This window comes from Haliotis asinina, chromosome 2 (genome assembly GCF_037392515.1).
Source record: "Haliotis asinina isolate JCU_RB_2024 chromosome 2, JCU_Hal_asi_v2, whole genome shotgun sequence".
Lineage (NCBI taxonomy): Eukaryota > Metazoa > Mollusca > Gastropoda > Lepetellida > Haliotidae > Haliotis > Haliotis asinina.
Genome location: NC_090281.1, coordinates 87,493,299 through 87,565,387, shown reverse-complemented (window position 1 = coordinate 87,565,387; position 72,089 = coordinate 87,493,299). Strand labels below are relative to the sequence as shown.

At 40.0% G+C, this 72,089-nt stretch overlaps 4 protein-coding genes across 4 annotated transcripts; 2 read left to right on the top strand and 2 right to left on the bottom strand.

Annotated features, from left to right (window-relative positions):
• Positions 1–13,163: 13,163 nt before the first annotated feature.
• LOC137272971 (probable G-protein coupled receptor 139) lies at positions 13,164–15,714 on the bottom strand. The gene is made up of 2 exons (XM_067805408.1): positions 15,643–15,714; positions 13,164–14,619 (listed from the first exon to the last, which is right to left on the bottom strand). Exon 2 carries the CDS (start codon positions 14,597–14,599, stop codon positions 13,496–13,498), a length of 1,104 nt encoding a protein of 367 aa, XP_067661509.1. The 5' UTR covers positions 14,600–14,619; positions 15,643–15,714; the 3' UTR covers positions 13,164–13,495.
• A 17,115-nt stretch (positions 15,715–32,829) lies between these two features.
• LOC137272970 (sodium/glucose cotransporter 4-like) lies at positions 32,830–42,395 on the bottom strand. Its single transcript, XM_067805407.1, has 14 exons — positions 42,318–42,395; positions 41,864–41,935; positions 41,433–41,537; positions 40,183–40,242; positions 39,662–39,766; positions 39,338–39,443; positions 38,303–38,383; positions 37,858–38,072; positions 37,351–37,486; positions 36,934–37,041; positions 36,206–36,525; positions 35,051–35,272; positions 33,788–33,974; positions 32,830–33,038 (listed from the first exon to the last, which is right to left on the bottom strand). Exons 1-14 carry the CDS (start codon positions 42,393–42,395, stop codon positions 32,830–32,832), a joined length of 2,004 nt encoding a protein of 667 aa, XP_067661508.1.
• A 7,058-nt stretch (positions 42,396–49,453) lies between these two features.
• LOC137272075 (uncharacterized) lies at positions 49,454–55,037 on the top strand. The gene is made up of 5 exons (XM_067804443.1): positions 49,454–49,462; positions 50,751–51,076; positions 53,266–53,358; positions 54,216–54,329; positions 54,628–55,037. Exons 1-5 carry the CDS (start codon positions 49,454–49,456, stop codon positions 54,806–54,808), a joined length of 723 nt encoding a protein of 240 aa, XP_067660544.1. The 3' UTR covers positions 54,809–55,037.
• An 11,943-nt stretch (positions 55,038–66,980) lies between these two features.
• On the top strand, positions 66,981–69,004 carry LOC137272074 (uncharacterized). Its single transcript, XM_067804441.1, has 4 exons — positions 66,981–67,327; positions 67,543–67,644; positions 68,221–68,343; positions 68,803–69,004. The coding sequence occupies exons 1-4, from the start codon at positions 66,981–66,983 to the stop codon at positions 69,002–69,004; spliced, it is 774 nt and encodes a 257-aa protein (XP_067660542.1).
• The last annotated feature ends 3,085 nt before the right edge of the window (positions 69,005–72,089 follow it).

Sequence of the window (72,089 nt, the reverse complement as noted above, 5' to 3'; positions counted from 1 at the left end):
TTATAATTAAATTATGATACCGTTTTAAGGTTTGTGGCACAAATTCCAGAATTCCAATATATGGTTTCCTTCAGTTTTCAAAGTAAACAACTGTTACGACAGTATATCCTCTGTAAATTGTATTAATCATTAGGTGATTGTTATCATTGGGTCACAATGTTTGAGGTTTGAGTGGTAGTTGTTGTGGGTCACATTTCGTATCATAAATGTTCAGTGTTGTTAGTATTTTAGTTACCTCCCTTTGGTGTGTTTGACTTGTCGTTCGCGAAACATGGCGAAGGTTCCATGCTTCGCTGGAGTATTCAGGAATCAGTGACTGTGTATATAAAGTTTGGTTGGTGTGTTCGGCTAACGTCAACCCGCCTTCCTGACCGCTCGCCGTGTTACATTCAGTATAACTGTTTCTCAAGCTCAAACCAAGGCTTGACCCAATACTTTAGACTTGACTCAGTTGCACTGCACATGAAGCCGCTTTTGTGAACCTTTGTCTCTTGCATTTGTTTGCTGCTCAGTACAAAATATTGAATATTTTAGACTTGTCTGTCGTATCATTTGCTGGTTCTGAGTGGATTTCTTATATGCCCTTAGTCACGACAAATTTCTAACCGTAACACAGTTCACAGGAGGGACATGTGGTACTTTGACATTATTGTATCCTTCAGAAGACGTAGTTTGATAACCTTGAAAACGTAAAACATAAAACAGCGAAATTAAGATCACGAAACCTAAATACTTGTATCAGCATGTAAATTTACATTTAGGTACCCAGATGAATAGCATAGCTACTGCTTTTCTTGACATCACAACAGGGGCTACTCCAAACATATGCAGCCAGGGTCGAAATAAACACCCAGAAAACACATACCAGACACGTGACACGTATACGGATACATAATGGAGAGATAGAAAGATTTTATGCAAAAGTCTGGGAGATATGGTCGCTGATAACACCACACGAAAGGACAATATTTCCTAAATTTGTATATGTTACGGAATGGACATATCATCCGATTTTCAAATCTCCCACAGTTGATATGTAAGTACCATTCACCTGCTAAACTACTCAAAAGACGAAACGCATAGGTAGTATTTTTCCATGAAACTTTTCAAATTTGAATCATTGGTGTTTATGTAATCAGTATATATATATGCTGAATGCTGTATGCAAACATTTCCGAGTTTGAATCTATTGTCATTGGGGACAACTCGCCAGAAGGCACCAAATCTGTTTTCCTCATTAAATGCAATATGTTGTGAACGGGAAGAAATTTATGCGTTTCATTTTGCACGCACATTCCATGCATCATTTCAACTAAAAGTAAGGGGGTTTCAATTTTCTTAATTTGATATTAAAGTCATGCCAAGACTTACTGAGGCTCAGCGCAACAATGTGACTGGTCATTTGGAGGCTGGGGAGTCTCAGTCTGAATGGCAACTGAATGTGTCACAGAGTTCCATAGCAAGACTTTGGCATCGCTACCAGCAGTAAGGGTCAACACGTGATCGCCCCAGGTCAGGTCGACCCCGTATGACCACGCTCGCTCAGGACAGGTCTTTTCGACTTCAACCACAGCATCCTCCACAACATCGGTAGTGGGAGGACTGATCAGACTTTGAGGAACCACTTACGTGAGGCCCGTATTCGCTCCAGAAGACCTTCGCGAAGGACCTGTCCTTACACGTCAACATCCGCAACAACGCAATACAGTGGTGTCGCCAACATCTCCCATGGCCATTGCAAAGGTGGAGAACTTTTATCTTCGGTGATGAGTCTCGTTGCATGCCCCGACGTACCGACGGAAGAGCACGTGTATATCGACGTCGTAACGAACGCTGAGCTGAAAATTGTGTACAGGAAGTGGACAGATTTGGTGGTGGAAGTGTCAAGGTTTGGCTGGCTGTCGTATCATACAGTGGCAGGGCAGATCTCATTCAGGTCCAGGGCAATTTGACAGCTCGACGTTACCGTGATAAAACCATCTGGCCTAAAGTCCTTCCTTTCTTTTTGTGGCCTTGAGGGAAGAGTACCAACTTATTCCCACACACTTCATTCGGAATCTGGTCTAGTCTATGGCACGCCGATACCAAGCAACCACTGATGCTAATGGTTGTCACACAAGATACTGACTCCGCTACGATGTTGGCCTTGGAACATTTGACATTTGTAACGTACAGTTTCTTGCAGCACTGGACCGTTAATGTTCTTTAAATGCCCTGTATTACTTAACCTCAAGTGTATACATTGATAACAATTTTCAGCTATGAGTTTCTTTTTTCTTTTTAGTAGTATTTATTTGCATTTATGATATAGATCACGAAATATATTCTTCATTCAAGGAAGTATAGACGTGGATGACAGGTGTGTACAGGTCGACTAATCGAAAATGTCATCCAGCGAGACACTGATACCTTCCCCGTGAAATCGTGTCTGAATTTTCATGCGCTCCCAAATGTTCGGTCAAGGATGGACACCATATTCAAAGCAATGAATAGCTGTTACAATAATTCGACAATATAACTGCATTATATTAACAGCACTAGCTGTGTAGCGGAGTGAGTGAGTGAGTGAGTTTGGGAGGATGGGAGCGAGCGGAAGAGTTCGGTTTGTAAAATATTCCTGCAATATCACGGCGCGGCACACCAGAAATGGAGTTAACACATTGTACCCATGTGGGGATTCGAATCAGGACCTTCGGTGTGGCGAGCAAACCGCTTTAACCGCTAGGCTACCCTCATCTTCCCAGTAGCGTATAGTGATTATGGTGCAATTAGTACCATGTGCAGACACGATCCACCTGACACGCAATTTCCCCATGCTGTTAAGATGAATATAACAAGGGTGTGAATATGACATAAACCTTTAAAAACGTGAACATGTAGGTTCATTGCTCCACTTTGAGATTATGTTTTGTACCCTTCCATACAATTGCCTTACGAACAAAAATGTTTGTTTAAGGGAAACTATGCAAATAAATGTGTTTCTTTTAACATGCCAAAAGCCTTAGCACAACCACCCATTTGTTATTTCGTAAGTGAATCCAGGGTTATGAATGTTAATTCAAGATGAATAGGTATCTTTCTAGTCCTTGTTTGTAGGAAATGTGTAGTCGTACATAATCTGCTGGATTGGATATGGCCATTTACGATTCAATTAATATGGAAGTTTGTTGGTGATGTTTGGATTAGTGATCCTATTCAACCGAATTTATTGTGAATATATTTGTTTGAAATGACTATGATATGTAAATGTCAGTGATTTCTTCGTAATGATCTTCTATGTTATTCAAATTCCTCTCGGATTTAAATAGTCAAACTTGTTCATTCTTGTTTGTCTTATTATAGAGGACGTTTTGCTCTTATCATCGATTGCATGTATGTCATGTGACAGAGTATGGGTGATTAATTTCAGTGTCTGTCAAATGTCAAATGAAGATGCTGGGATGTTGAAATAGCATATACTGAATACAAACAAAAAAAGAATAATTAATCATCCATTCCTTCAAATTGAAAACTCTGTAGGAACGATTACAAAATGCCATGTATAAAGTGGTGTACTGTAACATATGATATTTTTTAGATTACGCCTCTTTAGTAAAGTAAAGATTCTAGTAGTTTTGTTAGACTGGGTCCCGAATGGACTAGGAAAGTGTAATATAACATGTGTTACAACAGCACGGAGTACCATGTGTATTCTACAGTAGTTAAAGTGTGAATCATACAAGACTTTGAGGACGTATATCTCATGAACCCTGTCACCATTGTTTTACTATTATACTACTACCTCTGTCTTTATTTACTCGGGGCATTTGTAAAGATTTAAATGCAATTTGAGGCTCAGCATATATATTTAGAAACGCAACATCTGCATTTAACCAAACGTACACCCAGGGAGCTATATATTAGATAATATTGAGATGTATTTGAGCAGGAACATATTATCCGGCACGATGACGTGATCGATCACGTCCAGACATCTGTGACATCACACAATGATCAATAAAAATTAAAATATAAATGAGATAGGTAAAAGGATATTATGATAAACGGAAACGGAAAAACCCATGAAGGTAGAGGTGCCTAACAGGATCGGGTGATCAGACTCGCTGACTTGGTTGACAAATGTCATCGTAACAGATTGCGACGTACCTATTGTTGATGGCTGGATTGTGTGTTATGCATTAGACGACTCGCCGACCACCGCCATATAGTTGAAATATTGCTCACTTTGGCAAACGATGGAAAAAGATTCACCACCGTTTTCCCTTCCTTCGTGAATTATCTGGACATTATCGGAGTTTAAGCTTGCATTTATAAGAAAAATAAACCTATGTAAGGTGTAGTCGCATGATGTAAATAATCTGATAAAAGTAACTTTCATATTTATCAAAAGTGGCAGTGGGGTAGTTTAGTGGTTACAGCTTTCGTTCGTACCACCGAAAACCCATATTCGATTACTCACGCGGGTAAAATGTGAAAAGGTCATGCCTGGTGTGCTAACACAGATCGTGTAGCATCGTGTAGCACGAATCTCAAAACAGAATAAACGAGTATTTATACAAGTAACAAGTGACAGAATGGTCTCCCTGTCCCCACAAATGCCTCCAAAAATCAAGTAGTGCAAAAAAGTAGTGGAAAAATTGTTTGGTTTAAGTCATCGATAGTTCGATCTCCGGATGGGCTACTAGTACTTTTAAATCATTAATCACATTTCAGGGTGAGAACAAGCAGCTTGTGTGTTTTCTTTGTTTGCACATATCCAGCCACAGAGGGTCATGTTGGTGGGGGCGGGGTGGTGGTAGCCTTGTGGTCAAAGAGTTCGCCCGTTCGAAGAAGGCCGAGATTCATTTCCCCACATGGGTACAACGAGTGACACCTATTTCTGGTGACACATATCATCGGTTCCCTTCTGCGCAGATCGATGCTCATATTGTTGATCACTGGCTAGTCTGGTCCTGACTCGAGTATTTACAGACCGCCGCCATATAGCTAGAATATTGCTGAGCACGGCGTAAAACTAAACTTACTCACTCACTCACCCGTACATTGAAGAGTTGTTACATCCAGATATACTGCTTAAAACACATTACATACCTTTGACGGCAACTTCTGATTTATTCCCATGTGTGAACGTGTGAACCATTATTGAAAATTCGCCCTTGTAAACACAGAAAGACCCGAGTCTCTAACTACTATGTGCTGAGCGGCTGGACTGTTGGACAAAAGCTCATTTAGAAGTCGATGCCATTCATTAACTTGTGACAAACGAAGTAGGGTAGGCAAGAGACAACAAAATTACAAGTCTTAACAAATCCTGTCCGCTAATCAAGAGCTAGTTCGCTAATTATCCCAGCCATTGCATTATTCCAGCAGAGATTAAAACGCCACCAGTTGTGATCAGTGCAACATAATCAATGAATGAAAGACAACCTCTGCCTGTCCAAAACCTGAGTTAACTCACTACGCACAATGGCCTACGTCTATTGGTAAAACTAATTAAGACATTGAAGCAATATTGCACCGATGAAATACGTGGGTGATAGTCCGTAGCAGGAATACCTCATTTAGATACTTAGACATACAAGAATCCTACAACAATGGACCAAAACATGCACCGATTACCTCCCCGGTTAGTTGGTTCTTGACGACGATATCGGTACCTTTGTACAGACTGTTTCATGTTACCTTTCATGTTAACAACCGCAGAATAAGCAGTTCTGGAAACATGTCCGTTGGAATTCCATAGTTTGACTTTAAAATATGTCATCGTCATTTTCATGTTAACAAGGGGCGTGATTACGACTTAATTCAACACATCGAGTTCGATTCCCCACACGGATATACTAAGTGAAACCCAATTCTGTTGTCGCCCGCAGTGAATATTGATTATTACTAAAAGCAGCGTAAAACTAAATTCATTCAAGTAACAATTTCTTTGTCTTTGCGTGTACTTGTGCCGGTGACTGTGATGGCCATACAGACACGTTCAAGACACGATTACACGATGCCATTTAGAAAGAGGGCAAATGCAACATATGTCATATTTGGGATTCCACTTTCTCAGTAAAGTACAAACTCTAGTACTTTTTTGGTTGAGTCCCATCCGGGATTCGAACCCGCAGCCTCAGAGTCAGGCACCAAATCGCCAGCACACAAAGTCAGCCGCCTAACCCGCTCGGCCACCGCGACTTCCACTGAGAAAGTGAAATCCCAAATATGACATATGTTGCACTTGACCACTTTCTATATGGCATCGTGTATTCATAGCTTTCGGCCGTGGGAGCCGTGCCAATTCACACTTATCAGAGGAGTACACAAAGTAGGCAGTCTAGACAACCAGTTGTCGGACTTTCATTTTGTGGAAGTCGCGGTGGCTGAGCGGGTTAGGCGACTGACTTCGTGTGCTGGCGATTTGGTGCCTGTCTCAGAGGCTGCGGGTCCGAATCCCGGATGGGACTCAACCAAAAAAGTACTAGAATTTGTACTGTGCTGAGAAAGTGAAATCCCAAATACGACATATGTTACGTTCAAGACACGTTCAGTCCAGAGCATGAATCGTGAAGATTGCCGGTATCAGCTGAAGTGAGGACAAGCTACGCGCAGACTACGAACAGTTACTGAAGAATAGTCAGGTCAAGAAAACTTTAAACAAGAAACGAACAATGGGGACAGTTACCATGCATTGATCCGTGGAGATTCAGCAGATCATGCATGTCGTGAAAGGCGACTATCGGGATCGGGTGGTCAGGCTCGCTGACTTGGTTGACAAATGTTTTAATATCCCATTTACGTAGATTCGCTGGAGATAGGAGCTGTGTTTGAGAATCTGCATCGAAAGTGACTACAGTATGCAGACGATATGGAGAACAATGTGGGGGAGGTTCCAGCGGCCTGTCAACAGTTTGCTTGAGGACTTGATGACAGTGTAAGAAAGGTTCAAGCGACCAACAGACAGTTTGCATGAGGACAGTGCAAGGCGGGTTCCAGCGGCCATTAGAAAGGTTGCTTGAGGACACTGCCTAGTGAAAGGCAGAAGGTGCAAACGGCCTAAGAACATTTACATGCGGTATGGACAGTCTTCGAGCAGTCTCGAGGATAGACTACGGACGATGTGCACAATGTTTATAATGTGCTGTCACACAGGAAGGTATCTGCGTATCTGTACGGATGAGCACCATATGTGACGACAATGTAAATGCTGCCTACAATTGATGGAACAGTCTTATTCATGAAAGACGAGTCCATGAACAGTCTGCCGGTGGTAATTAAGGTCGGTCTACGGACGGTCTACTGGAACATGAATGGCAATGGCAATCGTGGAAAATGAATGTTCCCTAAAGGCCTTAGCCGCGGGTAGTCAGTGGAGTCTATGGGCAGTGTAAAGCATGCAACATTCGGACCGTAAGGAAATATTTGGTTAATGAGGGCTCTCTTGATCATCGAGATAAGTCTTGAATGAGATCAGTTTCTCTAACAATCCCTGGCGATTTTTTTTTTCTCAAAATGTAGGACGAATGTTGCTTACACAGTTTACTTTCAACCAGTGAGTAGATGCTGTTTAACGCTGCCGTCAAACGTATTCCTGCACTGGTGATATTTGAATAACCAGAACCAATGGAACAAGCGAATACTTGTACACAACCCAGACACTTTGACATTAGGAAATCTAAAGTTTGCTTAAATAATCGGATCAAAAATTATTTTTATTACCCAATTACCGTGTCTGTTCACAAACATACAGATCTGAAATTAGTGAAAATGCTTACTGCTTACAATAAGAATGTTGTCTTTTCCTGCCCATTAGGATACTGCCTAAGGCGGGAAGACAATCTAGATTTTACTGCTGCTTCGTTAGCATTGTCACAATGGTAAGTTACATTTTCGAAGTGCTTCAGAATAAATGTCACCAATAATCAATTATGTATTGACAATAACATACAAATATAAAGATCGATAGTCACGAAATCAACAGAATTTGTCCCAATCATACGAATGCTGTCTACTTTACAGTTCTCGGTGTAGGCTAGCGGTCATGGCTTTCCTCTTTGGCGCCGAAGTCTCGCTGTCATCTCCCCGCGTCGGCACTATGTGTGGCACCCATTTTTTGAATGTTTGTTCTTTCTTTGTTTTCGATCCATGAAGGTCCTGGGTAGAATAGGCCTTCACCAACCCATATTTGCCATAAAAGGCGACTATGTTTGTCGTAAAAGGCGACTAACGGGATCGGGTGGTCAGACTCGCTGACTTGGTTGAGTCATGTCATCGGTTCCCAAATACGCAGCTAGATGGTCATGTAGTTGATCACTGAATTGTCTGGTCCAGACTCGATTATTACAGACCGCTGCCATATAGTTGGAATATTGCTGAGTACGGCGTAAGACTCAACTCACTTACGTTACTAAAACATTCATTCATTACGACAACGACCATGAACGCTTGCAATGTTTATGTTGCTGCAAATCTTGTTTTGACGTGCAACTGTTAGGACTATCTGTCAAAGGTGGTATGAACTGAGTCTTTTCTTGGACCCTTACGTTCAAAGACACCTACTAAAACCACCCGGGTTAGAATAGGCCTTCAGCAACCCCAGTCAAAGTAAACGTATCCTCAGTACTTTTCGTTACACTCCACTACTGAGAGTGTAACAAAACCTTATCGGAGGTCGCGTCAGGTAACCTTTGAGACTGACCAATCAGAACACAGCTTACCAAATCGCGAAAGTGCACATTCGCACATTCCTTTTGAACATTTTATCTCGATAAGGTTCGTACCCGAACGATTGTGAATGCTATTTAGCGTACGCTCGCTTCCGGGTAATGCACACGGCGTGCGTACAGCCATGACAACGATGAGTAAACAATCGCTGAAAATAGTGTTTTGGGCAATATTCAAGGATGTTATCTTGCGGAATTATTAGCTAATGGTAACCATGTGAACAGAAAACCAAAAGCGTATATACTGCAGGTCAAATATCAGGTGTAATATGCAGATTTGTGTTTGTGGAGAGATCTGTGTCGGTGACCTGAATATTTTGAAAATCCCTCCGATCCCTAAATAGTAGCCATTGTCTCACTGGTTAAATCTGTTTAACAGTCTCGCGTTTCATTGGAAGGTCATTGGTCGCTCAAAGGTTACCTCACGCGACCTTCTACTAGGTTTTGTTAGATTCAGTGGTGGGGTGTAACGAAATACACTCAGACTAAGTTTACTTAAACTGTCGGCAACCCATGCTTGCCATAAAAAGCGACTATGCTTGTAAGAGGCGACTAACGGGATCGGGTGGTCAGACTCGCTGACTTGGTTGACACATATCATCGGTTCCCAACAGCGCAGCTCGATACTCATGTTGTTGATCACTGGCTAGTCTGGTCCAGACTCGATTATTTACAAACCGCTGCCATATAGCTAGAATGCTGCTGAGCACGGCGTAAAACTAAACTCACTGACTCACTCACTCCCGCACTCACTTTCTTTCTTTGTTTTCATTTATGTACGGCCCTTCTATTGGACTGACAAAAGTGTTTGTAATGTGCATGATTCTCACATTCAACGTTTTGACTTACATCTTGAAATCTGAATATAATACATCATGAACATTAACTTTTAACTCACGGGTTTTTCCCCTTGAAAAATAATACAAAAAGTAGCCAAAAATATCACAAGTTTACTTTTAATATCCAAAACCATGCTCATGAAATTAATCAAGCACCACTAACGTTTTACGAAACACACTATGCTGTATGTGCTCTCAAATCGTATTAGAATGGTAGCTGGAGTATATTCAGTAGTCAAGTAATACTCGATCACTGAAATTACATACGTATCTTAACGAAGTATAACTTCTGTGACTGTCTTAAAGGTAAATACTACTCTGGACGTTTCTGCCAGAACACGCGGTAGAAGCAGATGAAGAAGGCGATCTCTGATGTTGAAACTGTAGCATGGCACCAACGTGTCGACGCCGATCCTGAACATGACATTTCGTGAAAATCTACCCTGTGTTGGTTCCACGCAGTGTCTGGGTTCATTGTCAGATAAACTTGTGCGTAAACTATGTGCATCATGGCGCCCTGCAGGTGCACAAGGCACATGTGAGCTGTGCCGGTCACACTTTAAAGACATACTCATCCATACCATCTGTCACTGTACAGATAGAATGAGTCAACGAGATAAACTGTGTCTTCAAATTTCAAGCATTGGTCCAATAGAGCTAGGAGGGAACCTGCTTAACCAGGAAGTGGTATATATGCTGTCTTCTACGATGCACTCTATGCCGTTCCCTGGATGACACAGACACCACCATCTACACTGCTTCAAGGATTGTACACACTGCAAATACACCAAATTTACCTTATGGTAAAGTGATATCAATCCAAACCCATCTAAAACAGTTTTACTCCAATAACTCCGGTGCACTCTCCTGAATATATATAACTTAATGAACATTTTCTGCCTGTCCATGTTTTTGTACTCTCCGATGGATGCATAAAGAATGTTATTATTGTTATGCTGAAAGTAATAACAGAACGTACATCAATGCTGTGGTGCGAACTCCTGCTGTCACATAGGCGCGACGGCATTGTGTGTGTGACAGCGGCCGCGCCGACTGGCTCCACCCTCCGCTTCCGGATATCATTTGGACCCGTACATCCGACTGGTCTTGCCAGCCAGGTTTTGAAGGTACCGACATTACTCGACATGGTGGAAGAACACTGACCTACGTGCAAATACTTAAGATTCAGCGACGTGGGGAGGTGTTAACTGAGATCTCAGTGTCGTTGGTTAATAGTCCTGACGGTTTTGGGGTGCTGATTGGGTAGGATGTGGGGCGATGTGGGGGAAGGGGGTTTTAATGGTTAGTCGACATATGCCTCTTGAATATTATGAAAACAAAATCTTCAAAACATGAACGGTGCAATAAAACATACATAGCATCACCAATAATCACATATGATATGCCACTCTTATAGTGAGCTCAATTCTTGATGTAGAACCTTTCAGGGAAAGGTCTGTTGATCTCTGTGGAGCATTATTTCTATCAACATTGCTGGATTTGCAGTCACACAGTTCGGATTCATTTCACTTCATCATTCACCGTTTGTGTATAAACTTGCTAATACAACGCGCTGAGCAGCAACACGAAGGAGTCAGTATGCAGCCGTGCCCCAAACGTTCTATGTTTCAAAGCACTTCGATTTGCAATAAGTAGCAACAGCCGAGAATTTTTTTATGATTGATTCCCGTCCCAGGTTCACGAAGAGAGTACAGGACCAAACGAATCGAAAAAAAAGGCTTTTTCGTACAAAAATCTCCGAAAATGGCAGGACACATTGACTGTAATCTTACAAATATGGGGGCACGTGAAGATCTGGGTTAGAACTGACTTTCAGTAAATCATGTACTTTTCCTAAAATGCGACTGACGGGATCGGATGGTCAGGTTCACTGACTTGGCTGACACATGTCATCGGTCTTCAGTTGCACAAATCAATTCATATCCTGGTAATAACTGAATTGTCTGGTCCAGACTCCATTTTTACAGACCGTCACAATATAGCTGGAATATTGCTGAGTGAAGCGTAAACCAAACTCACTCACTACAGCTATGCGTGACGTAAGTCATTTCATCCTCCTGAAGACCACGTCTTGTGTCTCCCCTTATCAACAGTCACACTGACATTACAGATGAGACTTCGACATCTGTTGTAGGACTGCATCAACATGCCTGAGCGATCAACTCCATATTGAGCAAGGTGTGGGTGCGTATGTATAATTGTGCTCTTCTTTTAGCAATATTCCAGCAATATCACCAGACACTGCCTTCATACATTTACCCTTATGTGAATCGAAACTGGATCTTCGGAGTGACAAGCGAACGCTTTCACCACCACCCCAATGTGCAAGGAGTTGCTGGGCTTTTTATTGGCACGTGCGGACACACAATGTGGTTTAAACTTAATATATTTATTCATGGTAATGAACTGGGATAGGTGATTTACAACTTATGTCAACACTCCTATACAACATATAGTACAAACTGAAATGAAGGATGTGACGTCGTAGATACTGGCTATCATGTAGATAATATAAGAAAACATATTACATAAAATGCAAATATAACTATTCTCTATGGGAACATAAACAAATGTAAAAATGTCACTACTAACCTTTTTCGTGTATCATGCCTGACGACTCTTTCTTGTTTATTATCATGCAGATATACTACAACAAACCACAGTAAGTGTCGTCGTGGGGATTAAAGATTTTATATATATATATATGTGTGTGTGTGTGTGTGTGTGTGTGTGTGTGTGTGTGTGTAATAAATATATATATAACAAATAAAATATATATATACATATATATTATACGGTGTTCAGAGATCACGAGGGGGCCATGGGCACTCGCACCCTCGAGGTCTGTTTATGTTCCACAAGCCCGCAGGGCGAGGAAAACATAAACAAACCCTGACGGTACAGGAGCCCATGGCCCCCGAGGGACCAGTGAACAATGTATTTATCTTACCGTACACCTGACTTTTAATTGTGAACTGTTTGAAGTACTACTGTTGAATACGAGGCTAATCGCCATTTTGCAGACGACACAAGATAAACAGATTTAGAGTTATCTCCCCTCCATCTATTTTCAATCGCAAAACATCGGTAATTTCCGTGCTTGATGCGTGATTCAATGTTATACGAAATAAGAAAGTAGTACCATGAAGCACCAGAGGAATTCGGAATTCCCAGCGGTGTACACTGACAATAATACATCGCCTGTAAGCGGGGTACATTGAAAATATTAGAATAGGGCTTAGCCAATCAGAAAGCGACATTCATGTGTGAGGTAATATATGCGTGCGTGCGTGCGTGCGTGCGTGCGTGCGTGCGTGCGTGCGTGCGTGCGTGCGTGCGTGCGTGCGTGCGTGATAAATTCTGAGATGGTCTTAACACAAATGCATGACGATAAGTCCCACAAAACGGGGATGTGGTCGAAGCAACGCCCTTTGGTTAGCTGATACTTGTTATGAAGACATGAAAGCACAACTTATAATCTATAAAGAAAATGCAGATTTACAAGGGTTGATCGATCCGACGTCTTGCTTCGACCAATCATCCATCATTGTGATGACATGCGATCGTAGAGTAGCGATTGGCAAAGCAGGCGGGTGGGGAACTGGCAGGCATTTCGAGTCGACGTTCATTTCAAATCTTTATGTATTTTTAAATCTTTAATCCTCGAATAGGCATGGATGCCTGTGCTACAAACCTATGTCCATTATAATGTTGGAAACAGTAGTTATTTCCGAGTATCTCCTACATCTTTTAATGGGTGTATCAAAATTATAGTTAAAGGACATAGAATGTCTGTGGACTTTTGAAACATATATCAAAATTATAGTTAAAGGACATAGAATGTCTGTGGACTTTTGAAACACACAATATATCAATAGGAATTAGGATAAGTGAAATGTTGAAGAAAATGAGCGATGAAGAAATTCAAGCTTCTGTTATGGCCGATATGTTCGTATCGACTCGCGAGTCATTGCCGTCTATCTTTGTCATTTCCATCTGGGTTTGACTGGCGTTACGTGAGCAAGTGACCTTTCGGATCAACATGGTTCTGTGATGGTTTGAAGATATGATAAGAACATAGAAATTCATGGCGTAGTTTATCAAACGTACAACGTTAAACACATGCCACAAACTCCCGAAGAGTCCGATGAGGTACTCGTCCTTGTCCTCAACAATCAGTATGTATTCAATGAGGAAAACTATCGCGAATGGAACAAGGGCAAGCGCGGAGAGAACCGACACCAGCACGATGCTGATGGTAATTTTTCGGACATTGGCTTCCATGATGTGAGAGACACTTCTTGTAGAGCGACACAGAGTGACAACAGTGTGAATATTGAAGCCGAAAAGGAGCGATACGGGCAACAGCGATTCCATTATGGCAGTCAAAAACATGTAATAATGTTCAAGAGCAGGGTTAACCGCTCCACAGATGTAACCTTCCTTTGTTTCATCATCAGGTATGTACTCCGCTGCATGAACAAGGGGCGATACCAACACCATAGCAACAACACATATGATTACACCCACTACTATGGAGACAAGAGGCCTACAGACACGTTCTGTATATCGCGGATGAACGACGGTAATGTAGCGGTCAACTGACATCGACATGAGCAGCCAAGGAGAGATTATCAGAGAACTTTCCAGGATGAAGAGCCACAGTTTACACACGACAATGTGACTGTTCATGAAGGTCTCCAGGAGGTCATGCAGGTGGTCAAGGGTGTCCTCTGTCGCAATCATTGCAAGAACCAGAGAGTCAAAGACGGCAAGGAACGCCATGTAGATGGCGTAGGAGTACCGCCGTTGCGTCCTGGACGTCATCAACACCATGGTCAGGATATTACCAACAATACCAAGTGCGGCGATGATATCAATGGACAAGACATACGGCCATGTCTGGACACGGAAGCCGGTGTATTCGTTGAAGACGTCATCGTGGGCCTCCTCGTTGCTAGGAGAGGTGTTATTCATTGATGCCCATGGTGTCGAGGCGTTAGGTAGAAGTGTAACTTCGGTCGGCATATCCCTGATTATTTTTGTAACTGTAAATGGTAAGCAAAAGGATGCAAATTAGCAATTATGACAAATATACTACCGACGATCACTTAAGTAATTGGTTGGCTTTGAATGTAGCCTCTAACTGCACATTAATGTATTTTCTCTGAGCACAAACGATGCATGTACACTTAGAAACCAGTCACTAACTCAAAAGCACAAAAAATGTCCCTGATAAATCATCGCAATGGAGAGACAAAAGTGGGCCCTATTAGGGCTTCTGTATGAATCAACGTTAACGAGGTACCTTCGAGTTGGACAGCATCAACACAAAGGGAAACCATTCGCAAGTGAACCAATAGTATGCATTCATTGTTTCATGCATCGATCGTCTACGTGGCATTGGATTACACGCCCCAAATTATTTTTTATTCTGCTCACTAGTTCGATGTGTGGTAAACGTGAAAGAATGTAAAGTTAAGTAATAGGGGAGTCGTCAATCAATGAAAGCAGTCACTTTACAGGTGCTGGGCGTGGCGGGATAAATCGACTGGAATTCGGATCAAGTTTAAAAGTAAGTAATATCGATTAGGGCCGTGATGTTTTACATTTCCTGACCTACCAGAATTGTTAATGTAACATTTAAGTGATTTTAAATTACGGTTTAACTTCCCTACCTTCGCCAGCGCCTGAAGGGATGGCATAACTCCATGTAGCAAAGATACTGTGAGTACCCATGGTCCCTAGTATGGTGATCTACCTTCGATCTCTATCGCGTTGTTCATATTGTAATGTCCTAGAGACAGGTACTAGTTTTGTTTGTTTTTAATGTCTGTGATAGTCTAGCTGGTTTTGCTGTCCTTTGTTGATAGGATTAATGATTTGCCAGTATTTATAAGGACGTAAACATACTTGTTTTACCAATGATATGGGTGAAATATTGCAGATTTGACTTTAAATTGTAACTCACTCACTTACATATCCAGACACTAATGTGACGACTTAGACCTAGCAACGATGTACATTACATAACAAACACAAACACAAACACAGAACAGAGAATTACTTACAGATATTAACTGTCCGACTTCTCCCCTGAGTATGGAGGCTGGTGTACGAACAACACGCCAATATAGAACGAATATACGTACGCACCTGCCATCAACAAATGTCTCGCTAACAATCAACGTGGTTTGCCTCCCGGGGCAATAATTAACCAGCATAGAAAAAATGTGTTACTGTTTTCATAACAAATGATGTTATTTCAGATGAGTAGGGTTGATAGTGTACATTGTTTCTTCATAGTCAACTCGACTCGCGCATGAGTGATTCGTGAAATATATTACAGTTTATATTTATGACACTCCGTTTTACTACATTCTCTCATCAGTGTACTTTGTAGAAAACGTAGAGGTGATATTAATTTGATCCGCGACTCAATTATGGCATGAAGATAACAAGACAATAGTAACATTGCGAACAATGCGGGAAATAGAGCAAAGTCATACACCGATTGTGTGAACAGGGACATTGTCCCGTTTAGTAAGGTGATATTGCCGGGAGTAACAACCAGTGATGATGTTTTATAAGAGTTACCTACACTTTATTTTGTACGGCTCTGAGTTATACATTTGTATTGATTCGTCAACATAATTCATTTTAGAATACAATTGATTGTTTCACGCCGTGATTTTCACAATCTGAATCCCGGTAACATTTGAAATTCGGAATCAAACCGTGACAAATTAGACTCGTATTGTCCTATGGCTTTTGCGATATTGTAATTAATATCGTATATTCTCACTCGGAGAGGACCAGACAATACTGGGAACGCAGAAACGTAGTATGAAAGCACAGTAACAACGTGATGACAAGGGATGCATGCCAGTGAAAATAAATAGCGTACACAAGTCAGTCGGGTGTACAGAGCAGGAGAGTGGGGACATGTTAACAGAAGCCATCCATGTCAAACGACACCGAACCCTGGTCAACAATGATCAAGATTATTTCACCCCTCATATGATGAACACATCAACCAAATATGTATTATGTATTATCATGTCCCTACTACAGTTCATTGCTTTGTTGTTTTCATGGCTCCACATTGAGGTATGTAACGGACTGATGTATTATTTGCTTCAAACTTATGAATCAACACGTGACACAATCACGTATCATTTTCCGTCCTGTGAAGATCTGGATTTGAAATCGATCTTCAGTAGCCGATGCTTGTCGTAAGAGAAGACTAATGTGGAGACTAACATGGAGACTAACGTGGAGACTAACGTGGAGACTAACGTGGGTGTGCAGGACTTGGTTGACACATATCATCGTATCCTAACTGCTTTGCTCATGCTGTTGATATCCAGATTGTTTCGTCCAGACCCGAGTATTTACAGACCGCCATATAGTTGGCAATTTGCTGATAGCAGAATATAACTCACTTTCAGTGCACCCTGGTAACACGTCAAGAATACTTGTTTTATTCCTGACTCGGACTTCCGTACTGTGACGTATGTCTTTATATCTGAAGCAGACTAATTTGCTATGTAGAATAATTATACGATACATTCTGAAAGAAATAAATATTGGGAAATGATTCTTTTTCACGTTACTTTCGACAAGTGGGGTGAGTTCCTAACTGTGGTATTCTTGCTGATTTGGACTAAAGCGTACATGCATACATGCCTGCTTAAAGTTGTAGATGAGTGAACTGCGGTGAAGTATGGACGACGGTAGTGTATCACTGCTGTTGCTCTTAGATGTTAGTGCGGCGTTTGTTACTATAGACCACGAGGAGCTTGTCACTCGTCTGAAAAATGAATTCGGTGTGCGTGGTAGATAGGACACAGCACATTTCAGACAGGTCCTTTGCAGCAATAGCACCTCGTCCGTAGAACAGTCTCACCACACATTAGAAACATTCAGGATGTTGCCACTTTTAAAAAATCTCAAGGCATATATATTCACGAAAGATATGCTTGAACAGACTCCATTCAATGAAGAACGCATAAGGGAGCTTTTGAGCAGTAATCGCTTGATACTAGCGCTATATAAATCTAAAGTTATTATTATTATTGAGAGGGGTATCTTAATCACCTTGACATCTGCATAATGGTGTAACCCGTCGGGATTACCGAGAGACACAGACCGTCACACCATATGCTAATGGTGTACACGTTCTGAATTCATCCAGATCAAGTCCCCCTGTTGCGATGAATCAGCCAAACAAACCTCTTGTTCTTGTCCAGATATCAAGTAATGGATGAAACTTCACTTCGACGATAAGAAGACTGAGTCGACCCTGCTGGAGACGCAGACTGAAATATTTACCATCATCACATATGTATTTACCCAATTCATCATCATTGAAGAAAATATTTAAAGGTAAAAATTAAAGAGAAATAAGAAATGCATCTAAATATCTGCTGGTAGGAGATAAACATGTAGGCAAACGTGAAACCTCACTTTGCACATTCTTTAACCAGCTAATCATCTAGGAGCTCATAATTTATGACATTAGTATGTTTCAATTCTTAACTATTCTACCGGGCATATTGTCATGTTTGTTTATAATGCATGCATGTAAATTAATTATGCTTGACTTTCTATTGTACCACCAAACATGGCTAATTGAGGATAAACTGAACTTGCAACAAATGTTGGCTTGATACCATCCAAATTGGAGACCTGTTAGTGCCTATCTCCATCAGCGTCAATGGCCTTGGTGAAGTTGTAAACTCACACCTTGACATGAACAAACAAGTTAGCCAGTTGTTTCGATCTTGTCACTGAAAGTTAAGAAACACTGGAGAAACTGGAGCATGCCTGACTAAGAGCTACGAAGACACTGACCCTTTTACTATATATATTTCAAGGATGGATTATTGCAGCAGCCTCCTAACCGGTTCTCCTAAAACTGTTATAAAAAGATTGCTATCACTCCAGAAAAAAACGCCCAGACCTGTTTCACTCTTCCCAAAATCAGACCATATCACCCGATCCTCAAAGAACTTCAATTGTTTCCTGTTCAACAGAAAATCCATTTTTTCACTTCTGTCTAGCTTATCAGAGTCATGCTCATAGTGCGCCATTTCTGTGACCTCCTCCAGTTCCGCATTCCATTCAGATCACTCCGCAGTTCATTGTGTCTAAAGTCAAACACTCAGTTTCCCTCATAGCGCTTTGAGCAAGATCTTTAACCTGGAAAGGCGCTATATACTGTGGCTTATGATATTATTGTACATACAATGCAATTAGGTGGGAATAATACGTAAACTCCAACATGTTGTTTTTCTTTCCCTTTTTCCCACTCGTAGCAAAATTCCAAATTCTAAAGTTCCACCCAAACGGAAACTACGACCCTATAAATGCCCCACCCAAGGCTGTTCTCTCTTCCGATCTTGAACCAAATAGCCTAGTGGACCCGAGTGCAAAATACGCGTTAGGTCGGAAAGCGCTAGTAAAATATCCAAATCATCACCAAACTTAAATGGGGATATTTCCAAGAATGAGTTAACAAGTTGACACCTCAGTAGTTGATGGTGAAATATCCGAAACATTTCTGTTGACACCTCAGTAGTAGATGGTGAAATATACGAATCTTGTCTGTGTTTACTTGCGTTGGAAATGTGAACATTTCCTCAGATACGAAGATATTTATCAATTTTCAGGTATGTTTATGCTTTAAAGTCCTATGATACTTTTTTTTATTTTCCAGATTTTTCCAATATATGAAATACAGGTTCCTACTGATTTGTTTAACAAATTCTGTTGTCTTAAACATCAAGGCTCATATGACCTCGTTTTGTTTCCACTTAACAAAACAAGCAGACGCGTTTAATCACGTCATTTCAAAATGCTGTCAGGCAAATATGAGTTGGAGTCATCCACATTTGGACGAAACCATTTGCACGTTTTCCAATGACTTTTACCTTCCATGTTCCGAAATATCCTTGCAAGTTGGACTGGTATATTCAACGAAAGGATAACTAAATAAAGAAATACGATTGTGTTGCAGCGATGAAACAGTGGTGTTACCCTCTGTAATTAACCACAGCATACGGGTAATGTCTTTTATTCCAGACGTAGAAGATGTAGCAAGTAGACACTCCTGTGGGTGCCATGGGAGCGTGTACAAGCATGCAGTGGATTAGCATCCAACACGTGCACAAAACCCTTTAACAAAATGTCAAACTTCAACAGCCCTCATGTGGTTAGTGGGAACATGGCGGTGAGAGGTATATTTGAAAAAAAGCCAATCAGCTGAGAAACTGAGACTGAGTTATTGTTAAAACAACCAAAACTGCCCCAAAACTGAATTACCCCAATTCCCGCCTAGCCTAAAGCCAAAACTGCGGTGTTGTTACAAGGGACAAAAGCTCTGAGTTATATCCTGCTTTGATGATACCTTGAGTGGCTTCTGTGAATATTTGTTCCAGATTTTGTATTTTGTTGTCCGTTCGCGTTACATGATCATTTTGCTCAACCTGTATAATGTTGAGTTGATGCTCCATTCGCTTAATTTTGCCCAGTCATATGGTTATTTGTGAGTCGAACTCACGTTTCAAAGCTTCAGTCTCTGGTTTCAGCGCGGCGGCAAGTTTGCGTGCGGCTATATCTTCGTTATCAATTAATTGCTGTGAGATGTGTTCGTTCATATGAATTATTGCCGACGATGCAATCCCCGTGCACGTACCTTTTGACGTGTCGGTTGAAATATCAGTCCTGTCGCATGTACTTAATCTTGGCTTCGACGCTAACATCTGTGACCATTTGATGTGTCATTACAGCTTCGACATAACTATCCCCTTCATTACATGGCTGAGCCATCGTGGAAATACCTATGTTCGGATATCGGGATTTCCATGTTTTTCATGCAAAATTCTGTTTAATGTCAATATGTAGTTTGCATGTACTTCATATAATGCAATGGTACCTTCGTTACAGCTGGATTGCGTTGAACGTGCCTTGTTGCAAGATTTTGATGAGCGGGAGACGAGACAGCAAAAACACGAATTCTCACGATTTTATTTTATTTTTTGTTGTTGTTACTTTTTTGGGGGTTTTTTTGTTTTGTTTTATTTAGGGCGGGGGATGTTTGGTTGGGTTTTTTGTGTTGGGAGGGGTGGGGGTGGGGATAACAAATACTTCAAATTGAGGTCGACTCTGTCCTTAGCAATTATGTCTACTATCCAACCTACATAAGAATGAGGCGCGTCGAACATGCGTTTGTGAAAGGGGAGGTGGCGAGCGTGCAGTGAACTGATCCAGTACCTACTCGAAGGGGAACAGGTTTGAAAACTGCGTGCACGTGATTTTTGGGATCCTAGCGCTAATCACTTTCTGCGCAACGATTCCGAAGCGTCGTGTTTCTGCTCGAGCATTTGTAAACTAGTATTTTGTAAAGTGGATTGTGACAAGAACAGTAAACTCTGATGGGATTTGAAACTGATCATGTCGCACTCAAGATTGGGTAAACGGGGTCATGTCATTCATTCACAAACACATGAAGCTGCTTACAATGTCATTCACTGTACACACACTGTACACACACTGTACACACACTGTCCACTTAAAAAGCCAACGATCCTACTGTTATATCTGTCAGTACCTTCAGCACAATAAATGACCAAGGTAAATGCGTTCCCGCGATGGGTACCAGTAAGTTCACAAGCCCAGGGAAAGTGCGTACTCGTACCGAAGGGAAAATTGAATTTGATGATTTCGATATATGCGCAATTCGCCAATACCTTCAACAACTGCTACACAGTAACCACGACAATGTCAACACTGACAAGCATTTTTAAAATGGCTACTGATAACTTAGGATATACATGGAGTAAAGAAACAATGTGAAATGTTTAAGAAAAATTGGTTTAAAATGGCGGAAAACTCATTCAGACAGCCAAGTGCTGATGGACCTGTTGCATGGCGTTTGAGATATCTCAGAATGATTCGCCAGTACCGCAAAAAAAAACAAAAAAACATCCAACCGTGTACATCGACGAAACATAAGTACACGCCCATCACAGGTTGGTAAACTGATGAAGGGGGAGCAGCTGACAGTACTCAGGTACCATTGGGAACAGGTCCAAGATTAATTATGGTCCATACTCATGGTCCTTATCACGCCGATCAATGCCATAAAATGAATTTGGGGGAATTTGAAAAAATGGATTGGGCCCCAGAATTTAGATTTCAAAATGGTTCCTGTTCAGACGGCTTGCGAAGAACGATTGTCATCTGTTGGCCAGAAGGAATGGTTAGACTGTTGCAGACATGTGATGGAAATTGAGGATCGTTACTGGCATCGAGAAATTTCCCTAGAGGTTGAAGTCGAAAAAAACCTGTCATCGAACTTGGCGTAAGTACTGATGACAGTCATATCAGTGATATTGATGACGAGTAGCAGATTCAAGAGACTTGCATGTAGCAAATACCACTGAGCAATCAAATGACTAAGTTTCGTTTCTTTTATTTATTAGTATCCCGTTTTACGCAACGTAAATATAACGTTATTTCATTCACCCCGAGGAGAGCACAAACGTATGATCCATAAAATGTTCACACACACACAGGGCCTATGCTGGGACAGAAATTAACCATTTGGTATTTGTTTTTCATCGTTAAACACGCAAAAAATTTGGAATGGTGTACAGGGTTATGTATGGAAATCGTCAAGTGCACAGCAGCAAGTTGAACTCATTCCTGGTGATACAGAAACATGTCAAAACGCAGTTGCTAAAGTAATGATGGGATGAGGTTTTTGTGTGTATTTCATGAAAATTACAATGCACGTGTCATCTTTATAAGAAGAGCCACCGAACATGCACCGAATCATTCATTGTTCGACAATAGCGACATGCCACGATTATCAAGGGAATAGAGGGACCGAGCTGTACGAAGACATGTTGCAAATCATTTTATTGTTCGAACAATGTACCGCCAGCAGCAACGTGTCCAAGTCACTAGAAGCACAGAGGACCCGCCTAGCAGTGGAAGACCGCCTGTGACTGCGTTGAGGATAAATCGACAGATCGTACGTCATCACCTACAAAATCAGTTCGCTGGGGCTACGGAAACTGCACGGACAAACACTGGCAATCACCAGAGACCATTCATCGCCGGCACCGTGCGGAGGCTGTGAGGCAGAGAAACGTCAGATGTCACAGGCCTTACCGGGGTCTGATCCTCACTGTTCGACATCGTCATGCTCGTCTCCAGTGGCCAGCATATAATCGGAATTGAAGTCACCCGGAGCAACTAGAGGAAGTGGTGTAACATGCCACATTGATCAAGCGCTCAGACCCTTCGTAGTGCCACATTTTGGTCGTCATGGAAACCACGTCTTCCAGAAGGACTTGTGTCCGTACTTCCTGAGCAACTACAGGCTTTCTCTGTCAACTCGGCATATAATATCTTCGGTGGCTTGCCCTCAGTCCAGACTGAAACCCGATAGAGCACTTGTGTGACGACATTCAGAGGAGTTTCAATGATGTCCGACCAAGGCCGACAACTGCAACCGAACTCTCTCAGGCGTATCACTGAGTAGGGCGCAAGTTCCTATGGCCATCATCAACCGTCTCATCCACTCCATGTACATATGATGCAACGCTGTTGTCAACGCCCAAGGACGCCACCTGTCGTCATTTTGACTAGCAATTGTCTGAAATCCGTCTTCAAGTATTGATAATCAAACAAGTCATTTTTAAAATCTTTCCGCAAATTATTAAGTTTTTTTACATGCGTTTGAATTAAACTGATTGCCATATTAGTATCATCTATCAATGAACATACTCTGAGTGAATGAGTGAATTCAGTTTTAGGCCGCACCCAGCAATATTCCAGCTATATGGCGTCAGTGTGTAACTAATCGAGTCTGGACAAGACAATCCAGCGATCAACAGCATGAGTATCGCTCTAGACGATTGAGGTACGATGTGTCAATCACATTAGTGATTTGTGACCATCCAATCTCCTTCGTCGCTGCTAACGACAAGAACCCGGATCATCCTAGGTGAATAATAAGACATCAAATAATACCAGTATGTTCCATTTCGAAGCTCTCTTAGCGTTAAGACAGTCATAAGTGCCATACATTAACATTAACCTACGACTATCTTAGCGCTATGAGAACTTCGAAAATCTGGGCCATGAACTGCCTCATCTGTGTTCCTGAAAAAGAGGTGAACAAAATTCAGTCTTCACTTTCGGAGAATTTGGATTTCTTTATTGTTATGGATATTGCTTTAAATATATGATAAAAACTCACACTGCATATGTCATGTACAATGTGTAATACCTGTGCTCAGTACCCTTGACACATCATATATTCTCTATGTCTGCTCCGCGACAAAAGCGTCCAGTCGTAGGACTACGACAGTCGTAAGTCTATGTTTTAGTATGCGAGTTACGACCATCTTAGCGCTACGATCGTTCTGTGGAACGGGAGACAGGACGGTATTCGGTAACATCTACCTCAAATAAGTTACTATCAGTAATGCTTGACACGTGTTAGATGAGCCACAACCTGACTGATGACCCCATATGCATGTATGAGAAAGCCCTCCAGAACGCCCCAAACAAGAGGGAAACAGGTTGTCTAATCATTGAAACGTTCAATTCCCCAGTGTGAACTGTGTCGTGATGATGTTTTGGTGAACTAAATCGCCTACGAGACACCTGTGAAAAAGTAGCGGTATTGATTTCACGCCACGGTCAGCATATATTGCACGTGCTTTATCGCCAATCTACCAAGGGTAGATAACGTACCCCGCCAGTTTGTCACAAACGCGTTCACTGTCAAGCAGTAACAGCTCGTATTTTACTGTTTCATGGGACAGTCTAGGTTCACATTAGTCTTTTTATTGTACGTTGAATAGCACAGTTCTCAGTTGCGAGTTTTGGTTTGTCAGCACCATACCCTAGTTTATTGTGAAGTTTTTGACGCCAACAGCGAGTTTCACCTTGAACCTGCCACATTAAAGAGCGAGTTTAGTTTACGCCGCACTCAGTATTATTCCAGCTATTTGATTAATCCAATCTGCAACAGCGTGATCATCGATCTGTCGTCCACATTACATCAGCAGTTATAAAAACAAGATAATTATCAAAGTATGATAACATTTCATTCATTTAAGTTGATTTTGTTTTGCCAATAACGTAGAGCAACAGACCAAACGTGCACAGTCCCAAACCAAGAAAGTTCAGAACAGTTGTCTCCCTTTTCTCCAGTAAATACAACAATACGATGACTATCAACCTCTTGAAAATGTTCCCAATAGAATGACTCACAACAGACATGTTGGCAAGGATGATGTTGGTGGAGGTGAACGAACTGATGAAGGAGAATGCACCACTTGACGTCCCTGTTGCCGCAACAAGCAATACATAGTCTGCTAAGACTCCTTTGAAAGTGAGATAAGTAAGCAGTCCAAGGCTAAGAAAAATGATAATTGTTGTTGTTAGAATTACATACTTGGACCGTAACGTCACCAGCAAGTTAGAATCACCTTCCTGTTCTAGCTTTATTGCAATATTTCTTACAGCCACTATGACATTTGAAGAACATGCAACGCACACACCGACGATGGATACTGACGAGATGGTTGTGGAACCACAGAACAGCACAGCGCCCCCTATCACAATGGGGATGCTAAGTATTCCAGAACATGAAAGACGTCTTCCAAACACAACACGCAGCATGATCGCACTCACAAGTGGTTCTAGTAACTTAATAGTCAACGTTGACGAGCCATGTATCGACGTAAAGCTGAAATTTGTTGCCATGGTAGAAAACACGTGTGATAATATTTTCACAAGAAGTATGATCTGTGCCTTTCGACTGCGAGTGTCACATACATGGAGGTCTGCCAGGATGACGCATGGAATCGTCTGAACAACGGTAAGTATAATCGCCCATGCAATTCCAGCTTCCAGTGGAGTTTCCGGCAATGCCGCATGGATACATGTTATTGTTGAAAGGTTGGCAAGAAACGTTGTTGAACTCCACAATACAAATGCTGCGAAGCCGTAGCATAATTTCTTCTGAAAACATCAATTATAAAGAAAGTAAGCATTGATCTATTTATGTAGGTGGGATTTTGTTCACTATGCATGTTCGTGATTTCAACTATGTAAATAACACCAAAACCTGAATGATCGCCATATGGCGGCCTTTCTCTTAAATCCAAATCAAGTCTTTACCTTTTTTGTTACAAAACTTCTATGTAATTAATCCTAACTTAACAGTGTTAGAAATATAGATTGTGACGAATGCATGAAATTGAATAACTATTCATGTTAAGGCTTGTTTACAGAGAGTTGTGTTTATCACTTCCCAGACTGGAGGTCAGCAAGTCCTGTATGATGACAGGGAAATTTGAGATTTCCGGTATACAAATGTCCATGTTTCATACATCATATTTACTATAAATAAAATCTGAATGAAATCAAGACTGTGTTGTGTTATTGTCATGGGCAAGCCCATCTCTAAATTAGGAGTGGCCTGATTTTATATTCTCACTACACTTTTATCATGCCTGTAGGCAGAATGAGAATGAATTAATGAATGAAGTCACTCTACATGGATTCCGTTCTAGGTTCGAGATGTTCCCCAAAGGGTAAAAGCTCGTTAATGCAATCGGCATACTCTATCGTTGATTACTCCAGTAACTGGTCCCCATCCCAAGTCAATGACTGTACGTTATGTCCAGATAGCACGTATAGGGCCAGAAAGGGAAATAAACAGGCGAAAGTGCGTCACCGGATTTATGAACTCATGGTTACGTTTTTACGTTGAGAAACAAAGTCGAAGCACATTGGTGGTCAACTGGTAACAAATACTGTATTCCAGAATACTATGTTTAATCTGTTGGACAATAAACGCAATGCATGTACTTCGGTATATTATAATTTCATGAGCACAATGTATATTGTTACTGTTTCATGTAGGGACTGCATATTAGTGTGAGGAAAAGTAATACTGACTGACGGGTGAGGACAAACTGGCAAGGGTGACATTAACACCTACGGGTGTCTGCTATTTAAACCCACGTAACTGGTTATTGGTTGTTACATTATACACTCTGTGCATGACCTGCATCACATTAAGTTACGTTCTTTCAACTACAACTGCACATAAGCTTGGACATCTTTCTGAAATGTTGTCACAGGTTGTGGTGGCCGTCACAAGCTGCATCAAATTGGATGAATGGAGTTAGCGTACTTATTAAAGAGGAAATCATGGAGACCTTGTCCAAGGCTGAGAAAAGCCTAATATTCGTGATTTAATAGAAAATGAAATTATGTGAGATGTTGTCAGGTAGCACTTCGTGACAAACAATTCAGCGTAACTCATCGCTTTTGTCACTTGAAGAGGTCCTGTACTTGTTCTTTTCCAGTTCTAATATAAGACGTTTCGTTATTTTTATCTGTAATCGTTGTATCTCTAACGTTCGTTGCAAGAAGCGTTCGCTTGTACATCCTTTTCTGACATTTTAATGAAGTATTGACCGACTTTTATCCAACTATTACAGTCTGCAATCAGAGTTGTCATCTATAACGATCCCCTTGCATCTGAAAGTATGGGGCATGATGTTTGAAACGCTTGACAAAGAATTCTACAGCAATTACTGCTGCCATAATGTCGAAATGCACACACATTTCTTCTTTTGAATGTTCTTGAAGAAATTCCAGTCTCAATGGTTACATTTGTATACTCAGCTTGGCATCGCTCTTTTACACAGTAACCTATAATGACGGATAAAAATCAACACTGATGTCCTTAAAATATATGTTAAATACTGTTTTGTACTTCCCAAAACCTTATGTTATACGCACCGTAGATGATCTAACTTTCTCTTCGAGTTCGTCCTCGTCCAGAGCATTTGAGAGATTCTCTGTATGAAGCTTCAAGGGAAAGTATCCTATTTCCAGCATGGCCGGTGTTCAGCGTTATCTGTCTGGGGTGATTAACGTCATCCGTCCCACGAATCTACGTGGTGCACAATAGCTTATGTGGTGACTCCTGGCGATATAACATGTGGACAGTAACAGCTGTCACCTTGCATCCCAGTTTGCGCGCTACATTTCCACAACGGACCAGAAGGCCTATGTATTATTAATGTTGTGTTATCATGTTTTCACAACTATCAAGATCGGTTGTGTTTCGGTAACGTTGTGTAATCACTTTCACGTGTGAAAAAACGATCATGCAGCACGATCACGCAACTGTAGTACCCGGATCTACCGATCTTGGGCTGCAGTGGTAGCTCAAGGTCTCCCTGTACTCGGACGGTCATTTGTTATACCTGTATGGTTTGACTAACATTCAAACGCCTGGCAACAGAAGACTGATAATCTCCAACATACTTTTTTTTCAATGGCGATGTTCCTTGTCGCAGAGTCAAAACGTTACGTAGTGATTTGCTCTTGAAACGCCTTCAAAACTAATGCCAATTTCTGAAAGTAATCTGAATTTTTATGGCCAGTCAGTGACTGCGCTTTGATGTACAATTTCAATTGGAAGGTGACATCTTTTTCGTTGTGGCGATGTAAGAAGTCTCATCAAAATCAACACTTTCAGGTAATTTCTTACTTGCTCAGTTGTGTAACCTGATGTCATCAACACTTTTGTTGCATATTTTGACGATTGTTTTAACACAAAAGCTAATTTTTAGATCTTTAAAAATACAAATCGCCTAAGTGTTTCTTTTTTGGGATAGTATATATACACTATTTTATGAGTGTTCTTTACAAGTTTGTTTGTTGTTTAACGCCTCACTCAGCCTTATTACAAGTATGTGGCGGCGGTCTGTAAACAGACTGAGTCAAGTCTGGTCTTAACAATCTAATGATCGACATGACAAGCATCGATCTGAGAAATTGCAACTGTGGAAATTGCTGAGGCAGACCCCCACATTAGACCACCCGATCCCATGAGTCGCCTCTTACGACAAACATCTGTTGTTGTAGGCCAGTTCCGACATGGATCTTCACGGATAGTTCATGGCATGACAACAATGGACAGTTACAAAAACCAAGGACAGTTTTATATCACCAGGCAAGGAGGTTACTGACAAGCCAGGTAGTTCATAGAAGTCATGGCGTGTTCATTGATAGATGGTACTGACAAAGAGTAAGCGAGGGATATATTCATAGTTGACTGAAATTTCAGCTGAATCTGTTTCGGCAGAAACTGTATAGTGTACGCGTGTTTTATGTACTCTGTAACTGTAGATGTAATCAAATTAATAATAATATACTTTTACTTTAGAAGTGAATGCACCAGGAACATATTACTCAATCCAATGTGATACCCCCGACAGCTGCATCTGCATTCCGTTATATGTTATAGATTAAATTTGTATATTTCACAGTAACTCACTGGGTTATTACCTATTGTCGAGGTTATTAAAGAGAGAGTCCATACATATGAATCATGCGCAGTTTCTTGTTCCAGACAGATGTCAGCTATTTACAATGATTTGCCTTTCCATATGTATTCGGAAGTTTCAATTTGCAAGAATGAAAAAAACGCAATCACACGACTTAACGATAACCAACTGAACGAATGATTGAGTGAGTGAGTATGGTTTTACGTATTTATCCCAGCATAACACGGTGATGGACACTAGAAATGGGCGTCACACACTGTACCCATGTGGGGAATCGAACACGGATCTTCGGCATGACGAACGGATGCTTTACCCCCTTGCTCGGGGAACATAAACAAACATCGAGGGTACATCAACCCATGACTCCCTCGGGACCAGTGAACAACTTATATTATCCCCCGCAACAACGAAGTTGAGGGGGATATAGAAACGAGTTCCGTACGTCCGCACGTCAGACCGTGCGTCCGTCATACTTTGTGCGAAACATATCTCATAAACTTAAGTGGTAGCTTAACAAGACTTGTCAAGTATGATCCCAAGAAGTGCCTTTCGTGGGTTTGACCCAGATATGAATTTATTTTTAGGCTTTCCATGGAAACATGAATTAGGCTATTAGACTTTAACTGATGATGATTATGTCCAGTAGACGTGGTGGTTTACTGGTGCCTTTTAGTAGGTTTGGATTTATGAACAAAATATGTTTTTGCGTTTCCATGGCAACAAGTTCGACTTCGACTGAATTTGGTGCTAGTGTATCTGTAAACCTTACAATACTCTCCTTCTACTCTGCTATATGCCCCTCAAAACAGTGACATACTGTTATCATAGTTAGTAAACATATTCTTGAAGACTATTTTGCTGTTGCGGGGGATATTAATGACTTTGTCTTCCTGTTAATTTTATTTTAACGTGCAAAGCAAAACGTTAATAAAAAGTCTGCCTTCAGATAACACTCCTCCCCAATTATACCTTAGTCACCTCAGCCAGCGTTTTAGCGCAAAAAGTAAATGACAAACTCGGTTATGAAGTGTGTTCCCTTTTCTTCTTCAGCACCAAAGATTGTATGTTTAGAGTAACGGACGATAAAAACACTTACTAAATTTTACACCAACCCAAATGATAATTCACAAAGATAGTGAAGGAACATTCCTTATTTTTTGTGTCAAAAAATATTTTGCGTTAAGAAGCTTTCTCCGATGTTTATGCATTTTTAGTGGTATTGTGTTACGTCGTCCAGTAGTTTTCAGTGAAGTAGGGGCAGTGGCGTAGCCCCCGGGGGCTGTCATCTGAGTTGATAACAAACATTTCAAACACTTGGACAAACCGCAATAAATAGCTCAGAGGTCAGAAGTTCATCCTGTTGAAAGCATATCAGATATATACAATTGCGTTTAGATATTACTATCTGAGTCTACAAGAAAGGTTTTCAACATTTTTATTTGCAGATTTGTGTGCCTTTTCTCTCAGTATCTTTACTTGTGACACATACTGGCTATCTATTGTATGCAACCTTGCGTCAAGCGCATAACATACTATAAAGAACCTTACATATACAATAAACAGTGTGACATATGACGTAACGAGTGAAAAGATCACATAATAGCCGAATCTGAGAACATTTCAGTTGTCGCAGCTGTCTTGTATTCTCCTTTAAAACACGATGAAAGATTTCCTAAGCATCGTCCCCCAAATAACCGGTGGAGTGCACCATACCATCAGTCAGATGTACAAATTTGAGCACTCATGTCGCTATGAAATCCTTCCACACACACCCTATTCTCCTGACCTGGCACCATCTGACTTTCAAGCATTTCCAACCATGAAGTCAGTTTTGAGGGCAACCCGTTTCCCAGATGATGAAACACCGATTTCCGAAAAGAAGTCGTTGCTTCCTCAGCCCACACACTTTGACCAACATGGCCTCAAGATCCGATAACTCCTACTGATGTGTATGTGGAGAACGTTTTAAGTTTTGTTTGTCTCGCCACAGGCTAACTGTAGCGCAAATGGGTTGCGCAGCTTAGAGAAAATGACAAGTCTTCTTACATGCGAGCGAAGCGAGCAAAGGTTGGCAACGTACTTTCCTCGCTTCGATTCGAAAAATATTTTTCATGTCAAAATAAAACATTGCCACCATCACAAGTATACACCCATTTCGTCACTGGGTTGTACTCTCACATTTCATGTTGAACAATTAATCACGTGAAATATTTTTTATTCAACATTTTAAGCGCAACTCGTGGTGTACCAGACCGTTCTTCGCCTCCAGGTTCATGATAAAATTAGGCAATGTGGTATTTCTTTTTAATTTCTGCTTATTTCTTGTTCCATCACTCCGTTCAACCGGAAGCTGGCAGGGGTAATGGAGGAGAAGAACGATCTGAGTGCCACGCGTGGCGGTTAAAATGTTGAATAAAACATATTTCACGTGTGTAATTACTAAACATGGGGTAAGAAATGTGAGACCACAACCAAGTGAGGAAATGGGAGTGTACCTTTGATGGTGGCAATATTTCATTTTGACATAAAAATCATTTTTCGATCCGAGGAAAGTACGTTGCCAACCTTTGCTCGCTTCGCTCGCATATAAGAAGCCTTGTCATATTCTCTATGCTGCGCGACCCCATTTGCGCTACAGATTGCCTGTGGTCTAGCTAAGTGTCTGGGACCTGGGTTACGGGAAAAGTTCGATGAACGCCCCTGTACCTGAAGTAATTAAGAAACTAGCCGGTTCAATATTCACAAATTACATGTTCCCTGCCGCTACAATTTCGACAAGAAGAAACGTGCACCTGAATTTGAATTATAACTCACTGTAATTTTCGTAATTCGACAATATCATGTAATATCCTTTCATTTGTTTATTCTTCCATGCAAGCTAAAGTTACCACCATATCGTCTGTAATTACGCATATATAGCTCACCAGCGGAAGAATACTCACAAGTTTGAATATGTCGCAGATAGAAATATGATCACATTCAACATTCAGCAGCTGGAAGAATTAATTCAAATACCAACATGCAACAGCCGGAATAATAGCAATTAACATCCAATTGGAAACAAGACTATAATGGCCTTCATCAACAGTAACATTCAGAAAATAATAACATTAATTGAAACGATAGAAACGGAAGAACAATCACATATATCATCAAGGAAAATAATGACATATTAACATAATGACGGGGAATAAATACATACATAAATAAGCAACAAGCAATACCATAATTCTCCAAACAAAGTCGTATATATACCGGAGTGACAATAATCATGTGTGTAAATATACGATGCAAATCTTTTTTTTTGACGTGCAACTATTAGGACTATCTGTCAAGGGTGTTATGAATTGAGTCTTTTCTTGGACCCAAACGCTCAAACACACCTACTAAAACCACCCGGGGTAGAACAGGCCTTCTGCAACCCAGACTTGCCACTAACCGGATCGGGTGGTCAGACTCGCTGACTTGGTTGACACATGTCATCGGTTCCCCAATGCGCAGATTGATGCTTGAAAACGGTGTAAGAATCCATACCGAAAAGTCGCTATTGTGAAAATATAGAAGTTGATCATCCATAAAATGTGTTCCGTCACCTTGATGCTCATGTTGTCCAGACTCGATTATTACAGACCGCCGCCATATAGCTGGAATATTGCTGAGTACGGTGTAAAACTCAACTCCTTACGGCAAGGACCATGAACGCTTGAAATGTTTATGCTGCAGCTGGACATTCGTAATAATAATGCATAAGCTCAATTTGATTCTCACAATATGCGTGTATATCCTCCACCCATCACTCACAAATAACGTGGTGATACTCCCACTTACAAATAAGATGTTAAAAAATGTTTGTACCAGTTAACTAAAATACCCTAAAAGAAAGAAGGTCAGGAATGACAGTCCGATAGCGCCAGCATTCAATGCTGTTCTTGTTGTTTCAGTTTCTTCCAGACTGGTGAACCGCTCCTGTAGAACGGTCCGTTCTTGTTTGGAAAGCGTAAGGTTCGTCCTCTGTGTCATCCCACACACCCACATTGCGATGTTTTTGCATATTGTCGAACATTTCACTGAAACAAATTGCACAAGGTAATATATAAGGTATAAGCAATATACCTATCACTAGAGAAATGGCTTGGTTGTAACGAGTTACGATTTACAGGCACATCGGATATATTTCAACCATATCGTAGCTAAAGTTTTACAATTAACATGAATCGATGTAAGTTATAAAAACCTGTCAAAGGACACTAAACTAAGCTATAATATCACAATATAAGAAAAAAACACTAGTATCTCTCAAAGTGAGTGAGTGAGTAAGTGAGTTTTGTTTTACACCGCACTCAGCAATATTCCAGCTATATGGCGGCGGTCTGTAATAATCGAGTCTGGACCAGACAATCCAGTGATCAACAACATGAGCATCGATCTGAGCATTGGGGAACCGATGACATGTGTCAACCAAGTCAGCGAGTCTGACCACCTGATCCCGTTAGTCGCCTCTTACGTCCAGCACAGTCGCCTTTTATGGCAAGCATGGGTTGCAGAAGACCTATTCTACCCCGGGACATTCACGGTAGCATCTCTCTCAAAACATGGATTCAAAATTAGGACAATGGACTATAATATGTGGGAATGGCTTTGAGTACATTTTCGTGAATGCATTGTAAACATGTGAGCAAACATAAGAGAAGGGTTGTTTGTGGAAGCCGAAACAACAGAACAATAGTGATGTAGAGATATGAAGTATACTATGTAAAGTTGATAATACGTGAGGCAACAGTGGTAAACCTTTCGACATTTACTACCAGTCCGTTACCTCTGGTGTGGGGATGTATCTGGACCTCACAGTCAGCGTCCTCTGACTCAGCGGCGATTTTCATCTTCTGGTCAGGTTGATCCTCTCCATCCTCTTCTGTATGGTCTCCATCGAATTCCTCCTCGTCTTCCTCTGGTTCCAACTCAGGATCAACACGGTGACGTGTCCACCACGTGGTGCGACCAAGCTACATACAGGAAAACCACGATATGTTTCAGATTTACCATTTTAATACCACATGCACTTGATCAAAGCCTGTTTTTCTAATGAACAGCTATATATATATTTTCTCCTTACATTTGTGTCTTGAACAGGCTGTCCCTTGGTGATTTTCATCATCCATTCGAACATGTTTTATTACCACTATGTATTTGCCTTTGTCAGCCTTTGAAATCTGTTTTGACATATCTTGAGACTGATATTCACTGGCGATTACCTGGAGTGCGTGTAGTAAATACAGTATAAATGGTCGTCGTTGCATAAGGGTTCCCATGCTTGCCATAAAAGGCGACTTTGCTGGACGTAAGAGGCGACCAGCGGGATCGGGTGGTCAGACTCGTTGACTTGGTTGACACATGTCATCGGTTCCCAATCGTGCAGATCGATGCTCATGTTGTTGGTCACTGGATTGTCTGGTCCAGACTCGATTATTTACGGACTGCCGCCATAGAGTTGGAATATTGCTGAGAGCGGTGTAAAACTAAACTCACTCACTCACATAAGGGTTCCACGTTTCTGGACTAGTACTGACAGGCGATTCACAGGATTTAGCTGTCTGCCTCACTCGTGTTCATCCTGTGTTACATCCTTCTTTCATATCAACTTTTATAAGGAGTTGGATGTATCGCTGCTTCCAACAGTGTTCAAGAAGTATCATTTCAAAGGAAGCAATCGAACGATATCAAATGACTGGAAACATAAAAGTATCCTAAAAGGCATTAACACGTCAAAATGGCCTCTCCTTTCTGAACAAGAAATTAGTCGCATAGCGTCAGTACAAAAAGACGACTAATATGGCTAAAACCATCTTTTTCGTCGGATTAGGCAGGCCATGGAATGGCAGTTCAAATAAAATCAAACAGCATGAATTTGTTGTTCAGAGTTAAATAAATAATCGACCAAGTATCTGCAGATCATACGTTTAAATCTCTGATCTGCAGCGATTCCTGTTAGTGTTAACGTTATGTGCAGCCATGCCCTCGGTGTGAATATTACTAGAAGCGGCGTAAAATCATACAACCTCGCTTGGTCACCCACTCCTACCTGAGCTTCTGATCTAGGCTTTGTCCAAAGACTGACAACGACGATGACTACAGAGGTAACACATGCCGAGATCATAGCAAAGTAAAGGAAATGTACATGTTTCAACACTCCAGGGCGAGTGTCTTCCTGTCCGCTGCCACAGTAAGGCGCTGGGTGTGTGAAGTCAACAACCAGTCGAATTATCCCAACAACCAGCCCCGCCATCAAACCCCAGAAGGCTCCCTAGAATGAAATATATTATATACACTTACACTAATATTCCTTTGGTGACCTATAGGTTAAAGCGCTCCATCTTACAGGGCTCATAAGTCTCGCGAGGTGCTACTTCTGGTACTAGACTGGTTCCCGTCCCCTCTTGCGCACTCCAACTTACGATGTGCGAGACGGGACCCAGCTTAGTTCCGACGACAGTATGTATTCAAGACCTGTTCTGATTGAAAACTGCAAGACCGTCAAGTATGACTTTACTTTCTGTTAACTCCCAAAAAAGTCCAGCCAGACAGCTGGTCTGGTAACTCTCCAAAAATACGAGAAGTTTCCAGTCCAGAATTTTAAGGATGAATAAAAATGAAGAGAAGGTAAATATGTGCAAGGATTCTGCTTAATGTTTTCAAATACGTTTCAGTCAAGGCTTTAGTCATTATACTCAGAGTCGGCCTCGTCCAACAAAATTGGTCGTGCAATGTTTTAAAACCGACCGTCCGGTAGCAAAACAGACCAACCGGGACGGTCGGGCAGGCGGCAGTTTGCAATGCTGTCGCAACCACCGGACCATCCGAAAGGATATTCACCGGAACTACTTAACAAAGTAAGGTCTGGCAAAGTGCCAGAGCTAACCGTTCCCGTTGGACCTACGTCCAGCTGCAAAACCCAGTTTCACATCGCGCATATTTGTATTCACAGCCCCTACAATCACCTGTGTCATAGATATTAACAATACTCTAATGTTCATATTATTGTCATGTACCCACGTCTTCTGCGTAAACCTCCGTCCCATTGTGTAATATGCTTGAGGTATCGCCATGGATACAGAGACACAACACACCTAGATAGATGAACAAATTCATGAAAAATGGCAACCTGTTCAGATTCAAATACAAAAGAAACCATTATGCAATGGATAAGTCACGATTCATTTTTCCAGTTTAACCTAACCTGTTCAGTTGTCCGTTTCCATAGAAGGGCAAACATAAACACTACTGTCCAAGGGGGAGCAGTATAGGCGCTCACAGACTGCAAGTAGCCCCACAGTTGCCCACCTTGCGCTTGCTGCAAGATTGGTAACCACAGAATGCCTATTGCAGTACAGGCGACCACTGCTATTCGTCCAACTATCATGAGTTCGTTTTCTGACGGTCTTTTTCTGATTCGCGGCCAGATGTCCATGGTGAACATGGTGCTTGCACTGTTGAAGATGGAGGTCAGGGAGCTCATTAGGGCAGCAAGCAGAGCAGCTAACATCAGACCTCGTAGACCTACAAGTTCATGATAAGGATTAGGATGTGGATGGAAATCGATGTTAGAAGGCCTACAGCAACATCTCATCAAAGCGTTATGTACGCTTTGGGGTGGTTATATCATGGCGATGAATGATGATATAAAACATTTTTTAAGATTTTCATTGGAATCGGTCTATTACGGACTGGTCTGGGACTAACTCATTTGCCCGGACTGTAAAGGAATCCGAATTATCTACGTTTTGTCCATTACCGGAGACACTGGTCTGTTTATCTACGGGTTACACTTTCATCAAACTTTTACTCAGGGTAATAAAATGATTTCGTTTCTAACAGAGGACGACTGTCAGGTAAACACGTCACATTGGCAATTAAACATCACTAGACAAGATTTTTACAATATATTTACCATTTCAGAACCCATACCTTGAGGTAACAGCCTCAACACTAGGACAGGGTAGGCGATGTTGGTACAACCAGCTTTGTTCTGGCATACTTCATAACATCGTTCAGGAGAGGAACATGCAATCTCATCTGAAGAAACAGGTCATCCGTTGTGATTAGTTTATAAGAATATTGCCCAAATATGTTTGTTTCCAAACGCAGAACGTACATATTAACATCTTTAAATATTTTATGATGATATATACTTGGTGATAACCTTTATTACATTGAAAATATATATAGACAAGACTTGTGTGATATCTTTTGAACGTTTATACATCCACATCGTAAATACATGCAGTTCAATCGTTCAATATGAATCTCTAACTAGCAGGTTGTCATTGAACCATCGAGTCCGACAATGTATCACTGGTCTCTTTACAATGCATTAACGTGTACCTGGGTAGAGGATCCGACTTATCATTCCTGGGATGATCCAGAGGAAGAAGGGCAATATCTTCAGAGCACCGGCAAACAGGGTACCGCCTTTAGCATGACTGATGTTCTTGGCTGAGAGTGTTCGCTGCACCATCAACTGTAATTATTCACACATTGACATGCAGTAATGAGGTCAATTATATGAAGAAGATCGCCATGTCACAAGTGATGTGTTGATCCCATACAACTTTAAATCTGAACAAATGTCAGAAATAAAGAACAAGTGGATCTTTAGGTCAGATTTAAAGGAGGCAAGCGCATCTGAGGTGGTGTCGTACGTTAACCCCCTTTACCTATTCCGTTTAGAAACAACTGTATACTGATGTTAAATGTGCACAAACATTCGATGTACAGAGTTGAAGGTGTAAAACAATCTGTCGGTAACCTTTGTGACTCACGTGCACAGGTAATGTACATTCGTATTGAGTGACACGTGAAGCACCCACGCCAGTTTGTGCATCGAATTACCTGATCGGTGCACCACACCCACAAGCCTATCGAAACAAGACCCAAGGGAACACCAGGCCATGGAATGTCCCCATGCACTGGATCTCTCCAGATGTGCAAAGAGTCCTTCGGTGGAAGGCCACACCCGTAGTTGGATACGTTAGCCATAGTTTGGTTGGAGGCAGCTTTCACAAAGTCCTTTTCTAAACCTTGGAAACCGTTGATTTCATGAAAACCTGAAACATTCACATTTCTGGTGTTATAACGCACGTATGTTCAATTACAGACGAAGTCAGTCAGAATGAAATCTGTTCATGAGATGGAGATGTGATTCCATGCATGTTCTGAACAAATGCGTTTTGGAGTAGGGTTATGAAGGGATGAAATAGTAGTGGGTGACTTCCACTTCAGTGTTTAAACCAAAGTCACCAAAACAAGATATCTGATCTAATTATTTCCACCGTACCTCTGTATGTGAGAATACATGCTCCTATTAAGATTATTCCTGTCTGCAATGTATCCGTGTACATTACTGCAACAAGACCACCTATGAAAAAAAATTGATTAGAATGTTTTAAAATGAAATTTACAGCACAATAAAGCACATGTAAAATGCATATTGTAGGATTGTTTTGTTTTTGTTTTTTGGGTTTTTTTATTTTCTATTTAATTTATTTTAATATTTAATTGTGTGCGTGCGTGCGTGCGTGCGTGCGTGCGTGAATGTGTATAGTTTGGGTCTTCTCTTTATTGTTGTTGTTTTGTTTGTTTTTGTCTTGTTTGTTTTTGTCTTGGGGAAGGGTAGGTGTGTGAATCTGCATGTTTGCCCTGAACATCCTTTATTCATTTATCTATCGCTTGTTCTCCTTTCCACTTAATATGCATGTTTTATGGGTATTTGACAACCATTTACAACGAATTTGGTGTATTTTTCACTAACATAATAAAGAGTGCCTGATATTTATCATGGACAGCACTTTCACAAACAATTACAACTGGATCAAATGCAATCAGGATGTGCCACAACCAATGATCTTACGGCTGAAATTAATACTAAATGTCAAAGATAGAATCATACTTGAAAACAAGATTTGATATGTGGTTTCTTGTAAGATATACAGTTCAGATTTACGTGTGGACGTTGTATCGTTAAGAAAATATAGGTCTAATAACATTGAGCTTCAGAATCAGCTAATCTGTAACATAAAAGACTTCCGCAAATATTAAAGAAGAACATACGCTGTAATGTTTTCATCGTTAGATTGATGCTAAATATTTATATGAAAACCATCGTGTTTATAATCCTGTAAATGTTTCCTGAATATACAACTAAAATGAAAATAAATCTTTATCCTCATTCATTCTGTATGTCATTTTTTGTCATTCTGTTTCGTCAGTTGACCGATGCCTCGTTATTTTCATATGATATATAGCTTACAGTATCTTGGGCCTTTAGCCTTGATGAGTTACTGAAAGGATCCTCAATAAGTATCTGACTTACCAATGACTGTATAGAGAGCTGTAATGAGCAGTATGCCGATGATGCACAAATACAGATTCCAGCCAAGAAGTAATTGCATGAATAGCGCTCCGCAGTAGATTTCAATCTGATTACAAATACAATACAACAAACAAAATGTGATTATATCAACTGCAAATACAGTCGTAAGGAAAGTAACGTTCTTGCAAAGGATTATACGTTATGCATAATAGTTCTAATAAATTTATAATTCAGTTCTTTTGCACAGAGGATTTTTAGATTCAAAATCCGAACATTATAATTGACACAGAGAAAACACAATTCATGGTAAATTCAATTCCATACTGATATCCTCGTCAGGATGTACAGAAACAGCCCCAGAATTGAGAGACAGATCCTGAGACGAGCTCCACCGAATCGCTTCATCAGATATTCTGGCATAGTGTAGGTCTAAAGAGGATGGAAAAAGGTTATGATAGTCTCTGGGTGTTGAAAGTCATTACAAGTCTTCATTTAGAGCGTCACTACATATACTCTGCAATAAAAGAAACGCTAAAGTGTAGTTTAGATGTATACATTATCTGTATCGATAATCAACAGGTCATGATAAATTGTTCGAATTTGGTATATCCATTGTCACTGGCCTAGGTTCATCATTATACACACGAAACAATCGAAAATCAAGGTGAAGGTCATCTGTTCTCAGTACATTCAGGTACCCACATTAGAGTCCGTACTGCCCAGCATCGCCGTCCAAGGAACCAATAAGATTATCAAACGGAATATTCGTTGAATACACACATCAACCAATATAAGATAAAAGAAATTGATTTCGCAGTTATATTTTTTATCAGATGATTGCTTACCCCACTGGCCACAAAAATTGGAACGAAAAACCAACCAAGAGCCATCAGCAGAAACGTTGCCTGGAAAAGTAGAACATTTAATGTTTTATCGCATGTATTTTCTCATCTCTTTACACAATAAGAGCAAATTTTATTATCCGCTACTTTCTAATGTAATATGAGAATCGCAATATGCAATTGATAACACCTTCTCGTTTGAAACGGGTTGATGCGGTGTTATGTCGTCATTACAGGTTTAGGCTAATATCGAATAAGGTGTTTACGTAGGTATCTTAAGCATCGATTCAGTGGTGTTTAACTGTTCTTTCCGAGCGGCTAAAGACATAAAGACTATGATAAAGGTTGAATCACTTGCTCTCTATAAACTGTAGAAGCATTAGGTTCTTTGAAGTATTACACAGTTAACAAAAAAGGTAAAGTTATTTTGAAATGGAAATGTTCATGAGAATATAGCGAATACACAACTCGGTGAACCCTAGCTGGTATTGTTTACTCCTGTCCAGTATATATTTGAACATATACACATGTGAACAGAGTCATCCCTCTGATGTGTTTAAAGAAAACGAATGTAACAACGCGCACCCACCTTGACCTTAAGAAATATGGATACCACATGCAGTGAAGCTATAAAATAAATATATATTATCTCGATCTGCCGACATTATTTTTACCCTTTTGAAGACATACCCTTTGATTTCAAACCGTCCCGTCTGACCAGTTCTTAGCAGGTTTAATCTACGCCTTTGTGAACGTTTGAAGACACGCGTCAGTGAACAAAGCCTTGAAGAGACCAAGTTGAGGGAGCTGATATATTTATTGTTACAATTTTCTGTGTGAAAATCATGGATACCAGTGAAATTGACTGACAACATGGAAAACATGTTTAAAACCGACAATTCTCGGATACCGGATATACAAGGACTGTAATCAATATCAGATAAAATGTGTGTTTAAATATTTACATTTTCTAAATTTTCATTCGTGGTTCTGTGCAACATTAAGAACAAAATCGTACAAAGCTACCTGTTTTGATCCATAATTCTTGTTGCTTACAACAGAGAAGTACGTATTTCACATATACAGCTATAAATATTTACAATAAATATGTGAATGTAGTGAATGGTATTTAATACTCGCCGCCATGCCATGGAAGAAAGGCCAATAATTTTGTGTGAAATGAACTTACACAAATGAAAGTATAGTTGCCATGGGAGATCCGACATCTGGCTGATCTACATATTCATACTTACACTCCATTCGTAAAGCACAACTGAGTACCCGGATGCAGCCCCTGCACCAGCTAAGCCTATAAACATCGGAGCACCAACATTGCTTGCAAACAAAGAAGCCCCTATCTGCACAAAGGACAGAAAACAAAACATCATGAAGCAAGTTCCAAACCAAACAACAAAACCCTTTGCATAATCATGAGAAATATACTTTTGATTGTACCATGTCACAAAGTTTGATTCAGCAAGCAGTACAAAAGACGAAACAGATAAAAGGGAATGTTTGCAGACATTGAATGTTGTGATAATCTAATGATTATGACTCCCCCCGTCAGGCCGAAAGCCGAGGTGATCTATTCACAAGGGCGCAAGAAATAAATCCCATTTGTAATGTGCCACTATGAGGCGCAGTTATAAAATATTAAATATAATATAAACACGAAATAACAAACCGGAATCCACGTCATGTGTTTTCCGGCCAGAAAGTAGTCCTCTGCACTGTTTTTACCACGTCGAAGACTGGCCTGTTAGAAATAGAAATGCATAATACAAAGCATGTCAGACATAATGTATTTTATGTAAAAATCTGACCTTCAGAAAAAACAATGTCCTCGGGAGCAAAACCGAAACAGATGGCAATACCATCTTTCTAGCAAATAGTTGTTTTCAGGCATTGTATGGAATCGAGTATGGACCAGAAAAACAGACAGGAGCAACAACGCTTTCAAAAAGGCATTGTCCAGCTCAATGTTGTGGGGTTTGCTTAATCAGACACTCATTTTGTCAGTATTCCTAGTGCATGCTTCGTATATTCCGATAGGTCAGTCGTTTCCGCACGTAAGAGCTCTGCAGACTAAACTGTATTGTTTTCTCACAAACTATTAATCAGTTGGTGCAAATACCTACCCATATGCCCACCCCTAACACCATTGCGAAGTACCCTGCCACAGCAGCATAATCCCATGGATGAAGAGTCTCTGGCATCTTTGTTTCGTTGTTACTGTAGCTGATGCATGTATGATGGATTTAACTGCAAACAGAACATGCGAATATAATCATACATAATAACATCAAAAGTAGATGCACAAGTACAGCGTTTACCTATGAAATATTACATATTTCAGATCTTCGACAGGCGGACACCGACGCCAAATGATGGTTGTGTGTGAATTGCTATGAACACTGCTATAACAAACGTGTGCATTAATCAAGCACCACCCACGTATTTCTATGATAAGCACGAAGACACTATACTTCGGGTCCTATGTTGTTGGACATGCTTTGAAAATCAAGTACCAGAATACGATTAAAGCAAAAATGAAAACTGAAAGTCATCACCAATTCACGTGCAGTGTGAGAAAAATATACCAAAACGTGACAATCAACAATGCCACAAGGTATGGTCACATGCCTTCTCCACCATTCTGCTTATCACGCAATTCTGGAGTAATGTACCACCATCTCAGTGCCTGGTACAGCTGCATGAAAATTTGCCAGTCTCCTCCTCACCCTGTCAGATTTTCATCACAAGAATCCTCTGCCATGTCAAATATACCAGCAGATTTAAACAAGTGGAGATTAGTTCGAACTTGGCGTCCAAGATGTTCGTTACCGTATTAGGTAATGGTCCGATGGTGTTCTTCTGCAAATGAGCTATTCTGGCTCGCGAACTTAGTAATTACTGGCAAGGGGACGGTTATTCATATATGGCATCAGGGCGGTATACAGAACTTCCTATTGATAGCGTTGACCACTGAGCGCCCCAGGTACTCAAATGAGACCCTACTTACAGTCATTCGACACTCATACCCACACGGTCTCTCAGCCTCGTCGTCGGTTACGTATAGACGATAGCGACTTTCATCATACCAATTAACCGAACATCATGCTCTCAGTTTGAGGGTTTCTCTGAGCCTGCGCCATGTTCCTGCCTGTACCAATCACTGTTTAGTGTCTAGGATTGTTGTTTCCTAAGGTATACAGATAGTGGTCTTCTTTAAATATACTGAGGCTTAAAATACTTGAAAATCAATACAAGACCTTGTGTCGAAACCTTCTGCACTAGAATTAAAGAAGTTGCCATCCATATATTGTTGTCCTATCTAGCTTCCAATTTCTAAGAAGCGCATAAAATAATCTTATCTATTATTAGAAGCCTATTTTCTGTTTAAGACTTTGTTGATGTCCAGCATCACACAAATGGATTCTTATTATGTGTACTCCCAAATACATTCTCAAATAAATTCCAGCTTTCTAATGTTTCAAAGCTGTAGGGACCACGGTAATAGAAACTAAAAAAAACACATATCAGGAGCCGCAGACTGAGATTCGAGATAGCATCCTACAATCGCACGGACATACGTGTGCTTTAAAATGTATCAATATTCCAGGATTTATATTTCTGTTCTAGAAACACAGTCATATAAACATCGAATGCAACCGATCAGCTTGCGTCATTAAATGCATAATAAGTAGAACTTTCGCATGTCCGCGTCAGGTTTCAAGACGAATAGATGCACTATTGCCGATGCGGCCTCGAGCAGTATTCACTCATTCTTTTTCATGGAGAATAGCGTAGTCTTCGCTCCACTTCAGTTGCAGGCACATGGATGGCCTCCATTATCTTAAAATACGTACTTGAAGACGTATCTTCTGATATCATCATCAAATGAATAACTGATTACATTAATTCATGATGTATGCATTTCTACAAATAAGATGATTCGGTGAGGCCACTAACTAAACTGGTGCGCAACGAGATTATACAGTGTGTGTGACCACAGTTGCAAAGATAAGAAAGGCACATATAAATGAACTTCAGTTTTGTTTAATTTCAGTAGAGTATTCAGTTCTATAGCATGTTACATGCAAGTTTCCTTTGGCTGAAGCAGAAGGAAACGAGCCACAACAGTCTGAACTGAATCAACAGTGAATGTAACCAGCAATGGCTTCGATACACGCCAAAACACCTTGACGTATTGATGACGTAAGACGCCGAATGACGTTACGCGTGATCCGTTGCTAGGATCCTAGGATCCAGCTGCTGAGCGGTGACAGGTAGTGCTGGTGGTTTTCTAATTTGTTGATCCAGGTAGCTGCAAAAGTGTTCCATCGGATTCACGTCGGGAGAACGTGCTGGCTAAGTTTGCATAAGTCATCACAAGTGTTGTGTGCTTTCGCCATTGACAACCTTGCGCTTGACCTGCCCCGCAGTGAATAGAGCCGGCGATCTTATGGGCCACATTTTATTCACAGGCAATCAGATTCCTGATTTTTTTTCAAAACATGAATAAATGTACCTAAACTTATTATGACAGTTAGGCGTACGTGTCTAAGAAAATACGACGAATAGCACACTGACGGGTGGCATTAATTCAGCATATTTTGGACCTTATATACACCCGTATCATTTTACACAGTGTTACGACCCCGTTAGTGACAGTACATACCTTGATGACAGATGTTTGCATTACAAGCCCATGTGCTGGTCATAACGATACAATCAAAGTTCCCTATGATGATGGCATAAATATGTCCATACTTTTCTTTTGAATATATTTTAATAATTAGTGTAGATGGTTGCTAGTGAGGGATGCATATGTCTTGATACTAAACCCTAAATACTAGGCAGAAATACGATTTTGGTCTTAATTTCGTGTATTTATTGCATAAATACAATAATGAAACCTTACAGAATTCAAATCAATACAAAGACGCCTCAGGCAAGAATGGATGATTTGGAATATTCTTGGTCCCTAGTTTAAGTCAAAGATATACAGTTCGTGATATTTTGTTTGAGAATCGAGATAAAGTATCAATATTTTGAATTTTATAGTTCCATAGTTTTATTCCCTCGGGTAGAAATGATCTGGCATAACCGTGCTTCTAAATATAACTGATGGCGCTGATTGATAAATTTCATCAATGTGCCTTATGGGTGAACACTAAATATATACCATGACGACGTCTCACATTTCTTCGTTTTTCCTGTGAGTCCAGGGCACGCTAAATTCTGTGGTCACTGTACCTTGACCATTCCCGCGAAAGCGAAACCTACATTACGGAAGTTTGGTCCCGATTTCACTTTCCCTAACTTACAAGAATAAGCAACTCACAATTTAGTACAATGTATTTAATCAACATGTGTCTGCTTTTAGGTTGAGTGACATACAAGAATAATACAATTGGCAACTGAGTACAATATGTTTAATCAACATGTGCCTGCTTCTAGCTTGAGTAACATACAAGAATAAAACAACTGATGACAATTTAGTACAGTGTGATAAATCAACAAGTGTCTGCTTTTAGGTGGAGTAACATACCAGAATATAACAATTGGCAAATGAGTACAATATGCTTAATCAATTTGTGCCTGCTTGTAGGTTGAATAACATACAAGAATAAAACAATTGTACCATACGATTAAACATTCTGACATTAATGAGACTATATCCCGCTCCAAGAAGGAAATGTGATATTTACATTATTCCTATTGTTAGAATTTCATCTGGTTGTTTCAAACCAACAACCCAGCAGGCCTGGTACGGTTAGAGGGAAACCCTTCTTTCACAGTGTGATTAATACCTGGTTTCAGATTTTAATTAGTATATGACGTAATATTTTTAAATTTATGAATATGTTTCTTACATAAACAAAATATTTAAAACATTGGTTCATAATTCACATCTGTATTTTATTTTCCGTAAAAGTGAGAGAGTGAGTTTAGTTTTAGCAATAATCCAGCAATATCCCGGCGGAGGACACAGGAAATGGACATCACACTTTGTACCCATGTTGGGAATCGAACTCTGGTCTTTGGCGTGATGGGCAAACTCCTTAACCGCCGAGCTACCCCACCGTCCCTCCCTAATATAAACTTTATAATCATCAGTCTCGATGCTAGGTAACGTGTATAGCTTCCAAAATAGAAAATTAAAAAAAAAGAGATACAGTCGTCTTAGGAGAAAGATAAATCTAGATTGTTTTTGTGGTTAATAAGCTCATAAACACCCAGTTCTGTTTCACAACGAGGCTTACCTTGCATTTATATATGTTAAATGTAAGATGAAAGTCACACTTACCTACCATGCTGACAGGATGCGTAGTCTGAATGATGATGAATAATGTATTGCCCTGTACCTAATTCCGCTGCGCAAGATACATCACGTTCTCATCTCGCGATATCAATGGTTGCCCGGGCACTCTTTGCCATCTTCCCAATTATAAAAAGTTAATATCGTATAACAAGGTCGAATTTATATGAAGTAATTAACCGACTCCATGCAATGCTACCTTTAATCAATATTCAATACACTATTCAGAAGGACCAAAACGTTTGATATTTCCCCAGCAAAATGATACAAATAATATATTTAAGAAATACAGTTCGCTCTACTACAATGTATAGTGTAATACAGCACACTTTCGCCCTGACCTATTATAGTTAAATCACGAGGACGCTTCCGTTACGAGGGGCGGACTGGAATGGTACACTGGCGCCAACACATTATCATCTGATTGTCGGCGCCTTTTGATCCTTTACCGATGTATTTTAGAAGAAAACATAAATGGATGCTTCAGAAACACCTTGCCGTTCGGGCTTATCTGCGATTAGACGAAGGCAGTGGGCAATAATAAATCTGCCTATAACTCAAACAAAATTGTGTTTCTCCAACTTCCGTTATGTGTTGAAATATGTATGCAGCAGACTCCATACGACAATTGAATTGAAAACTCTCCTTTCATGCAATATATTTATGTCCTCTGTTGCATTTGTCAGGGGTGTGCAGCGAAGCACTACTTGACATTCTGTTTCAGTATGTAATGTAGGTCAGCAGGTGCCTGATCATTGTAACAAGCATACGACAGGAGTTGCCATGATTGTCACGGATTGGTAAATATTCGCATGAAATGAAGTGATTGCGTTGTAGCTTGTGCAAATTCTATTTTTCGTTTGTGACTTTATTCGTCATTACAGGTGATTGCAAAGGTCGCCAGTGAGTGGTGAGAAACTGAAATGGTATTGATAGTACAAGGATAATACTGCATCGTCATTAACAACAATTCTACCTAATTATATATTCTGGTAAAAGGTCTGTGATTTTCGTTACTTTAATCTCCTTTCAAGTTATATATAGTTCTCAAAAAACGTTAGCAACACAGTTTTTAGTCTCATTACATTTTCATTTATTTTGAATTTGCAAATCATGGAATGATGCAATAGAAAGGTGAAACATATGTACACATGATTAACAAACTGAAATAAAATGGTCTTGAGCAATAACAGACTTACACAAATAATCAAAAGCATGTATCAGTGAAACTGTCGTGCAAAATGTGCTGCAATGAGCAAAGTGTTAACATTTAAGTTTTGGACAGTGAAGCTGTCTCCAGTAACGCGTATGGCCATCATGAGATGAACGTTCATCCAGAGTCTGGGGGTAAACACGGAGACCGTAAACACGACTTCCAATGTCCCAATCATGGTAATTTGCGCACCAGTCCATATGCACATGTGTTGCTGTTTATCAAAACAACATCAATACAACCCTTTCTCGGACATTACCATCCCGTTTGTTGTACCAGAGATCTGTGAAATGTTGAGCACATTCATGCAACACATTGTGCATGTTGTTTCTGAGGCTGGTTGTCTTCGGGTGATGTTATCAATGTTGTCAGACAAATCAATTTCACTAAAGGTCAAGTACTCTTTGAATATTACTTTTGGGTAACATGCCGGCAAAAATCGCTATCGCGATTGATAATTTAAAAGATATTACACTGAAAATACTCGTTGCTTAACCATGTGTGAGGAGTATTTTAATGTCCTCCTTTACGTTTTTCGAAAAAGGTTTGTTTCGAGCCAAGTGCGAATACAGGGGCGATACTGCGTCATTGACGTCCTCAGTTGCAAGTGTACTTGAAAATACTAATCATTTGTTGTCAGAAAACCAAACACATGAATAACTATGTATTCGGTGATTGTACAGGTTAAAATAAGGAATTGCTTCAGAGTGAGTGCGTTTAGTTTTACCTCCGCTTTCAGCAATATTCCAGCAACTTCACGACAGGAACAACATGAATGGGCTCCACACACTGTACACACATGAAGAATCGAACCCGGATCTTCGATGTGATGGCGAACTGTTGAACCACAAATTAGGCCATTCTACCGCCCATAATTGCACCAGAAATGAGTTTGATCACATATGGCAAATTTGGCAATGTCCTCCTCATGCCATTCAACAGCAAATTTACTAAGTGTTAGCTTTAGCTCTCTCTCTCTCTCTCTCTCTCTCTCTCTCTCTCTCTCTCTCTCTCTCTCTCTCTCTCTCCCTCTCTCTCTCTCTCTCTCATTAAAGTTCAAAACCAAGAACAATGCACACGTGTAAACATTTTGTGAAAATACGTTCAGATTTTTAAGAAACGTACACAAAAATGCATGGTCTGATGGCATCCACTAAGAAAACACACTAACGGTCATTTTTCAACAATATTGTTTTTGTTGAACAAAACACTTAATACTGAACCCTTTTTCTTAACCCGCACTTTCAAATATGACTGCTATATAGAGATTATTAACGGAGGTGCACAACATGTAGCGTAGGCGGACCGATAAACTTCAATACGCATGCTGTAAAGATGGTTCAATGGCAATCTAATTTTATAGAGTAAGACGCCAAACGCAAAAGCATTCAAACATGCAGATACCTGTACATGCACCCTTAATCGTTAACTCCAGCTTCTACCTTGGACAGATGTACATCGACCGGAAAATGCGTTCACCCTGTGGACTAAATGGCCCTTTTTAATATGTCATAAAAGTGTCCAGTCTATTTGATCACTGAATTATATGGACAGACTGGAGCATTAGGATGATACCAATAATCCGAAGGAAGTTGCGCTGGGGTTAACAGAAGCTTGTAGGATTACCTCAATGGATTCGTATTGTCTCTTTATTTTCACGAAACACTTTAAATACAGGGTAGCTGCATAGTTCTTCACTTACAATTTCCCCGACGAAAAGACGACTCGTTAACAGAATGATGAAGGTGAGTGCGCTGTCTGTGCTTAATCTTGACTTGTTATTCATCAAGAGCACTTGAAACGGGTCTTTTATGAAACACAAAAGTGGTGAAACGCAGAGGTTGTTTTTCTTAATATGAATTTTGGTTTCAAAATAATTCCTTTCCAATGTTCAGTTATCAGTAAATCCTTTCTCCATTCCAAACGTAATTATTTATGAGGTTTCTGTGAGAATCGAAAGTACATGGATGGATGAAACGACTAAATAAGTTGATATTCTCAACTGAAAGAGAATCAGTTCCACACAAATGCTAACATTACTTTTTTCTATGTATCTAAGTTGTTGTGTTATTGTTGCCAAACGCAAACCAAAGTACTGGTAAAATTTCCGACATTTCTGTTTAACAAAACCCCAGATAAAATACATTTACCCTAAATATGGTCAGGGATATCAAAAACAAACAAACATGATTAATATTTTTTTAAAATTATGACATGACAATCTTTATTTGCACAGGTTATAATGTGAGATTATCAGTGAAATGTTTAACATGTATTTTTCAACTAGCTGAAGACGAAATTCTGTATTATACTCTTGTGGGCTCACTGAAAGCTCTAAGTATAATAAATGAGAGACTCTCAATAGCCTCTGCTAAACTCTACTGTGTTTGCTTGACGTGCAAATAAATTCTGTTGATAAGTCAGTCCCGCTAATTTGGTTGATTGGTTGGCTCGTTTCCGACGTTAATCCAATATTCAACGACTGCGATATGAACGAACAAAACATGAACATCATACTGTAGTCACTGACGTTCTATAGTGTAATAAAATTTCTAATACCTTGTTCTATATACTATATATAGAGCAAACTGGACCCCTAACATGTAACATTTAAAGGGTTTGAAGAAACTTCCCATAACGCATTGTACACCAAAGTAATATGATGGCTGAGATAAGTATGTATGACAAGATCGTAGTTATTAAACACTTTAGGAAGGTGACATGTGACATGAACACTTACGAACAGTGTTAACGGACCAAACGATAGGTTTAGAGTTAAAAGTTATTTTAACGAAACTGTAATTTTAACTGTAGTGACTGTCCGACCTGGTGACTATAAATGTTCTTTCTTTATTTCTTCCTGTGATAATTATTTTAGAGCATCGCCATTTGAACTGGTCGTTCATTTCAGTATAAAACAGTTTACTATTAAAGGTGCATGCACAAGCAAGTATTCTGAGAAATCCATCCGTGTAGTCAACGTCGTGCTGTAGCCCACGTCGCCAGTGACCGAGCTATTCTCTTTCTTTCCAGATTTTTATTCTTGCAATCGGCATTTCGTCCTGCTTTGGTGCAGCATTCAACAAACATGCTATCTCAAAACGCCAGGCCGATACTCATGACCCGGGGCAACAGACCGGGATACAACTTCCAAGTCTCCCCTTAAATTTTCCTTCCAATTTCCCCTTTCACAACCCTGTTACTGCGATTCAAAACCCAATCAACCCCTTCAACTCTCAAGGAGGGATGTACGACCACTTCGACAGGCACTTCCTGCCTGCCGACCACAAGTGCGTGAAGCCATACGACATCAGCGTGGAACTCAGTCCTCTGTCTGACAGTGCTGAAGGATATCCCATGTAAGAGACGTTTAAACTACTTGTTAGGTCATTCAGACATTTAATTGGTCATCTTGCAGTCAGCTTGCAAACCTACGCTGCTGCCATGACGTCATAAAATTTTGTTGGTTTGTTGTTTCACGCCGCACTCAGCAATATTCCAGCTATATGGAGGCGTTCTGTGAATAATCAAGTCTGAGCCAGACAGTAATCAAGAGCATGAGCATCGCTCTAATCAACTGGGATACGATGACTGGTGTTAACCAAGCTTGACCACTCGATCCCGTTAGTTGCCTCTTACGAACATGTTCACCTCAATGACTCACGGCTGTCGAAAGAGTGATATATTTTCCACACAGAGGTATTTCACGGAAAGTAAATTATAACTTGTACACAATGATGAAAATGTTATAATTGACTTTCGGTTTGGTGGTGTAAAAGCCCATTCATCCCGAGATTGTACACCCTGTAAGCAATCACGGGGAGGACTTCAGAAATGGGGTTTACACATTCTACCTCTGTGGGATTCGAATCGAGGCCTTGTTGAGACGAGCAAACGTTTAAATAACTACTGTGCTACTCAATAATGATTGCTTCATTAGCTGTCGCGAGTTTGTCATTTTATTCTTTCTCTGATACATCAATAGCTCATTCTGTCCTTTGAAAGTGCTATGCTGTTCCTATGTGTATTCATTGTCAACGACAGTATACGATGAAACACATACTTTTAGATTATTTGGATACTGTATTGATACGTAAAACATACTTTAATGTTTTCTAATTTCAAACATTTTACACAAGCTTCAAGCCATGGGTTTTTTATTTTTTAAGAGAAATTGGCATGATATGGCTTTTGGCATTATTTTACGTCACCTGTAATATTATAATTTGTCTTTGAGATCATACGTTTTGGTATTGTTCTTTTTAAGTGCACATGTAGAAATGCATAGTTACTAGTTCTCGCCCTAAACAGCTGGACAATTGCTTTTGCGGCGTAAAGCGACTTTCATACATTCAGTTCTTTCTCCAATATGCAGAATTGTGGTTGCGAATGTATTCGTCATCAGTGAATATGTGTTTCTTCCGAGAGGAGGGATTAAACAGTGGTAAATGAGTTCGCTCGTCACCCGGAGACACGATACATTTCGCATTTTATGAGACACAGAAAACGCTTTTCTCATTTGTTACGAGTACCGCACTACTGAATAAATATTCATATCGAATATAATATATCTATGCTGAAGGGTATGGCTAGATGTGTCTAAATTACTAACTGTTGAAGGGATTATGTGTTTTATGAGACACAGAAAATGTTGTTCCAATTCGTTTACGAGTAACACACTGCTGAATAAATATTCATAGCGAACCGAACCGTTTATCTACGTGGAAGGGTATGGCTAGATGTGTATAAACTGCTAGCAGCTGAAGTGACGGTGTAAATCCAGCTAGGGCTTATGCAGGGAGCAAATCAACTCAAGTCCCAATGGTCCCTAGTATGGTGATCTATCTTCAGTTGCTGTCGATTTCTAGCTCGTGTTTATAAAGTATTGTCCTTTATAGTTTAACTGTTTCAGATTTAATTACTAGTTTTAAATATAAATATGTGTTACTAGTTGTTTTACTGTCCTCCATTGACAGGTGTTTATAATCTAAGTTTTAATTATTAATTATTTTATTATTATTAATCTATACCTTGTTTCAGTCACGAGATGGCAAAAATGTTGCTGATGTGATCTAGATTCTTAACTCACTGACTACGCTGAAGGCGTACATAGCATTTTATTTTACTTTCTTCATTTTTCTTTTATTTTCCCATATTTGCAGAGAAATGCAACATTTTTTATCTCACACATTGCAACGTTTTTATCCAATAAAGACTTTTGTGAAACGGTCTACAACAGTCATTACAAATCAACTGAATGTATTTGGTTTTGGTCATGCTTGGCTCCTTCCCTCACTGAGCATTACTCTGCACATAGTTTCGGGCACGTTTTTTTTCCAAATGGTCCGAAAGAATTTCAGGGAACTTCACTGCGACATAGCCCTGAGGTTAAAACAATCACTCCTCACGGATGCGATTTCCCGCAGGGCACAATGTATGAAGCTAGTTCTGACGTCCTCTATCACCATATTGCTGGCTATTGCTAAAGGCAACGTAAAACCCAACCCACATCAATCAACCTTTTTGTATGTTGCCAAACATGTTTCAGTGACTCAATCAACTTGGAGAGATCTCAACGTCTAGACCTCGCAGTCTACCTCCCACCGGTGCTCACGGAGACCACTGACGGCATCTATGCAGTGTAAGTAATGCATTATAGATAATTAGCATCTCCCACTTAGGGTGGGATTATGAACACTGTTTTATTTCACTCCAGCCATAATATTTAGTTAAAGCAACGATGTCAGCATGCTCGGTTACGGAGTGCCGTGACTTCGCATATCAGTCATTGGATTGTCTGATACAGATTCCGTTAACATTATTTTCTGACAACCGCCTCATAGCTAACATTTTATGAAGTGTAGCATTGAAGCATAGACGTATAATTATGGTTAAGTTACTTCCTATCTTATTGATAACACACAAAAAACGTAAATGTAATGCCAGAATCTCTATGAAAAGACAGAAAAAGTAACACAAGTTCCTGGAAGAATGTTGCTACTAAAGCAAAGATTTAAGTTTGTGATCAAGATTGTGATACTAGTTATGTCGATATTACGCGTAAATATCTGTTCTCTACTGTTTTCAAGGTATTGTTGTGGTAATCTTATCACTTCTTTGTGCATATTACAGTAGCTTCCATTGATGTCAATAGGGCCACCGCTTGCATTGCTACCAAACCATGTCAAACCCCATTCGAATTATGAATGCACATCTTTCTCACTACAATGAAGTGATGTGCCCCTCATTCAGTAAACCTTTAATTGTTCTGTATAAAAATAGCTGAATCTTTAGCCTCCCTCAACTATCCCAAAACAGCAGCACTAGGTGACCGCTGGAAAAAGGTGATGACAGCAAATCTTGGCGGAAAATTCTTCTGAATTAATAGTAATGTTAGAGACTTCCAAATATAAACATTTACATCATTTTCATCGTTGTGTATAATTTAAAATATTTACATACATGATGTAAATTCATATTGCGTTTGTTTGTTGTTAGTGACCATAGCTTTTCCTGCCCAACTATAAGAAAGAGGCTGAGAAGTTTCGCCAGGTATGAGGGACGCTGCTGGATCCTATCTGACGTCCAGGAAATTGACTTCGGCTATTGCGCGTAAGTAGTTTGTCATCTCAAATACATGAAAACCTCGAATGTATAATTTTGGGGTTTTTCGTGACAACAACTGTCCATTCATAACGAGAGCAGCACAAATTGCCTCTGTGACATGTTTCAGTAGCAGTACATTCAAATAATTCGTGTTTTGTTCATTTGCTTTTCAAACAGCATGATCGCGTAACATAGTGTTGATTGAGATCGATCAATTTATCATCCTGTTGTTCAATTATACATGATCGTTTTACATAATTACTTTGGTTTCAAACCGGTCTGACAAATGGCTTATTTTCCTCAGCAACCCCTACTGCAGCAACCACTACAACTTCTTCTACGCCAGGAACATGTGCGTGGAACACTTCGATACCATTTATGTGTGGGCCTACTGCGACAACTACCAGATCCCAAACCTTCGTATCAGACAGGAGGCGGTTCGAGTACCCAAGTTCTGTTCTTGCAAGAATATGAGATGTCTTTAGATTCTACTTGTAGCAATACCCCCCATAACACACTCATTTCAGTTACTTCCACCAGCTTTGTGCATCCCATACCAGTAGCTTTGTATGTTTTAACATTTTACAATTTCATACTGAAAGATTTCACCAGTTTTATATTTCCATATGCACAATATTTTTCCCATTGCCAAATGGGAACATGTCGTTCAATTTACGCGATTTGTTTTCATGAAGAATAAAATTTTAAAAAGTACCTTGACTCCAAATTGTTTGTACTTTACTGCGTATTTCACAGAGTCAATAGAATATGCTCTGTATCCATATCCCTGGCTGAAACAAGCTGATCTGGATTACACTAAGATTGTCACTAGATTGTCCCCATCGTTACAAACAGCATTATTAAATATAACCACCAAAACGCGCTGGGAATACAGTCGACCTCTGTGTGAAGAGTGCACCTATTGAAACTTCCCGCGCTATCAAGATAACAATAGTAATAGTAATAGTAATAGACTGACGAGAGCAGATTATTAGAAGAGGAGAACTCTATCCCACTGATAACGTTGTTGTGGTTGAGTTTTGGTTGGTTGTTTAACGTCCCACTCAACAATATTCCAGCTTTATGGCGCCGGTCTATGCATTATCGAGTGTGGACCAGGCGATCCAGTGATCAACAACATGAACATCGATCTACGCAATCGGGATGTGATGACGCATGTCAGCGAGCCTGACCACCCGATCTTGTTAGTTACGCTTTAAGACAAATTTGATCGCTTGCTGAAGACCAGTCCTAACCCGTATCTTCACGGGTCAAAGGTCATTGTGACGAAACTAACCTCAAGCGCATACACTGACAGATTTTGACAGACATCTGACATTTAATAGTTTTGTCACAACAGTTGTTTGTCACGATCTGCATTTGCATGACATTCACTTGGGTTTCCATGACACATTTTGACAGTCTCACGTAAATGTTGTATAAAGATGTTTGTGGCTGATAATGCACGTTTCGTGATTGAACAAAATGAATAAGAAATACCAATTGTTTGTGATCTATAGATCATTTTATACAGTCTTGTCCGAATTTGAAATCCAGTTGTAGAAATAGATTCTAGTTTTACTTTTAAAATACTGTGATATTCTTGTTGGTTTGACGGTTCGTTAACAGGTTTTTATCATTTACATGTATTTAGGTAAATTTACAACTTGTTATAGTCACGATATGGCTGAAATATTGGCATGCTCATATGACAGTACATTTTAACTCACTCACTACCATTTAATCACTGAGTTTTAAAAGAAATAGAGTTGACTGATAAATTTTTAACAATATGTTTTACGAATAGATAAATGATATTTTATAACTTGTAGAATAAATTAGCAACTAAGATACTTAGTGGCTGTATCCTCGAAGGGGGTTAATTAAGTACTGTTGTCCTCCTGAAAGGGTACGTAAGACTCAACTTTTTTAATTCCTTTATTAATTCCAGCACCGATGGTAGAACCTGTGTAGAGCCACATTCGATCGGCAACAGCATTCCATAGGTCTAAGAACTTAGTGCAACATCTACATATCATTTCCTAATGAATAAGCAGGGCTTTCCTCCCAAATCATCGACTATCATACTCACTTGTCGGCCATAGTTGGCGATCCACAAAGAGGCTATATCCCATTCTTCGTACAGTCCCAATTAGCCTACATCCCAGTTTGACTACAAAAACTAATGTAGGCAGAATGGGAAATTATTTTAGACCTATAAAATAACAAGCCACTTGCCAGTCACTGTAGGTTACGTTCTTGGGTATGGAGAAAGGGTCATTAATCATGCAATTTTCCTTAACGACACCGCGACATCAGGTTGAGTTGAGTTGAGTTTGGTTCGGCCCGACTAAAGCCACTTAGTCATGAGACCAAGGTTGCATTGATAACCATTTTAAGTCGAAGGTCCAAAGGAGTTTTATTTTAAACGTCAAAAATAATTAATACATCATAGAAAACGTCATAGCACCAAATACAGAAGCAAGCAATTCGATATTTTCTTCACAACTTATGAGACAGGTCAACTTCCCTCAGGTAGTATATAATCAGATGCCCGCTCACGTGGGAATACTTCTCTTTAAGATTTCTGGTATTTAGGGTCAGTCCACTGCAGTCGAAAAGTCCACACAGTCAAGCAGAATATAGGACATCATGATAGTTGTTATAATGAATAGAAAGCTGTGATTAGTCCTAATAATCTAATAAAGATAGGACCCGTGAAGATCCGGGGTTGAATAGGTCTTCAGCATCCCATGCCTGCCATAAAAGGCGTGCCGTAAGAGGCGACCAATGGTGTTAATGCTAAATACAAATGTTATATGTAGTAATGTTCAGAATGTTAAACCAGGCATGTACGAACGTATTGAGTGGTGGCCTAGTGGTTAGCATACTTGCCTTGTGATCCAAGGTGCTAGAGTTTTAATCCAGCGTAATACTGAAAACGTTTGCAAATTGAATCAATAAATACATAGCCTCGCTTTCAATATTTATGATCACATGACCTAACCCTTGCATAAAAACTTCATGCAAAGGCTGATTTCCTGTGCTACCCACATGGTCACTTGGCTGTCTGCAAACCTCTCCGTAAGGCAACACAAATGTGAATACGTTTCATTAGATATTGTATACATTATATGACATTTGAATAGCATATATTGTAGGAATTATCATTTGGAATATTTTTACCATTGTTAACTGTGTAATTTGCTAGAAAACTGTTATTGAAGCATGTTGCTGAAATGCATTGTCTGTCAATATTTAAACGCTGCATGTAACAATTTTGGAGTGTTTTATTTGATAGTCTTGAAATCCTATATTTGAACATTCAGAAAGGTTAGATTTAAATGTTTAAATTAATGTATTAGCTGAAAGAATTTGTTTCTTTTAGTGTCTTAAACCTCATCGATGGATTGTCAACAATAATTGTTAACGAACACAGAAAACGTTACAATAAATCCCTGTCGATGCGAGTGTTTGGACTTGTGTTCTTGCGTCTACAAATGGGATCGGGTGATCAGGCTCGCAGACTTGGTTGACACATGTCAACGGTTCCCAAATGCGCAGATGCGGTTGATAACGGGTTTGTGTGGTCCAGTCTCGATTATTTACAGACCGCCACCTTATAGTTGGAATAATGCTGAGTACGGCGTAAAACTAAACTCACTCATTCACCCAATAAGGATACATATATACATTATTATACATTATATTGCATTCAGAGACAGACTAACACGTATATTCAGTGAAGCATATGTATATGATGGTTACAGTTTAGTGCAAATGCTGTTGAAGAGGAACATTTCTAATGTGCTGAAATACATGATGTTCACCGTATTGAATTCATCACTTCACAAACAGGAGGACAGCAGGATACCTATTCTCGAAAGTGCCCCAGCTAAGACAGATCCTAACTATTTAGAACAGGAGTTATGACATCTTACTGTTAAGATAAGACCCATTCTCGAAATGATCCTATCCTTGTCCTAAGTTGAGTAACAGATACTAGCTAGGATAGCGAGCTCTTCAGTAGGTAGATAGAAATAGGCTTCAGTAAGTTCATCTAAATATTACCCATAATTCATTGCATGAAAAACACATATATAAGGGCAGCTAGGATCTCGTTTACAAGATAAATGGTGCGAGTAGAAATCGAAGTAAAAGGTTTGAAATTGGTGAAATTCAGCTCTTGGTGGACTAATTTCATCTAGAAGAAATCGTAATTAATTATCGGTATGATAAAAATGCATACCATGTATCCAGAAACATACAGTGAATAGATCTCAAATATTTTACCAGATCCAGGTATTGTTACATGTTAACTTATTTGATATTTCATCACATCAAATCTATTTATTAAACTAGGACATAACATTTGTCGTCAGATTTTCAAAGTCTGCCATTAAGACATGCAAAAAAAATTTTCATTTGTTTTTAATGATTATTATGACTTGAAGTATGCGTCATCTCACAAAGTGAAAATTCACTTAGGAAATAAAGAGAGGTTATTTCCCTTATCGAGTTGGCATTTGACATTGACATTTCAAAGCAATGTGACAGAAAAGAGCGATGTTGTGAATAAAAATGGTAAGAATAGGTAGGAATGAAAATACATCTCGTGTGTAGATCTAAAGAATATGTGTATTGCAGCAAGTATTTCTTATTAACTGCCGATAATTGATGATATAAATTCAAAAACAAATTTTCTTAACTCATAAAACTGAGTGCTGTTGTAAATTCAGCAGTAATGAACATTTCACAACGTCTACACTGGTGAACAAACAAGTACCACACCATATTGATTTCCACTGAGATGGACGTAGGACACGTCAGAACCTCTCCTAGTATTTGTCCGAAGTTTGGATATCCTAGCGCTACGATACTTTTCGAGAATAAGGTAGAACACCTATCCTAGACCCTAGGATCAAAGTTAGTATATCCTAGGGCTGGAATCCTTTCTAGAATTGGGGCCCAGGTATTCTTTGCTGGGAGCCACTATCGCCTTAACATCAGATCATAAACTACAACACATTCTGCCTTGACTTCAGGAAATACTGCACTGTGATTGGTTAATTAAAGTCATTCAAAGTCATACCTACGATTTAAAATTCAGGCTATGATGCAAAGCAACACAACCACGCCTCAAATATTTATTGCTTGAACACTAACTTCAACCATTTTCATTCGAACCAGACTGTACAATTTTAGATCAACTGGGGGCTCGTGTTATGTCAGCACGCCCATAAACAAAATCATCAGGACCATGTCGTAAAATAACTCTTACAACAGGTGCAAACTGTGGGATGGCTTTTTCCTGCCTCATCGTGACGGTACATCATGGTAGTCTAAGAGAATTTGTGTGTATGAGCAATATTTCAGGAAACCGAATTCACACGAAATACCCAATCGGGAATCGAACCCGGCTGTTTGGCGTGAGAAACTCACGATTCAACCTCATGCTAACCCCGCCAACCACACACAATACAAGACATTGTCTCCAAACCTGTTGTTCCAGATCGATATTTTTTCTTCTCACGGTAGTTGTGAAGCCATCCGATACAAGTCTCTGTAACGTTCCCAAGTATGCTGATCCTTCAACTGATTTCTTAAGATTCCACCACTACATGATGTCAACACAGTATTGTTTGTTAATGCGATAGTGTAGTAAATAGATGATACTAAACGACCTGTATGACAACAAATGGTATGGATTTACAAGTAAACGACCTTCCGTGTAATACCAGCTTTATTAAACGAGTTAATGATTTGGTATCAAACGAGCGAAAGCGAGTTTAGTATTCTGTTTATTACTCTCCAACTTAAATTGATAGGAACTGATGCTCTCAACTCTACTCGATGTGATGACTCGCAGCTTTTCGCGGGTTAGACAAGGCAACAATTTCTCGAAACAAACTTAAGTCTGACGTTTAACTTAAGTTAGAACATTTACTCATATTTGAGAAAATGCAGGAAAATGCACTTCCCAGAATAAACTGAAATCAATATCGAACTCAGACATAGCTGACAGTTTGAGCTTGATGGATGTTACTTCATGTTTTAAATGCACTTAAAAATTCAGCTGCTTCAGCTTATCAAATCCAGTTTGAATTTGAATAAGTTTGTTTCGAGAAATCAGGGCCCGGTTTCACAGAGTAAGTTTTCTCGTAGCATCGTACCTACTACACTGTGCGAATGCTGCGAGAAAAGTTACGAGGTCTTAGGCTAACGACAGCTTTGTGAAACGGGACCGAGTGCGATCTAGTACGTTTGCGACAGCGGTATTAACACTGTGACATCATCACTGTGAACTCGTATGACGTATTACGCCTGGCGGTATTACACTAGTGTAACACTACAGTATCTTCCACGGGCAAGTGATAAATAAAGATGCACCAACCGAAAATGGTTGTCTTGACGTCCCGTCATATGACGGCAGCATGCAAAAATTCCCTGATCCCATTGCATAAAGCATTTTTTATTCCGCTTTGTGCAACGGAGTGGTACAGCAGATAACGTTCCCAAAGCAATAATACTGTTTTTCTATAATTAAAAGCATTACAAAGTCTGGCAGTTTTACCCTTTGCTATAATTGACGGGGGCATACCAAAGTCTGGTAGATGTCAAATTGATTAAAACCTTATGCACAAATATTCTTTGCGGACTGTTCACATTCCAAAAGCACATGTATGATGATTAAGTTCTCGTGTGTGCAGAAAAATGCATTTATTAAAGTTCAAAATACCTTTACATACATACAGCACGGAGCACAATAACAGAATCGAAATGCATTCCTGCAACTTCAATATGAAAAATAATACATTACCTTCACTTTAGAGTCTTTCACGCATGTGTATTTGGCTCTGTTGATGAACAGAATCAACTTGATCTACAAAACAAAACACCCTCGCACAATTGTACAGTGTATGCAATGTCTAACAAAGTACGACGGTATTTCTTATGTAACTTATAAATTTATAAACCTACTGGGACAATAGAAGGTACAAATCCTTATTAATAAACAACAGCTTCCATCGTGCATTTAATGAATTCTGTTTAAAACTGGCATAGTCAAAATTTGGTAACTAACCTGAAAACCTATTTGTACTTCCCTTTTAGCGCCGAAACAACCAAATGCTAATTCGCTGCAGCACAGGCTTAATATACATAGCGGAGAAGAAATAGAATTCTAAATGATATAAGCCAATGAAATGCATTGAATTATTGTTCCCAGGGACAATCCAATTTGCATTCAAAGTACACGTGCACAGATGCCTGATGACACGACAAAGCCTACTGGATGTCATCATGGCTCCCAGTTATAAATGACTTCTTAAAGGTGAGACAGACAGATGGGCGGACATGACAGACAGACATACTAATATTGATGTTATCATATACAGTATACTATATTCATCGTACACCCTTTATGACGAACTGACCGATAACATATGCGTATAACGAACCACGCCTATAACGAACTAACATTTAACGTTCTCTATCTCTCTTTTATGCGTTCAAGGTTCGCTCGCGCATGGCCCTTGTCATTTCCTAACCTAGTAATCCTACCTTGCTCGAAGTGTCATGTTAAGTCGAATATGTTTTAGCATGTGAATAGTCTCCTTTCGGAGGTAAATATTACACGTTAGACCTGCGGCTAAATGCCATGTGCACTGGTCATACATCTGCTTATGGAGGTAGCCATCAAAAGCTTTCGTACCTTACCTGATCCATATATACCACAATCAGCGGGTTTTCATATACTTAAAGGTTATATTTCTGTAAATAAAACGATAAGCCATAATCATGGGAAACATCTACTAAAAGCTGTTGTGATCGATCCTATATATCACCAGCACGTGATGAATAGTGATGCAGGTGATAGGTAAATAACCCTGTGAGTGGTAAATATACTTCCGCAAAAAATGTACATCTGCTGTATATAATACAGTCTGTATATCATGTTATATTACATTACATTACAGAATGTAATAAATTATATCAATACCTCTATTTAACACATTATAGGCTAGGTAAGGAACCTTCCCCTGAAACAGATTCCACTGACATATTGTGGAAGATACACTTATAATAACTGAAGATCAGTAATGTCAGGTGCTAATGAATCCACTTTATAATGTAATACTGTCAATGTATCCTCGCTAAGACACATGTTCAGCTGACATTATCCTCAAGGTGAAAGCTTCCCATGACGCCAGAATCCCAAGCACAAAGACACATCAGCAGGCGAGGGCTACACTCTCATGGACTGTGATATGAGACGTTTAGGCGATGCTAGATCACACAATCAGTACTAGTTATAGATTTCATTGTATTCAACATCATTTATTTAAGTTAAATAGAAAGAACAGAGTAGTATAAACAAATGTATTGAGAGCTTGTTTAGGTCGGGGTAATTTCATATCGCTTGATTTATGTCCCTCTATAACAGAGATATCATATGTCATTGGACACATGAACGATTTCTTTATTCTATGATTCCAATTTTTGTGTGATCAAACTTTAACAATATTAACCCGAGAAATCTCGATTACCGAAATCCCAATTCTTCCAAGTGTGCACCAAAGACCATTCCTATTTTGTCCAGGAATGCAGGTAAGACAATGATACTAAGATCGATACAGCACAAATTTGTATTAACTGCTATTTTGCTACAGTCATTGTATGAATAAGGCCAGCACTTCCAATATTATCCACCAAGTGATCGTTTTGTTGCAAACATAAAACTCGGTGCTGAAAGAACAGCTAGAGACAAATATGGTACGTCGAGAGAAAGAGAATTATAGAAACATATCAAGTAAGTACAGTGTCGATAAGCATAACTACAGGAGACCTCCACTGTCCGTACACGAAATGTCAGTTTTGAACGCCAAGGCATTCAGAAGCGTAAAGAATACAGGCATGGGCACGATACAACACAGCGATGGCCCTTTATAGTGTCATCCCCTAAATCCCGGGGTCCTGAAAAACTCGGCAATAAGCTGGTCAGTACGAGTTTTCTTCCTTGGGGGTTGGTCATCCAATGCCCACGCTTACCGTCCATATGCATGGCGAAATTATATGACCACACTGCCATTTTATGCGGTGTGCGATAAGATACTGGACTGAAAACTTTGTTGCGCCAGGAAGTAGTTCCCGCAAGGTTATATTTTCCCTGCAGTGAACATACTAGTGTTAACCTTTTGAAAATATCACTTTTCTCAAACTCAAACATAACCGGTTTTTTAAGCAAGTAACTAAAACGTTTCTGGACACCCTTAACAAAAACATGCATATGTTCTAAAGAGAACTATTCCAAATTCCGATTCTTGTAAACACACAATGTCAAATATCAGGACAATAAGGACACAAGTCGTGTAACAAGTTTTTAATCAATTGTCCTTGATTTATCAGAGCAGATTTTATATCACTCACCTTTGAAAAGAGAGTAATTTATAGTTTATATGGAGGACAATTCCTGATAACAACTCTATCAATTCGTTTTCAGGCGGTATTTTCCCGAAGTATACTAAGTCACGTATGTGTTTTACCGTAACTAATGGGTCAGAATGAAATATATTGTATTGTTTAAAAAGCTAGCATTGACTGTCGACACTGAATCTCACGTTGTGACATGTGACATACGGCTGGTTGTTTAACCGTGTCTCTGTGCTGCTTCCCATGTATAAATGTTTGTAATGTCAACCTGCTCTTGTGTAACGAAATGTCACTCTCCAAATCCTTTATAGAGAGGTACGGCTGATTAGCAGCGTGTTTCGCTAGCCGGGGTCGATTCCCCTCATGGGCACAATATGTGAAGTCTAATTCTTATGTCCCCCAACCGTCATATTGCTGGAATATTGCTAAAAACGGCTTACGACACATACACGCACGTACACATACGCACACACACATACTAGTACACACACATACATACAAAAACATACACACACGCGCACACATACACACACATACACAAATGCGCGCGCACACATACACACACATATATACACACACACACGTTCATATACATACACACGCGCGCACACGTGCAGCTGTCGTCTCTGCATGCCATGTGTCTACGTATAAGAAATAGTGAGTGAGTGAGTTTAGTTTTACGCCGCACTCAGCAATATTACAGCTATATGGCGACGGTCTGTAAATAATCGAGTCTGGACCAGACAATCCAGTGATCAACAGCATGAGCATCGATCTGCGCAATGGGGAACCGATGACATGTGTCAACCAAGTCAGCTAGTCTGACCACCCGATCCCGTTAGTCGCCTCTTACGACAAGCATAGTCACCTTTTATGGCAAGCATGGGTTGCTGAAGGCCTATTCTACCCCCGGGACCTTCACGGGTCCCGTATAAGAAATAAATCTGCGAACAGTGGCGTTGGTTTACTATTGAGACTATATCATGTGTTTATTATTCACTACTTGCACAAAGCAAGACCAGAGCCCACTTGCATAAAGCAAGACCAGAGCCCACTTGCACTAAGCAAGACCAGGGCCCACTTGCACAAAGCAAGACCAGAGCCCGATTGCACTATGCAAGACCAGAGCCCACAAGCACTAAGCAAGACCAGAACCCACTTGCACAAAGCAAGACCAGAGCCCACTTTCACTAAGCAAGACCAGAGCCCACAAGCACAAAGCAAGACCAGAGTCCACTTGCACTAAGCAAGTCCAGAACCCACTTGCACTAAGCAAGACCAGAGCCCACTTGCACAAAGCAAGACCAGAGCCCACTTGCACTAAGCAAGACCAGAGTCCACTTGCACTAAGCAAGACCAGAACCCACTTGCACTAAGCAAGACCAGAACCCACTTGCACAAAGCAAGACCAGAGTCCACTTGCACTAAGCAAGACCAGAACCCACTTGCACAAAGCAATTTTAGCTCTACGATTATCTTAAGCTTATGTTGAAGAATGGGAGTTACAGTCATTATAGCGCTAAGATCGTTTCGTGAAAGTCAGCCCTGCTGTGTTCCCAAGACGACAGTTTCAACCGTTACGTTTCCCATCATCGTCATAAACACATGCAAGATTAGGAAGTCCAGCTGGAGCAGGCTTTAAAGAAGCTTTGAAAGTATATAGCTCTTCGATCTGCATTGCATAAACTCATGTACATAAGATAGAAAAAACATGCAGCTTTAAGTCACATGGTTACTGCTTAGCTCATTGTCATTTAGGTATTTCTTTAACCTTATTGTAAATTTGTCCATTAGACTGCACGAAGCAGGACATTCATCTTACCTTGACCTTTGTTGAACAGAAAAAGAAAATCTCTACTTTTGCACTTGACAGTAAAAACGTTAACACTAACACTATAAAATGGCAAAAAGGTAGTTTGACTGACAGCAGTAATCGAAAAAGGGCGAATTTGAGTTCGAATACATAATTACATACTACACCACAGAAAACATCGTCAAGCATTTCTTTCATTTTTACCTACATTTAACATAGACATAAACATGACATGCCCCTACAGTTTATTCCAATTTCTTTCTCGGGTGTAAGACAAAGCGTGATGATTCATACGGTGACATGTGCTCAATGGAAATTATTCCATAAAGCGTCAGGCTCTCCGGGAGCTCTGATCTCTCAATGTGACCGCTCCTGGTGAGATGTCATGTTTGTCCATCATAATGACCTCATATAAAACCATTCCGTTATCCTATATTATCCTTTCCCCAGCTTTTAATTACCCACCGTGACCAAAACACATCTGGGGTTTGCTTGCTCGGGGTCATGTGAAGTTAGACTCAAATAATTTTATTGATATTTTTCCTTATATAAAGCAACTTCTGATATTTTTGTCAGTCACAATATTATCGATCTTGACGGATTGGACAAAGTCATCATTCATCATGAAGGTAAGGATAGGTTAACTGTTTTCTGTTGTTGTTTTTTATAAATGCTACCATTTCTAAACACTTGCTCTTTCTTTATGCTAAGACAGTATTATATCCGACCTTAGTTTCATAGTGTAATTTACATAAAGTAGTTCGTTCTCTTTGTATTTGTATACATTGGTCTAGGTCAAAAGCCCCTTGTACAAAAGCTCCTTGACCAAAAGCTCCTTGGGGCAAAATCCCCTCGAAAATGGCGAAAATCCACCTTACTTTACGCATTAATGAGAAAATACACCACTGTTGGCTAAACTACAAGATGAACCTTTCCTTATTTGGGAATTCATTGGATTTCACCAGGTGATGTTCTTAAAAATTGAGCTGTAAGATGTGTCATATATGGGATTACATTTAAATAGTAAAGTACAAATTCTAGTACTTTTCAGTCTTGTCGGGGATTCGAACCTGCACCTTCAGAGTCAGGCACCTAATCGACAACTCACAAAGTCAGTCGCCTAACCCACTCAGCCTTCGCCACTTCCACAAAACTGGTCGTTTAGACTGCGTATTTTACGTAGCCCTCTGATAAGAGTAAATTGGCTCGGCTGTCATGACCGAAATCTATGATTACTTAATGTAATTTTAAAAAGTGGTCAAATGTAACAAATGTCAAACATACGATTACGCTTTCTTAGCGAAGTACAAATTCTAGTGCTTTTAGGTTGAGTGGTGCTGACCTACATGTACACATACCCGCTAAACAAATGACATTTCTCTGTATTTTCTTGCGCTTTTGATCTTTTTTAGATGCTGACAGTTTTGATGTTGGTGTCGTGGAGTGCCCACTGTACTGCTGTTGATCAAATAACGGGGCCCGGGGAGCCTCTGCCGGACGGACCCATCACCAATGCCCCTCCCTTACCTCCACTGCAATTTCCACAACAGCCGAACCTCAATACCATTGTGGGCATGGGTTTTCCAAATATTCAAAAGACAAACATCCACAACAGTCATGGAGTCATAAACCATACCAGCTCCTCCCAACTGTTCAACTATAACTTCAACAATTTCGGCTTCAACAAGCGTATCTGCCCCAAGCAAGCCGAGTACCTGGATGTGGCAACGTTCTCCGGCGACCCGACTGGATATCCCATGTACGGGAGCTAATTCCATATTTGATGTTTATATTTTTTATACAATCCCATATATCATTTTTACCCTGTTCATTTCTTTCAGATTCAATATATCAAAAACGTTGCAAACAACAGAAAAATTACTTATTATGCTGGCTAAAGTCGTATTAAAATCACTGTGACCCCTTTGGGATCTGGCGTTTGATTCTGTAATGAGACGCTTTCGTATATTTCAGTGATGAAATCACTGCAGCACTTTTGAGCAACCCTGTTCTTCTAAACTGCCTGAACCCTCAAGTCGTGCTGCCAACTGCTCCGTCAGTTCCTCCCGATCCAGTGTGAGTAGAACAACGTATATATTGTAAAAATGTCAACTGAAGTTATCCCTTGACTGTTGTTTTGTACTGCAGTGACAACTACCCTAGTTCGATCATGGCTCCCTTGTAGAATCAAACAACTCTGGGAAGAGTAAACATAAGATAGTGCAGGTATCACAGATTTGCTTTTGTACACAAACCAGCGATCAAAATTTGACTGTATGTGATTACCTGAGCCGTATAAACATCATATGAAGAGGTACATGTTGACATTTTTTCACTAAGGACTTTACTAAGTAAATGAATAGTTCCTCAAAGCGTTAAAGCACAGTTCCTCAAAGCGTTAAAGCACACCTTCATGTAGACATAATCATTCCATTTATTTTCTAATCATGAGCGGCCTGCATAGAACATACTATAAAATATAACAGTGTTGCGTGATATGTCATGTATACATTTTGATCACATGGAGCTCACAATATAATCTCTGTAACATCAATGGAAAGGATGGATTAAGTAAAAGTAATTTATTATAGAGTAATACATGTCGACACCTAGCAAAATGTTAATTTCACGAGCAAATTTCCATTTTTACAGCTTAGAGAACTCAAATGCGACATGTCAGTTCCTGGAAACCAAACTCTGGCGCTTCACCAGGTATGGCGGTCGCTGTTGGATAATGCAAAACTTTCAAGAGGTGGTCACCTTTGTGACATGCTTGTGAGTAACTTCCTTATCAAACATATCCATATATATACTTATTTTGTATGACTGATTTTACAATTCATAAACTGATATCCAGACAATGTATGTATGAATACGAATTTTGATCAATAACATTGTTACAGTCTTTGTTACTTTAAGAATAGGCACAAGGTCAATACGAAATATACGAAACCCTTTCCACCATATGTATATACATATTACAAATATGCATGCATACTCACACACATAGTCATTCATGCATACACACACACAGATGGGCATGCATACATACATACATACATACATACATACATACATACATACATACGCACACGCACACGCACACGCACACGCACACGCACACACCACCACCACCACACCACACATATACATAAATATACGCACGCACGCGCACACACACACACACACATACATGCTCACTGGGTGGCTCACGCACTCACTTTATTTCTCTAGATCAAAACGATGCGTCAACTGCGACGAATTCTGGCCGTTTTCCAGCTACGAAAACCGGTGTCTCCTTGGTTACAAATACGTATCTGTGTGGGCGTACTGCGAGGCTCTTCCAGTCAACCAACGTATTGTACGCGAGAGAATCATCACACCCTACACTTGTGGTTGTCGCAGTGTCTTGTGTAGAAAATACTGGTGGAAGTAATTTGACCATTCCAGATTCGCCCAACTGACCAACTTTAGAACAATGTATTAGGATAACGTATCGATATGTCATCAATACGTAGCGCTTACTAAACCCTGTAACACCTAGTAATATGTGTGTGTAGCTGCGGCATATTTGTGCAGCTCCTGGTAATATATATGTGCAACGCCTAGTAATATTTTAGCTCCTGATAATGTTTGTGCAGCTCTTAGTAATATGTTTGTGCAATGGTCGGCATATTTTAGGATTTGTTTTCTCCCCATTATGCAGTCCTTGTTCTAACTGAAGTACTGGATATATAATGTAAGAACACAAAATAAGATTACCTTTAAGTTATATATCCTCTCGTCATATGTTTCCAATCGTCATATGTTTCCGATCCGCTATTACACTTCCCATTTATAGCGCGATAATGCGAGGAAATCCGTGAGCAGACGCTCGAATGTCAACGCATGTAGTTCGGCGGCATTCGGAATTCTGGTGCCTTCGCCATCATGAACTAGAAGAATAGATACTTAAACAGTGCTTGTAATGATACATGGAATTTATCATTACTTCTCTTGAACTTTGCTCTACAATATTACGCATGTTACTGAACTATGAAAGTGTTCTGGTGCAAGTGGTATAACATACTGTTACCATACCGCTAAAATAGACAGCCAACGAAAGGATTGAAAGCATATGACGTCACGTCCGGAGAGAGTGAGATTGCTTCGACTGCAAATGGCGGGTTACCGCTAAAAACGCACGGCATTCACGAAAATGCAACATTTTATGCAATAAAGTGTCTTGTCTAAAGGTAGACTGAACGATATCAACATATTATATTTAATTTCTGTTCACGAAGTACGTTGCCGTTATCCGATCGAAAACCCATTACTCCAGAATATCAATTCACACTGGTGATTGCATTTCATGGTAATTGTGGTATATAATATACTGATCGTACAACAGGTTACCTTCATATGTGCATGATGACGTATGATGCCTTTGATCTAGATAGTGTATATGTGCAGTTACTTTGCGAATAAATTTGCATACCGGTAATTTGGATTCATTATTTTGTGTGTCAGATTTGTTGATCAAAGACAATCAGAGGATGCCGTACCACAGGTGTTCTTGTCCCCAAAAACTCAAGCATTAAGAACTCAGATCACATACTTGAAAGTCACGGGACATTATCAGCTATAATATTAGCTGATGATGAAAGTGAACTGACAAAAACGTGCTTCAAAGGGCAATAATTTTTCACGTTATACTGATGTTATCATTGACTGGATCAATCATGTCAGTGTATTTGTAATTACCTCTCCGTGTTTGTCATGAAGACATCGTACATTGGTTACATGATTTTATCAACTACCTAGCAAAGCCACATAAAACCATGTTATCAACACCTGTGTCGAGTTTCAAATGCTGCATCACATCGATATTACCAGTGTGTCACATTTACCCTTGATTAAGAGGTCTGTTTCTACAAATGGAAGATACTGTTAATGATATTGATACAGCAAATCTGTAGATGTGTCAAACACAACCTCTTGAAATTCTTAGGCTAAAGCTGGCGTCTGCCAGCATTTATCACTGAGACACTTGTGGCTGTTTGAATGACATTTTTGTACCTTGATAGACAATATGCGACTCGTGTCCTCGGTTGATGTATTTTGTGCACACGTGAAACAGTTGTGGGATTGTGAATAACAAATATATGAACTCTGTTAAGTACTCGTGCATCAAATATTCTATATCTGCAAATATTTCACAAAAAGTGTAATCGTGTATTCAGCAGCATACACCAGCATAACAATGTCATTGATAGACATATGTATGGCATTATTAAAATGTTTGCACAGATATATTCGTGAATGATAATGGCGACCCCCACGCCCCGAGTTCGGTTGCACGTATGGTTAAAATGTATAAAGACCATTTCTAGAGTCTTCGACGCAATAAGATATTGCTAAAAGTGGCGAAAAGTCACACTCACTCACTGCATTTATAAATCATCCAGATGACACGAAATACCGGTGCTACTTGATAGCGCAATAACCACAGCAGAGTTACTATGCAGTGATAATGATAAAATGCAATGATAAATATCATCCTTTGTGAATCAGTTCTAAAGTCACCTCCGGGAAGATGTACATCAGTGCCATGGTCATCTCTCACTCCGTGATGTGCAGACGTAAATACAGGGTAACCCAATCACTGGCGGCAAACGCCCAATCACTCTCTCAGTGACTCAAAAAAGAACATCTGATTACCAAACTATTGTTATTCAAATTGATACGCAAACATGAAACACAATATTTGTTGTTATATATTATACCGAGGTATACAGGTTGGCTTTTCCCGTCCACCACCAATCCTTGGGGTTGCAATGGATGGTTTTACAGTTGCATGCCACCGGGAGGATGATCCTCTCCCTGGGGATCTGGCTCTGCGCAGGAAGTCCTTTACAGAAGGCCCATACAGAGAAGTACTGGAACTCTCGGACACATTGTTGGGAGCTGTCACTATTAGCAAAGAGGAAGTTGTCACACGGCTGACAACATGTGTATCTGGTATCAAATGATGGACCTTTGTGAGTAGTGGTTGTTTTATGGGCGGTGCTGTGTCTGTATGCACCTCATACTATTCATGGAGACCCAGGGAAGAAAAGTACAGGACGTGGGCAGGACGACATATCCAAATCGGCAGTTTAACAGGCCCTGTCTAGCAGTCAGTTCAGAGCTGATGGCGTCTCATGAATTAAGATGGTTGAATATCATTGCATATTAAACTTTTTGCAAGGATCTCTGTAGTTCCCTCTTAATGTGTATTTCACAGTCATTAGATAACAATATCATTGCCTATACTACATTTATTTCTAAATGAACATAATTCGCTTACATGAGAATGCAAGCTTTTACGCGGATGTTTATGCATTCGCACAATGATTGATCATAACAGTGTCATCAGACACAAGAGTCGGAAATCTAAATCCGTATATCAGTTATTACATCGATTTCTATTGTAAGCACTGTTGAGCATTGCGTATCATCTGCTGCCATCAATGATTATCAGCTGTCCATTCTTATACTGT

Coding starts and splice junctions, on each gene's coding strand:
- LOC137272971 (XM_067805408.1), bottom strand. CDS start 14,599: ATGCCGACCGAAGTTACACTTCTACCTAACGCCTCGACACCATGGGCA.
- LOC137272970 (XM_067805407.1), bottom strand. CDS start 42,395: ATGCCAGAGACTCTTCATCCATGGGATTATGCTGCTGTGGCAGGGTAC. Junction 39,444..39,661: donor ACATCCTGACGAGGATATCA/GTATGGAATTGA, acceptor ATTTGTAATCAG/ATTGAAATCTACTGCGGAGC. Junction 33,975..35,050: donor AGCCTAGATCAGAAGCTCAG/GTAGGAGTGGGT, acceptor TCCTGTATGTAG/CTTGGTCGCACCACGTGGTG.
- LOC137272074 (XM_067804441.1), top strand. CDS start 66,981: ATGCTGACAGTTTTGATGTTGGTGTCGTGGAGTGCCCACTGTACTGCT. Junction 67,645..68,220: donor TCAGTTCCTCCCGATCCAGT/GTGAGTAGAACA, acceptor CCATTTTTACAG/CTTAGAGAACTCAAATGCGA. Junction 68,344..68,802: donor GTCACCTTTGTGACATGCTT/GTGAGTAACTTC, acceptor TTATTTCTCTAG/ATCAAAACGATGCGTCAACT.
- LOC137272075 (XM_067804443.1), top strand. Junction 51,077..53,265: donor AGTGCTGAAGGATATCCCAT/GTAAGAGACGTT, acceptor AACATGTTTCAG/TGACTCAATCAACTTGGAGA. Junction 54,330..54,627: donor ATTGACTTCGGCTATTGCGC/GTAAGTAGTTTG, acceptor TATTTTCCTCAG/CAACCCCTACTGCAGCAACC.